Below are 72,089 nucleotides of genomic sequence, written 5' to 3' on the forward strand. Positions count from 1 at the left end.
AGCAGAAGTGCAACTAAAAACATCTGCAAATGCAGCACTAAGATCTCTAGGAACTGCCTCAACAGGCCACTCACTGCACACAGGCCACCGAGGGGACAGCAGATGCTAATGAACCTGAGCCCTTGCTGAGGTGATGGAGTACCGTAGGTCACTGAGTTGAATGAGTGGATTTACTCAAAAGCATTGACAATGTGTGATTAGAGGACATAAGCATGGCTAAATATACAAATTGAAGTCACACATAAGGAATCAACAAGTAATTTGCATCCTGAAATATGAAACTCTTAACACACCCCACACCTGCTTTTAAATCACAGCCCTGGATAGAGATGCTCCAGTACTGACCTCATACAGTGAGCAGCCAGAACTAAAAGCATCACACTAACCCAGTGCCTCTGCCTGCACTCAGCCCAGAGTGACATCATGGTCCTAAATCACTTGTGCAGGCAGAAGTGAGATGCTGAGTGTGATGGAGACACCTTTGAAAGAGGAATTTGGGAAGGCTGTTCTGCAGCCGTGACGCTGACAATGTTCAGAGTTGGTAAGTGCTGTAAAGAGCACGTGCCATGGAAATCAAGGAAGGACAATCAGCCAGAATTGATTTGCATCCAAATTATAGTATCTCCTGCTGCATAACACACAGGAATAAATTCCTGGGTAGCCAGTGATACTGGCTACATTTTTGTTGCTTTTAGAAACCCTCTGGAGCTCCACTACACTCTGCCCTATCAGTTCTTTCTCCTTCTGAAACCTTCTTCAGCCTTTTGTTGTTCTTCTTTGTCCTACACTTCTCCCAGTTTTACTGAGGAAAACGTGGCATTTCTGTTCATACAGCGTGACTTTCTGCCCATTCCTGGAAAGCAGAAGGAAAGAAGGAGCAGAGTATTAGAAAAGCCTCAGTCTTGTTTTGATCTCAGTAAGAGTTTCACATAAGTTAGAACAGCAGTTCCAAGCATAGGAAGGATTATCTATGAAACTGTTTTTATAAACAACATTTTGTAAATGTTATGTAAGCTGAACCGATCTGCAATACCTAAACTTTTCATTCTTTTCATGGCAGAGGAAAGAAAATATTATAAATATGTAAAATAAGGCACTAGTACATTAACATAAATAACTAATAAATTGTAAAGCTTTGTAGAAAACAGCTAACTGCTAATGGAATAATGCACATTTGTTGATTCTTGGAGCAGACACTGGCCATACATCATGTACCAAAGCAAGTGCTAAGAGTATCAGCACGTAACAGCATTATTTAAACTTCTTTTATGGGAGAGATTAAATAGTCATTAAAGCAGCCCATACTGAGTTGCTGGCTCCATTTTCTGTTTTTTGTTTGCATACAAGAGACTATCACAGGATCTGGAGTTTTCATTATTGCTTATATCCTTAAAGCAATTACCTTCATGGCAGTTGACCACTAAATTATCAATAATGAAAACTGCCCTTCCAAAAGGACCAGCCCAAAGATCAGAAGCTTAAGATTCAGTAATTCCATTTGGTCATCCTGCTTCACTTAAGCTTGCCAGACAGCCTTAGGAAAGGGTTATTCCAATGTGGTTGGTCATTCCATTTCTTGGCTGCTTTGACCAACAGATACTACAATGGGCCAAAGGTGATGTTGACTCCTGGCTCACAAGAACTGACCTAAAGCCATTAACCATTGCATGTAGAACACAAAATACAGTGACAAGATAAATGATAATTACTGTTGGTCACCCTGGTCTGGCATAGGTTTGAATGAAGGAGTAAAGGACACAGACAAAGGTACATGAAAATCAAAGCTCCTGCAGAGGTGGTTGTTTTTTAAAGTATGGATTTGTATTTAAACATCTTGATTCAAGTATTTTCCCCTGCATGTTTCTGCAGCTCATGGGGTCACTCACATTCTTAAAACCAAGCTGAAATGGAAGTCAAAAGTTACCACCCACATAAGCCTTCCTCCTTTCAGCCTTAGGGACACTACGAAGAAAAAGTAACCAATTTTCTGTGGAGGAAACTATTAAATCCCATACATCCAGCCAGGGCATGGGGAAAGGCAAGTGCCATACCTGTGCTCTGGTATATTACAAAGCTGCAGCTTTGTAAATTTGGCCCTTCCTTTCATTTGGGAATGAAAATACTTTAGAGCCAAATTAAAGGGATGAATTGCAGATTGAAAGTCCTTGGGTTGTTGATGCTCTTTATGCCAGATAAAACAAATAACAGAGCTCGATGGAATGGAAATCTCCATAGTCTGCCATACACTGAATTTGTTTATGGTTCACTCGGCACAATTTTTTTCCCCTTGGACAATAAATGGACTTTTAAGCTGAAAGTTAATTTTTGCTTTAAGAAAGCTCTGGCTGTAAAAAATGGACAAATTAACAGCAATGAGCACTTTCACACAGGAGAAAATGATTCATTAACTGTTCTCTCACCATTGTAGAAGACTCCATTTTTGGCTAGTCCTCAGAGAGTCCAAGGATGCTTATAATACAAGTAACATTTAGAAGAATTTCATTGCACAGAGAAAATTCCAGGCTTCAATTTTCTTCTTGAGAGAGTTCAGTAGTTGCTTTATTCTCCTTGAGTGTGCGTGTGTATGTGTGTGTGTGTATGTTTATACACAGAATTAGGTTCTAGCAAAGGGAAAGTGCATTTATGCAAAAAGCAATTCATCAACCACTTCTGTGCTCAGAATTCACTGAGGTAATTTAGATACTTTAATGGCAAGGTAGTTTAGGTAAGGTATGCAATAAATGTTTCCCCCAACCCCTTCAAACAGTTAGAGTAATGGAAAATGTGCACTCTAAATGAATCTTTTCAGTAAAGTAATTCTTGTTTTAATTATTTATCAGTTAGAAAATATGAAATATAATGACATAACAAACTTCTCTGGAATCTCTTTCCATGTTGAGGGAGCACTCTTACATTAGCTGGAGTTTTATGCGAGCTCTAACTAAAAGGCAAACACGGTGCAGTGTGCAGCACTAATCTGTTTCTCGTAATACTAAATGTGCAGCAAGCACCTACCACAATGAGGAGACCCTTTGGATCTATTTGCAACATTTTCACCATGGCCTTGACCTTAGTGATGTCAGGCATATATTATATCTCCACTATAATTTACTATTGACATCATGGATTAAATTTGTTGTTTCAGCTAATGCAACAGAGCAAGCAAGGTAGATTGTGAAACAAAGCCAGCTGCTGAAATACGAGGGTTGTCAAGTATAAATTTACAAAAGATATTCAGACAGAGCACAGAAGACAAAAATAAATGGACAGAGAAGCTGTTTTTGACAGACTGCAAAGGGCTAGAGACTTAAACTTGAACATTGTAAATCCAAATGTCACAAAACACTGCTACAGAATGTGAGACATGTCTATTTCTCAGGAATATAAATGGTGATATGAGACAAAACTTTCAAGATGCCGTGCATTTTTGCAAAGTCTATCACTATCTCCTGATAAGAAACTTAGTGATCTTTTCCTCTTAGCCTTAAAAGAAGGAAATTCATCATTTAAATTCAGTGACCAATATAACAGCAGTATTTGGGACAGGTAGTTTATAAAAATAGCAAAAAAAAAAGCTTGCTATAGTTTTTTGGATTTCTAGAAAAATAGAAACTGACTGTAATGTTTGTTCTCTTGGTGAAATTTAGCCAATCATATATAATTAATTCTTATGTGGGCATTCATTTGGATAGATGGTCGTTTTCAGCTGTTATGTGTCTGTGGAAGAACAGCCCTATATAAAAATAAAATCCTTTTTTTATTTTTTAGCTGTTATGTCAGTCACATAACTCAGGGTGTGTTCTCTTGCCAAGGCTTTTCTGTGATTCCCTGAATGATGTACTGCCTGTCCACCTGGGAAAGAACTCAGTAAAGAGGGACAACCATGGGCACCCACGGGCAGCAGTGCTCAGGCAGGCCTGCACTGAGGCTGGGGAGCATCCTGCAACGGCCTCAGCTTCCAAATTCTTATCTCATGGAGCCAGTAACTGAGGCTGAAAAAAGAGGCACAGCGTGTTGGCCAAAGGCTCCACCTTGGAGACTTTCAGCTCCGTGTTTGACTCAGCAACAAGCATGCTCTTTCTTACTTCTTTGCAGTTGAGGGAATAAATCTAACCTGAGGAAATTAAACTCTGACTCCATGACCTAAATAAGTTGTCAGCACAGATTTAAGAGGAACATATCATAGTCACAGGGCCATCAATGAAGCAACTGTGGATTCTACCAAAATATAAACAGAGGGCACTGTTTTGGGATAAACTGAGAGATGGGAATGATACCTTTCTGTGTGACATCTGGAATACCTCCAAAACAGCTGCATTTTGTGGAACCCTTTCCTCCAGTGCAAATCCATTCATGGCCTGAGTGATGGGTTGGCTATCTCTAGCAATTGAAGAGCAGAGCAGGTAAAATAATGGCTAGCAAGAGCAGGGTTTCTTTTGAGGGAGTTCATTGTTTCTTGTTGGGTTTTTCACTACTCAGAAGGCCTAATCTTAAATAAAAATTGGGATGGGTTAAAGGAAGATTTTGACACATGACTAAAAGCAGTGTTAAGACAAATGGTCTATAGCTTTCTCCTATTGTGTCAAAGATGCTGTGGAAGATGATCAATGTAGGCCAGGCCCAGAGAGATTCCACGCTCCACTCACTGCAAACACCTCTCTGGAGCAGCTTGGATACACTGTGCTGCAGTAGGTAAGAGCAACAGCATGCCACATGAGCTTAGCATTAATTTTGATTCATTTTGCAGGTCAAGCATGAAATGCCTCTTGTAGTGCTCTCTGGTGCTAAACGATTTACACCAGTTTAGAATTTTCCAATCTTAGCATCAATTATTTGTGACAATTTCAGATAGCTATCTAATTTTGGCAATGCAGTATTCATACCTAGGACTTCATTCCCGGTATATTGATTTCCTCTAAGCTTTGCTTTTTTGGGGGAAAATCTTTTACACTGGTACACCTGGTTAGCAGATGTGGCTTGGCTATTATATGTAATGCAATTAATCTGGAAGGCTGGCGTCACAGGACTTTCCGCGATGCTGTGGCAGCATTATTGTGATTCATTAGTGTCACTTCCTCAGCAAGTTGTAATTGGCAGTGCATATTGTTTCTGTAAAAAATCAGTCACTGTGGTGGTAGGAAAAAGAATGGCATATTTTCTTTTCTGGGGAAAACAAAGGTTATCCTTGTTTACACATCTAGCGTGAATGTAAAATGAACAAGCTCCATCCTTAATTTGCCTCTTCTACCTCACTGCAAAGCCTAGGTGCTAGAGGATGGCGCTGAGATGCATTCACCAGACAAAAAGTGTTTCCTATTATTAATGGCTGGAGGAGCCCTCTGTGTAATCAAAGGGCACAGCTGCAGTGATATACGGCCAGTGACAAACGGAGAGATCTTTCCTTCTCACTGCTACAAGCTTGCCAGCTTGCAGCCAGCAACTTCCAGCGCTGTATATCTGCAAGATAAATAGCACGAGATATGAATATACACAGTGCTTACAGTCTTGAAAAGTATTGTTATATCCCCCACATACAATCATTCTAAATATGACTTGAGTGCATTTTTCACAATTTCAGAGCTATTCTTGCTGTTTGGAAATAGATACAGCTTCTGAGCAGAGATTTAAAACCCTCTAACAGTGCTGCTTTCGGAGGTCTGGTTTGGAAGCGGATGTTGTACAGCTGATGGTGTCAGCAAAGCAGCTTTCATGAGATTCATAGCTCTCTTTTGCAGTGACAGGCAGCACTGAACTTTTCAGTGAAAGGAATCAGCTAAAGAATATACAATAAATCTTTTTTAATTTTCTGATGTGCTTATGACAAAGCAATATAAGGGAGGATCTCATTCTCTTCAATATGTGTGTATTTCAGAAAAAGCCATGTTAGCAATTTCTTTTGTAGTTGTTCCTAGTCACATTTTAGTTATTTTGTTTTTACAAAAAAAACCATATATATATATATATATATATATATATTCTGTGTAGCACCGTTAAGCTAAGGATGTATCTGAACTGAAACAAAACTTTAAAGCTAAATAGGGAGCAATTGCCAGCGAAAAGCAAACAAAGGTTCTTGGTAAATAAAAAATCATGTGCCCTTTAGCCTGGTTTGCTGTTGGTATAAGTGGGTCCAGATTTCCACAGCCATGAAACCAAAGCTGTCAGTGGGCAAGGCCAGCCCTTGCAAGAAGCCAGTGTCAGGAGGTGTCCCCATGCACATGCAGGCACACAGGCACATGCACACACGGAGGAAGTTGGTGCCGCTCTGTGACCTCTCCATGAACTTTCTAGGAGATGCAAAGATCAGTCAAGAAGCCAAAGGTCAGCATTCATGCTGGTCACAAGCAAAAATCAGTTTTAACCAGACACTGGATGAGTGTTTCTGCCCCTTGAGTTATCTCAGCAAAATACCAATAATTGCATTTTGTATAGAGGAAAATTGACTCAGTCGGTGTTTAGTGTCTCAGCATGTCTCAGTGCTGCTGCACTCATTTGACAACTTGTTAGAAGCTATGTTCACTTTTCCCCTGTAATATATCTGTGCAGGGGAAAGGTGGAGTTAAATAATATGAAGGAAGTGGCACAATGTGAGAAAAATCTGGTAATTCAGAGTGAACAGTGCCACTGCTGGTGTTCGTGAGACACAAAAGTATGAGCTGAAGAAAGGAAATTACATGTTGATTGCCTATGAAGAAAAACATTGAGTTAAAAGCAAGGCAACAGTAAAGGAAGTCTGCAATTTCAGTCATAATTGACTTGTCCAGCCTCTCACACAGTACTTGGTATCAGATTATACCACAATGGCATCTTTGTTTAAATCAGAGTTTTAAAAAAAAAAAAAATCAGAATGAAATATACAAGTAATATAATCCTACTTTCAGCAGGTCAGAAGTGAAAACAAATGTGGTGATTTTGCTTCTGCTGTAGCCTGAGGTGGACATTTGCCCATGTGACAGCACACAAGATACATTTTAGCACAGAACTCCCATTGACTGCAAGGGGACTCTGATCGAACCCAGACACAGCAAGTGCTGTATCCCAGAAGAAGCACAAACCTCTACCATATGACTGTCTTTACTACAGCAGGCTGGGAGGATTTTGTTCTAAGAAATTACTTATTAGGAACATTATTTTGTTTCCCCTTGCCTTTGCTTTTCTCGCTGGCACAGTCTAATAAATTAATAGTAAATTCCACTTAGGAAAAATGATGAGTGAAGCTCAAGAGATGAAGCTACAGAGATGTGAAATTTGGTTATGGATTGGAAAAGAATACCTTGAGTTTTTAACAGTGTACTTTAATAACAGCAAGTTGTTTATGAATACATTTTTATCTAACATATTATGAAATCTCTCAGAAAGTTTTCCAAGTAAAAGAAAGTAAAGTGAAAAGAACGTAAAATATTTTTCCCATATTGGCTTATTGGTGACTTCAATTATTTCTCATGCTTATTCTTTTTTAGAGTCACCTGGATTATTCTGACCACTTCCTCACATCTTTTAACTCCTAAAGCAAATTATTTCACCAATAATTGCTCACTCTGGGGGTAGTTTTACTGTGCTTTCTTTTGTAAAAAAAGAAAAAAAAAAAATCAAAACAAAACAGTTGAGTTTATTGTCCAGTTTTTGAACTAGAATATGAGTGAAAATGTCTCTGCACAACCCAAAACTGCAGCATTTCCTGCCCTGTCACAGGGAACTGAAGTGCTTTTCAGAACAGGGTCAGGAGCTGTCAGGAGCACTGAGGGTGCTTTGTGCCTGCCCAGGCAGTGGAAAGGCAGCTCCTCGCAGCTGGGAACTCCCACCTGGACCAGAGCTGGGCTGAAGCTTCCAGCTTCTTCCTGAAGGGGTCTGGGGACTATGGGCTCAGTGGTAATTCTAGATGAGGCTTGCACTGGGATAGTAACGTAAGGCATAAATTAAACAAGTTCATGGCAGGCAGTATTTAATATAATAATACAGGGAGGACTTAGAGCCAGGGCTACTCTGTCTCCATTACAGAGGAGAATAATGGAAAATCCAATCTTTTAATCTTTCTGCAAATATTTAACTCCTTTTAAAGTCCTTCTGATGGCTGCATTTACTTCATGCTTGTGCCAGCACTTCTGTGTGTGGGAGTGCTCGTAGATCCTGAGGCGACTGCGGAGCGTCCTCTCGTTCCATCAGCCAGTAGAGAAATATTACCAGGCAGCAAATAAATGCTGCTGGCCAACCTCTACTTGGGCAGGAAAGCATCTTGCCAGGGAACACTCTGATCCACATATACTGACTTCTTTTAAAAGCTGGAAGAGTCTGAGAGGACTATAAAAGAAGCTAAAGTCAAGCTAATGTTTTCAAATGGTCAACATGATGACTAATAGACATTCAACCTATTAAGATGAAAAGAGGCATCATCCCAGTCTTGGAAGCTTAACATTGGAGACAATCAGTACATAATTAAATGACGGCAGTAGAACATTCATCTTGGCACATTTTCAGGGAAGTTAAGTCTTGTCAGACAAGCATGGTCTTATTTTTATTTATGAAATAGCAAGTTCTGGTGGTAAAAACCCCAACAAAGGCACATAGTCACATTGAATGGACTAAACCAAACAAAGACATATCAAGCAACTGAAAACTAGACATCACCATGCTCTGTTGAGGGCTCAGGGGCCTCGTTCCTCTGCTGTTCTACAGCTGATGGTGACATCAAGGCAGGGGCAGGAACACACCACCCATACAGGAACAGGGCCAGTCCAGTGATAGTAACCAGAGTCAGCCAAATCCTCCCATCCCAGACAAGTCCACAGAGCCAAGGCTGGTCTGGGGTCAAGCAAGGAAGTCAGGTCTGCAAGGCCAGGGGGACTGGCACAGAAAGAGGCAGGCACAGACACACCTAAAATGTAACTTTAGCAAGGACCAAGGGCAGAAGCCCGATCTTAAATGCAGCTTGGAAGCCACTGGACAAAAGCCTCACAATAAGGCTTTCTCCAGATGTTTCTCATGCAGCTTGCTCACAGCCTGGCTGCTTTCATAGCAGCTCGACCCAGAGCTCCACAACTGCATGGCATTAGAGGGTGAGCAGTGAAAGCAGGGCTGAGGAGAGGAACCTGCAGAGCAGCTCGGATCCTCAGCTGGGATTTGGGAATCACGGTAGCTAAACAAAGGTACACAGACTTTTCATACAATATTGTGAAGGCAAAAAGATACACAGCCTTAAGTGGATTTCAGAATGGGCTACCATACCTGAAAATAGCATTAGTGAAAATTCTTGTGGGAGTATTGGGTTGGTTCTTGAAGTTCACTATGAAACAAAAAAAAAAAAAAAAGGTTTAAAAAACCCCCAACATTCAAAGAAAAAAAGAGTCAGGAAAACATGCCTTAATCTGTTGAGGTTATCCAAGAAAGAGTTAAAAAGTGACTTAATCAAAGTCTGCAGGTATCTACATAAGGAAGAGATTTCTGATAACAAATAGCTATTTAGTCTAACAGAAAAAGGCACAATAAGATCCAATGGTTGGAAGCTGTCGTACTTTCTCTAGCATGGCCCATTAATCATTGGAACAACCTACCACAGGATGTGGTAGATCATTTGAAGTCTTTAAATCAGGACTGCATCTTTACAAAAGAAATTCCTTCTCTCAAACAGAAAATCTGCATCTGATGCAGAAACTGAATTGTGCAAAGACTGAGGAGAAAGTCTTTAAAATATATTAAAGAAAAACAGCTCAGTGGAAAAAATTTATGGAAAAGAAGCAGAGAAGGGAAAGGAAAAAGGTATTCTTTCTAAAATATATGTCTTCTATCCTTTAAACACAGTGTGAAAAAGACATGCTTTTTCCTTGAACTTCATCTGGTGGCATTCTGACTGCACATGGTGATGAGCTCACCAGTTGTTATTTATGAAGCATGGACTCTTGGGCATGGTTAAAAAATACCAGTTGGCCTTCTTTCGGTTAAATCCCACTCCTTTGAGGTGAATTTAATAATCCCTGAAACAGATCTGTAAAACAGAAGCATTTTGAATTTCCTACAGAGAAAAAAGGAAGATACCAGCCTGCGGGAGAGAATACAACTCTTATGCCAAAAAGAGCAAACAGACAGGGCACAATTGCAGGGCTGTAGTTTTGAGTTCAGAACACCAAAGTTTATAGTCAGAGCTCCCACAAGGAGGGACAGGAGTAGATGAGGATATTTGCTGCTTCTTGTAGTTAATAGCACTAAAGATTTATATAATTCTAGTGCTCTGCTTTGATAGGAACTTCTTTGTGCTGGGAGCTGCAAACAGAAAAGGGGAGGCAGCAGACAATCCATGCACGGGAAGAAGGCTGCAGCCCAAAGCCTCCAGCAGCCTGCACAGAAAACTTGAGCTGGTCTTTCAGAGTTGCTGCCATGACAGAAAAAGGACTCTGGTTTCCTGCCTGCTTTGACCATGCATGAAGTCTTTCTCTGAAATTTTCTTTATGATTTTAGCCTCTGATATGCAAACAGCTGTTGGATAGAAGTGTGTGTTCCAAGTTCACTGGGCTTTGCATGATCAGAGAATAATAGTATAGAGCTGGATACAGAGATTATGCTGGCTTTGCTCCACCTGTCCTTTGGGATCCAGTAGTTATGTCCCTAACCCTTCCGTGACCTAAGCATATGTAATACATGTAGCATGGCTCGAGACAGGCATGAGGAAATGAAAATGCATCGGGACATACCTGCTAATTGATTATCTGCATGCCAAGGCACAGAGCGGCACAGCTGCGCGCGCATGCGTGCTCCGGGAGCGTGCGTGCCACATGTGCACCCCATCCCCCCTGCAACAGGACACATTCCCAGTTAAAACCGGGACCTCTGTGCAGTCAGTGGTCCATGCCTCTACTGTTCCTGGAAAACCTGCTGCAATACAAATAAGAATCAGTTGCAACAATTCAGTACAGTTCCTACTGACGAGTCTTTAAATTCATTAGCCATTTCACATACTTCGCCATTTACATTGTTGGATCACTTCTCTTTCCATAAGCTTATAAAAACAAACAATTAGTTAAGACAATTTCTATGGCTTTTTTCCCCACACAAGTCATTTTTAGTCTTCCTTCTTCTAAAGCCTGCTGTTGGGCTGAGCAGCATTTTTACCCCCCCAGGGTCTGTGTTTCACCAGTGATGGTCGCCAGATGAGGCTGTTTCAGGCTGACACAAAGTACCATCTCCAGAGGCTGAACAGTTCTGGATTACCCCACAAGTGCTGCTGGCTAGAGGAGCCAGGGGGAAGGCAAGAGCTCAGCTGCTGTTCAGCATGTCACAGCACCAATCTGTCAGTCAGCACAGCCCAGATCCCACACAGAAACCTCCGTGGGCTTTGGATCAAGCCTTAAGCATTATAGTATTTTGGGACTGTGTGTGCATGTGTGTGGTTTCTGGGTGTATGTTTTAATTTTGTTTTGTTCTGGAAATACCAAGTATGTCCTTTGAGACCATTAGAAATGAAGTTTATATAGACATGGTAAAAGACCACTGTAGGCAAGGATAATAAAATATTAAATCATTAAATCATTATGAAAGACATAACGACTAGTTTAAAATAGGAAGTGCTGAGTTTTCCAAGTTCAGCAAGTGTGATTATTTTTCTCTTTCATTTTCAGAGCACCTGTGATTATATAGAACTAATAATTTGAGAACTGAAACAAACTGAAACAAACCAGGGGGTTTTTATTAGCAAGCAATATAAACTCCTCTATCAGACTCATCAGTACGTGGGCCAAATCATAAATTACCATCTTACTGTTGGCTTTTAGAGAACAGTGACACTTCCTCCATGTGAAGATATGCCCCTTATTTTTGAATCAGGAAAGGTAAGAGCTTTGCTTCTGGCAAGGACAACTCCAAAAGGAATCATTCCTAATGCAATCTGCCCTTGAAATAAAGCTTCCTCTCATATGCATTCCCCGTGTCATCTGATATGGGCTTCAAATATAAAATTTTCATTGTTTTTTCTATGACATTGTCAGGATGGGAAGAAATATTAGCAACATGATTCCTAACAGAATCTGCATGAAGTCGTCACACATTTGACTTCCTGCTAGACATAAATCCATTATCCTACAAACTGTGTTGCTCACATGACATTCCTACTAAGCAGCTGCAGTTGATAAGAGCTATTCTGCATAATTTGCTTTGAAGTATCTTTTAAGATAGGATTAACCAGATGATGTATTCTTTTTTTCTTTCCCTCTTTCCCTCTGTCTCCCTTGGTGGTGGTCGTGTTGTCGTCATCATCGTGGTCCTGTTCCTACAGAAATGTTTGTGGACTGCAGATACCCACATTGTGTCTGTATACCTTGTGAGCAGTTTGTCTGTATCTTACACTAAATGTGTTTGAACTGCCAGAAATAACATCGAGAAATCTGGAACTGCTAAAATCAGAAAATAAAAAGCCACTGTTGTTAGCCAGTATGACAGTGATTGAAAATACATCTGATTTACCAAGAAATTAATGTTCTGTCTTTCCATCAGCTTGCTTTCAAGTCCAAGTACGTATTGTTTTTCAAACACTTTGGCATTATCTGAAAAAAGAGACTAGTTTATATTTGTACTGAGTGACAAAATCCCTGTCTCTAAGACACTAAATGGTTTTGTAGCTTCTTCCAAGGGATAGTTTTGTTGTGTGGAGAATCACATCTTTTTGATGTTTCCCCACTTGTTTTCTGCATCGCTTGCCATACACAATGCAAAGGAAGTAACTGTGAAAATGCAAATGAATATTCTCATGTAAGTGGTGTTAATATGATAGCAGGCTATACATCTGAGTGGCTCAGAAAACTAATGGGCACCATTCTGAACTGTGGAAACATGAGCCATGGTGAAAAAGTTGGAATTCAGATTTATTGCTTCTTTCTTCTCATCTCCAATGCTTGAATAAAAGAAATAAACATTTAAAGGACCCAAGTTTAAGTATCTTAATCTCATCAGCTTTGGCTTGGCTTTCTGCTCTTCTATGTTCAAATGAAGCACCTCATCAAAATTACATTACAATTATAAATAAAATCAAGGTCCACTTTTTATTAACTTTTGCTTTTTATCCTCCCTCTGTTTAAATGCATCGGCTCTGAAGTCTCCTGGCTGCAGCCGCTGGGTGTTTAGAGGCAATACTGCAGACTTTTATGTTTTATGGATTCTACAAGAACAATATAACATGATACTGACAATCATAAACAGATACTAAGTTGTTTCAGTTTGGAAACAATTGCAGCCATATAACCCTTGGTGGGCTCTTTTATATGAACTTTTATTTTTCTCCATACAATGGCTAACATGGGAACTATCCCCCCTCCAATAGAGCAGCTTGTATTTGTTCAGGAAATGGTTAAGTTACAGCTGGTCACCCCTGTTACTTCATGGAAATGCTTTGATTTGTCTTCCATACTAAAACAGTTAGAGTCATTTGTTTTACTAACAACTCCCCTCAGAGCAGAACCTCAATACCATCTTAAAGCAAAATTAACTTCACACATGACTTTGTCAAGAAGCTTATTTCCATCTCAGGAGAGTTCAAATTTCATGAGGTCTGGGCACAGTGTAGTTAGGAGGACAGACTTTGGAAATGTTATTTCCTTCTTTGTGCTGCCCATACTGGCCATCCACCCAAGGATTTTTCAGGTGACATATAGGCAACGCTTTCTTAAGCGTATAAAAATGCCTGTACTTGACCAGGCTACCCAGCTTGGCCATTGCTAAGAGGGCACTGGGCAAAATACTAATTGTATTAATTGTCCAACCTGCACTCTGACTTGTTCAAAGCATAACCTCAAGGATGTGTCCACAGCAGCTGCACTAAAATAATTTGTTTTTTGAAAGCTTCTGATAATTTGTAAAATATTTGGCTTATCTAAGAGTAGGGAATAATTCTGGACTGGCTTATCACTTTCAAAATGGGGAAAATGTAGCTGCAGCCTCTCAAATTGACTGACAAGGCAGCTTAAAGTTACCAATAGGAGTAGACAGACAGCAAACATGGGGTCTGTATGTACTTTGCTCCACCCTTCTCTGAGGAGTTGTATGAATATGAATCCTTTTACTGTTAAATTTAAGTCCTGTAAGGAAAAAAAAAAAAGAAAACAACAACAAAAAAAAATTGTAGTTTAATGGTGCTAATTCTAGTTTGTCTAGCATATCCAGATCATTTGAGAACACCTTCTGGACTTGAAACAGAGAAAAATGAAAGATTTCTCTTTGTTAGAATTTCAAAGCACTTCGCATTCACCACAACCCGCCTGCAAACAGTAAAGCTCAGAATACCAGCCCGTATCAAGCCATTAACCTTTTAGGACTCAATCAAAGCAGTGTTGTGTGACATTAATGAATGCTTTAATGTGGTATATAAAAGCTAACAAACATGGAAACTGGCAATGATTCATCAAATTTAATATTCCATCAAACATTTAATTTTGAAGACTGACACTTTTTTAAAATAATGCAATAGACTACAAGTTCAGAAGAGTGCCTTTAATGAGAGCCATTCCCCACTTTTTAGGACTTTTCCAAATTGCATTTAGATGCCCAACAAATGCAAGAAAAGGGCATAAAAAACTGAAACAGTTATGCAACCTTCTAAATAACATTTGAACATATTTTATGGAATCTGTTGAGAAGAGTGAAGGAAGTTGTCCTTATAAATACACTTGCAGTTTAGGTCACACATTGTCTGCAGTCATTGCTAGGAGGCAAAAGCCCTGTTGTAAAACAGCTGGGCTTCTTGGCTTGGGGCAAAGGCAAATTCCACAGCCAGAAACCTAATTAGACACTTTTGGAATTCACAGCACCCTTTCACGCTATGACCTTTTCCTTTCTCTGCCTTCCCCTTGCTTCTCTGCAGCTCACCCCCATATGTCCTCCTCCCCCCTGTCCTCACATGAACATCTGATCCTCTCCTTACTAAATATGTTGCTCTTTATTGCATAAATACTCTCTACTGGCCAAATTCAATCCTGCTGGTAATAAGACCAACTTGGAAGTCAACAAGTTTGTGTCATGGATAAATTTGCCCCTGTGATGCATTTAAGTTGTAAGAGACTCCCCTTATCCAGTCTCCTAAAAAGTTTTGAAAACACGGACTGCAGAGAAGTGATTTCAAAGAAACAGCTTTATCTGTCCTGGAAAATTTCAAAGTACCCAAAGAATTCTCACGTTGCCCTGGAAAGAAAAGCAAAATAGCCTGGCTTTTTGTAAAACCCGTTTACACATGGTGTAAGCCTGTCCCATTGGCAGGGCACCCACCTGAATGCAGAAAGGGCAGGTTCAAATTCCTGGAGGGACTTGAACCTGGGTGTCCCACATAGGACAGGCAGATATGCCAGCTCCGGGTCTCACACTGGCTCCTTTTTGGGCTGAAGGAGCAATTCTGTTCTGAACCTGGCTTTTTCCCCTGAATGATTTGGCATGCTCAAAAAGCATTTTTCATATTGACAGATAGGGATTTTTCAATGAACAGTGTCTCATCACAAATTTGCCAACCTTCTATACCCTCAGACAAACACATTCAAAACTTTTCTAAAGGACTAGACCACTTTAATTTAAATGTTATTTGTGTCAAGGGAAATAATATCCAAGACCACATAGATATAAGAATCTAGGTGTCTTATAAAATAAATTTGCAACTGATAGAAATGACAGGCTATTAAATGTCACTGAAGATGTATAATTTACAGTGAGACTATTATATATCATTTTCTTAAATTGTTTTTATAACGTAAGCTGTGGTTCTTATCCAAACTCATTTCCAGCCAAAGAGCATGTTCCCTCACACAGATTTTTCACTTAACTAAAAACTGCAGGATTCATCCATTTAAAAAAAAAAAAAAGTATGATAAATAGGATATTTTAACTGAATTGGGTAATAGAGAACTGCTGTGCCACTCCTGAGAAATGTCTATAATTCACTTATGCCTTCTGGTATTTGTGTAGCATGTTGACTCATGAATCACAGAGTAGCTATCATAAAAAAAAACAATGTCTCCTTGACAAAAAATACATTTAAGTCAGCTGAGATTTTCAGTTAAGATTCATGGCTACATTTTAAAATCACAAATTCCCCACGTTACACTTGGGGAACTGTTTTTGTAAACCTGTGCACTTTGGTGGTACATTTCCTGTTCTGAATCCCAGAAAGCACTAACCAGTTGCTTCTTGCCGTGTTCTGGCAGCATTATTCTCACTTTGCACATGGCAAAAGTGAGGCAGAGGAGCTCAGTAAGGAGATCAGGGGAGAAGTGAAGCTCAAAGCTCAAAGCAGAGGGCAGAAGTAAATGCTGCTTTGGGCAGCTGGTGCCCCATGTTTCCCATGATTGCCAGCTCCAACAACAGGTGCCTTGCTTCCTCTGCAACTACTCACCAGCAGTACCTTTCCTCTAGCTGGCCTTTTGTAGAAGCAAGTGGACTTTTAAATTTTTTTATTTTTATGGAAATGTATCTTTTTCACCAGCCAAAGGCATTCTGATGTGGTGTTGGAAAGAAACAGACAGGTTTAGGAAGATTTTTATTAAATAGGTAGAGCAGTTGGGACAGGAGCAGGTGAGAGGCACCTACCAGGGGATGTCAGTATGCTTTTGTCACATCTGAAATGGTGAGAAACAGTACTTGTCACAATCCTGGCAATGGGAAAGGGAAGAAAAAATCTACAGGGTGCGCAGAGGAAATGGCCAGATTTGGGTTTTCCTCCAAGGAAAAAGAGTTCATCTCTCAAGGCCTGTGAGGCAGAGAGCAAATATCAGCTGGTATTTGGAGGGTGTCAGAGGGGCCAGGTGAGAGGAGATCCTACAGAATAAAGTCCCAATATCAACAGAGAAAGAAGCAAAAACCAGAGGGCTCTTTGTGACTTCAAACCCACAGAATATTGCCTCTACCATGGCAAGTGGGGATGCACAGTCCTGGGCTTCACTTCACAACCAGAGCCAGGCACCTTGGGCTGACTTCCAGTTCACCCCAGCCTCATCTCTTCAGGATTGAAGGGGTGAAGCACCTCCCTCAGCCTGGGCCCTAAAAATATATCTTATTTCTTCTTCCCCAACAAGCATGTATCTACTACATACTACTGCTTTTTGCCTGAGATTCAGTATTTCAATCACTGAAAAATACCATTCATTATAATTTGCAACTATCATTTTAATCATAAACTCAGCCTCAAAGCAACACTAAGTGTGCATGATTGCTAAGTGGTCAGCATCATCAAAGTCTCCTGGAAAAACTAATTAGTATGTTACTATATACCTGCATACCTGGGAGATAAATGTTGTTCACATCCCCTTCCCTAAGGACAGAATGGAGATGGTTCACTAAAACACTCTGCCTCTTAATATGCAGGGTTTGTTGTAGGAGCAGCTCAATTCATATTTCCACCAGTTTGATGGTAAGGGAGCAGCAGTAGCAATATTAATCTGCAGTAACCTGTCAGTGAACTCTACAGCTAATATGATGTAGTTATGATTTTACCATCAATCAGAACTGAACAGGCCCTGGACAATCCTTACAGCACTGCCTCAAAAAATCTAATTGTGCAAAAGCTTCATCAGTTTCCAACATTTCTTTTTTATCTGTCACAGACTTTTGGCCTACTACACAACCTTTTATTATTGGTCTTATTGCATTAGCTTGTAGGACAAAAAAGAAAAGGCTAAATCTAAGAGTTCCCCTGCATTCCATCATTTGTTACCGTGTAGGATCCTATTTGACAGTTCCATATTATTTTAGATTTAGATAAATATTCTTAGGACATATGGTATTGCATGAACTTTTGAACCACTGATTGCCAACATATAAAAAAAAAGGCTAGCAATATTTTTACCTCTGCATTTGCATGCTCAAATGTATAAGAAATAGATAACAAAAATGGGAGAATTAAGCTGTAACCAGGATTGGATTAGACAAAATGTAAACCCAGACTCTGTTTTTTCTTTTAATTAATTGTATTCACAGATCAGAAGAATAGTCGGAAAATGAATTATTAACAGCAAATATGAACTTCTACAGGAGTTAGAGTTCTAGTAGTAATTAAGATAACTGTTCATTATTCTTTTCAGGCATTTTTAGTACAACCATTTATTATATAGTTTTGTAGCTTAAATTAGATGTAGATGTGTGTGTGTGTGTAAATATCATAAAGGAAACACAGACAGGCATTCTCAGCCAGAAGCTTTCCTTCAAACAGTGGCCATAAGAGATTACAACCTGAAGTGAGAGACATTACAACCACACTATTTCTGGTGAGTTTACTATGCGAGAAGTTCTGGTGTAACTTTTGTGATTTTAAACATATAAACCCATCAAGGAAGATGAACTATTAACATTATCTGTTTAGTCATTTTAATCTTTTGCATCTTAAATGTAATCAGGCTTTTCAGAACTGAAATTGCTAATCAGCATGTTGGATAAACGCTTCCATTTTAAAATGTGCACATTTAGACATAACAGCTGGCTGTAAAGAATATATTTATATTTGTGATTTAATGTATCACAAACTTTATATTTGATTTCATTTAGCTTTACCGAGAAACTAAGAAAATTTTTGCTAGCATGATCTGTTTTGACAGCAGTTTTACAGCAGCAGAAAAGCATGGAGTAATAAATGAGGTGTGCATACAATGCATTATGTAGTCTTTAAAGCAAGCATGTCTTTTTAACAAAGCAGATTTTTTTACACAATTTCAAGTGATTTCATCCCTTTCTAACATGAGCTTAATTCATGCGAAGCAATACAGATTGTGCATAAACAGAACACAGCACTCTTCTCTACTACAACGGCTGTTCACTAATTTTGCAAACTGTGTTCAAAACTGGGGGGAATTAGTGTTTTTAGAAGAATTCTGACTTCAAAGAAATATTTTTGATGATATGAACATCAAATGAATAGCTGAGTTGTAGCCTTCAATCAATCATAACGTAAAGTAATTGTAATCTAATAAAAATAGCCATACAAAATAAGGAAATGGCAGTTGCATCCTGTTAAAAACATGCAGGAATGCAACTTTGGAACTACTGAGAGAACCGAGGCTGTAGAAAGACAAAAACAGGATGTTAAATTCTTACGACAATTGGAAGCAACTGAATTTTTAAGCACCCGCCACCGCCCGTGATCATTTGTTCAGCAGCCTCTAGGGGGTTCTGTGCGACTGCAGAACCCTGCAATTTCACGAGCACCTAAGACCAGGTTATCAGAGATACAGGCATTTACACTGATGTTGAAACGTCCAGCTGCATTGTCACTGCTGCAAATTTGACTGCTACACCAGTGCCACTGTTCTCTAAAGTGAAAATCACAAAAGAAAGTTCTTGTGAACTTCAGCCCACTTCAGAATGTGTACTTGTCATCATGGCAATAATAAAAACATTTGTTATAATTAATATAATTACATTAAACAGCATATAGTCATTACTTAGGCAAGCGTATTTAAATGCCAACCACAAATTTATTCACTTTCCTTTATATTTTTAACAGTTATTAACTCCTGGTTTCAAAAGACTGTCGGTAAGGAACACTAGTTTTCCTTCATATTATTTCATATTCTGGTTTTGCAAGAGGCTGAAACTTTACCACCACCACCACCACTCATTCTCCTCTGTACTTTAAGAATCACCTACAAGATGTTATAGGATTCCTGTTATTAAAAAAAAAAAAAAAAATCACTAGACCATTAACAACAGAATGGAAAAAAAATTTAAGTTAGTGTGGTACAATGTGTCATGCCTGGCCAACCACAAATATAGCAATAGAATTATAAGCTCAGTTGGTTAGAGAACAATAAAGCCACATAAAAGTTCAAAGATTAATAACAGTATAATTATCAAAAAACCTCAAGCCATTCTTTAATGAATATTATAACAAATATAAAAACATTTGGAGATTTTAAAATCTATTAGTCTGGATTTTTCAAACATGAGAATGTGTAGTCAGAAATCCTGATTTTCTCTAGAGAAGGTCATTGAAGAAAAGGCTGAATATTACCAGAGCCTGCTAAATTATTCTGGATTGCTATGATACCTGCAAAGAAGCTCAGACATTGCAACAAATGAGTCCCCTTAGTCACAGCTGTCACAAGAGCGTGACTCTTACCTCATACTTGTAGGGAAATTGATAGAATGAGCTATATAAATAGTTCCTATAATGAGGATTTTCTTAACCTTTATTATTCACATGGCCTCACCGTTACATAGAAGGTAAATAAGAAAGTTCTAGCTGGCACAGCTTTAACTACAAGTTATAGAAGACCTCTTGCTGGTCAGTAAGTTAATTTTGGGCATTCTATAGAACAGGGCTGGATGAGTCCAGGAATCAATGCCTGGCTTTGCTGGCCTCATGGTTCATAGCTAGAGGAATGCTTGAATACATTTACTCCTGGGCATGGTCCTTCTTGTGATGGACTGTCAGGCTGGGATGTCACACCCTCTTGCACCCGACACACTTTGGTTGTCCTACATCTTTGGAAATCAAAATATAAAGGAGGCTTCTCCAAAATGGAATTTAATACCCTGCAGTTGTAGCTGTCTGTGGGACTTAGGGCAAGTTTTGTCCTGGTCACAAGCCACAGTCACACACAGCTCCCACCACAAGTATGCTGTGACTGGGTCAGAGGTTTGGTGGTTCCTGTGGCATGGGAAAGCTCCCAGGCAACCTCCTCAAAACACAGCCCCATCTTCCTGTGGATTTATGGCATGGAAATTGAAATAAGATTAGTAAAACCAAAGCGATGGGCTATGAAAAGGATTGCAAAATATACAGTGCAATTTGATATTGCCCAGCTCACAAGAGCGTTTTACACTTCAGCCAGAACACCAGTTACAGTGAGGTCACTGTACCTGCACACAGCTTATTTTGCATTATAGTGGCACTGCAATACAAGTTTGAGTGAATGACAGTTATGAGCAAGCAGAGAAGTAGAATATTAAAAATTCACAGGTTAGACTGTGAGAACAATGGCACATAACAGGTGCAATTTTTTTCTAATTTTAAACATATTTTTTAAGATTTATATATGTTTCAAGACAGTTAAGCCCAGCCTTTCCTTAGACTACCTGCTACTCCATACACATTACACCAGCTGCTGCCTGGTAAATAATGCTTATCTAGTGAAAGCAAGAGAACTGGACAGCATCTTCTCAGCTTCTGCTAACCAAGGGATGATGTAACAAGTCCAGGATGCACAGAACTCTCCAAAAGGATACATTGATAATTCAATTTTTCTAAAATGTCATTGAGGGATGGGTACCATGCGTGTATGAGGCCATGGGCTGTCTCAGAGACAACCCAGGGAAGAGGCAGACAACGTGAATAACAAATGTCTCTTACTTTGTGGTCAGTCATAGGAGACCTCACTCAAAGCACAGTCAGGTTAATAACATTTTGAATGTTTACTCCAAATTAATTTGCCTCAGATTCTGTATAACCACAAACAAGTCAAGAAAGGCTTCCTTGTGTTAAAAAAATATGAGCATCAAAATTCACAAAATTGAAAATAAAATGTGACAGGGAATCAAATGTGTCTTTACTAATTTCAAAATGTTAATATTCTTTTTTGTATATTTAAGCTTGTCTTGAGTTAGCCTGAGTTTTAAAGGAAAATGTAACCTCAAACAATTTTTGTTTTCCATTAAGAAAATGTTGACACAAGTTCTTCAAAAATTAAAAAATTTTCCCACTACTTTCTAAATCAAACAATTTTGAAACTATGACCCTTCCTTGAAATCATTTTGGTTGCAATGACTCACTAGTTTTATGAGAAAACATACCATTGTGACTGCACGTGACTCCCTATCCCCTTGTGAAATCCTAGAGAGAGCAGATTCCCACCCTGGCAGACCTTTGGGTCCATTGCTCAACATTTCTGTGAACTGGGTAGACAGTTCAGGAGTATTTTCATTCTTCCTTTACATACTTTTTAAAATAAATAAATAAATGAAATTGTGCTCTGTGTGTAATGCAATAAGGAGATTAATATCAATCTTAAAAGGAAAATTAACAGTTAAATAAAAATCATAATCAGGGCATGAAAGCCCTTGAAACTAGCAATTTGACTGGCTATTTTCTGATACATTGACCTTATGTACACAGCCAGGGTAGTGAACACAAGCCTGTTCTCCATTCCCATCAGGGCACAGGGGAAGGGTTACAGCAGCCCATCTCTGCTTTTATTCTAAGCCAAGAGGCAATAGTTTCCTCTGTAATTGAGCTGAAGGACACTTAAAAATAATTAATAGGACTTGGTGCAACTAGTATTATTTGTTGTGTTGTGTGCTTTCTAGTTTTTTATTGCCTGCTTCCAGAGCTTAAAGGCTTTTCTTCAGAAAGGTTGAATACCAACTGTTCTGAAAGTAGTCCCAAGGCAAGACAGAATATAAATAGCTCTGCAAGCACAACAAGCTGAAGGCTCCACAGAGGCAAAAGTACATCAAGTAATTAAAAAACACTGAATCATACAAGTAGGGAATATCCCTTTACAGTTGCAGGACATATATATTAAAAACACTGCCATCTGATCCGAATTGTTTTTAACTGCTGTGCCAATGGGAGTAATTCGTAAACAGGAAGAATAAATGCACAAGGGTCCACATGCAAAACTCTCCCTGAGGCCAGTCCACCTTCCCCACTTCCCCTCAAGGAAGGAACAAACTTTTGTCACCCTTCTAAAAGCACGTAAGCCATGTGTCCTCTTCCTACAGCTGCAGGTCCAGCAGCATCGTGTGCCTAAGCCATCCAGTCCCTCTCCAGAGGACCAAGAGCTGCCAGAATGAAGGGCATGGGGTGGATATGTGGATGAAGTCCCCACCACAACCCCCTCCTACATTTATTTATTTACTTCCTAGACCATTACCTATACCAGGACTGCTTTATTTCCAGAGGACCTGGTTTCTCCACACTCCCACAGGTGGAGCAAACCCAGCCATATGTCCCAGCCCTCTGCAAAAGCAGCCAGGTCTGATGTGGAGCAGCCATCTGACAGCATAGGGGAAGGCTCTGCTTTAATTGGCTCTTTTTATGGGCCTTTCATACTGGGATTGACTTGACTTTATAGGAAGTCCTGACACGGAACCAATGCACAAGGCCTTCCAAAGTCTCAGGAGCCCCTGAAGGGGGGCTAAGCAGGGCCCTACCTGACACTGCAGCACCATCCATCATGTCAGCAACCTCCACAGCTCTGGGAGCATGATTTGTTAGTTAACACAGCCTTTGTTAGCACACTCTCCAGTAGCATACACCAGTGGAGATCTACACCTTTCAGAAAATTGCCAACAACAATAGACATGAAAGAACTTATCAAAAACTAGGCCAGGTCCAAATGATGCACTGATTTGAATCAATCAAAAATGTCCCCAAAAATATTTGTTTATAATCGAGATAATCTTTCTTGCCATAGAATCTGAGGCAGATTATCTTCACAATTAAATTATTGACACTCCTAAAATCTAGTTTTTATCTCCTTTTAAATATATGCAAGGGGAAGGAAACAGAAACCTTATGGATGTGGATTTTTGCCTGTTGTTGTTTACCTCTTTATAAGAGCAAGAATATAAACACCACAAATATTCTAACTACTGGTGATGCACTGCATGCTGTATCAGAGGAATAAAGAACAGAGCTGATGGAATGGGGAGAATAATTTACTGTGCAGTAGTTTCAGCTGCCAGTGACTGCAACAGAAACTCAGCAGATGTTTTCTTGATAAAGGTTGTTTCTTGTTGCAGAAGCAGCAGCAAAATCCATAGCGTTTTTCTGCAGGACTCTGCACATCATAATTCTGCCATTTCAGTTAGTCTTAACAGCTGGAGGATAAAAAAATGTTCCACTGCATTATTTGAAATTTGTCACGTTGATTTAGTTTCATTACTGTTATTAAATTTTATTCTGGAATGGTTTACATATCAAGAATACATAATGGGTTTCTGTGTGGCCTGGGATTTATTCCTTGAATGAGGAAAGGACTCTACTGTGACAAAGTCATAAAGCCTTATTGACTTGATCCTTTGCCATAAACATTGGATTCAGGGAGTTAGACTGAATAATAAATTGATACAATGGTTGTATTTTCATCAGGAGAATAAGTCCTTCCAAAACAGAACTAACTGTAAGTCTAGATCTATGGAATTGTTTTAGAAATCTTCTATTACCAGGCACAAATAGGAAAATATTATCCTAATTAGGCAATAAGGGTAGAGAGAAACAGCACGAATATGCATATTTAACATATTGTTCAGATCCTGAAGGAAAATAAAATAGGACAAAAAATGTAACAAAAATTAAATGTGCACAGACATATGGAAGGATATAAATATGCAAAAGGGTGTTTCTAAACAAAGAAATACCCAACACAAAAAAGCTTTTTAAAATATAAGTTGTATTGAAAGACAAGATGAGCAAACAAATTGAAATTACAGACAATGCTCCAGTTTGATTCAAATTCAGTTTTTGGATCTCTTCTTTTCTAATGGGACCACTCACAAGTCCAACAAACTTTTGAGTTGGCTCTAAATTTTTTGTTATAAGCCAACATTTAAATGTGAGTGACTCCCATTTTGTCACGTTCCTGGAAGGCAATTTGCACACAGGAGAAAGTTGCCATGTCATATAATGTAAATTAGTCAAGATCACATGTCACCTCAGAGAGATATACTCTTGCTGATTTGTAAATTAAAGACAAGCCAGAAAAGTTCCTAATTCCTTCACAACATAACTACTCATGACTTTCTGCTGAAAGACTGCCATCAAAAGGCAATAAATCTTCAGGAAATAATATCACAATGCTAGCTAGCTCTAAAGCACTCATGACTTTTTCCCAACTTTCTCTGGAATATTTATTCCAAAAGAAAGCAGATGGCAAAATACTCAGTGGGTCAGCTTTTGTGTTCAGACATTCCCAGGGGTTTCCACTAATTTGAGTTGTCTCTGCACAGACAGACAACAACAGAAATCACCACCCACCCTTCCTTAAGATCACACCATTTTTCCTTGCCTCACTATCAGAAGCATTATTTGAAACCAGCATGGCTGTTCAGTGCATTCTGGATGTGTAAGCATAAGGGGAAAAGCAAAATAACACTTCTTGCTGAATTGGATTCGCAGATCCAGGACGTGCCTGGGTCCAACTCAAATCCATCCTTTTCCTGGTGAAGGCCTTTGACAGATGACCTAACTTTGCTCTCCTCTGCCTACCCAGCCACCCAACCAGGCAAAACCAGGTCTTCTCTGAAAGCCACACAGAACTGCTGAGCTGAAGTGTCTCAAGAAGCTAAATCACTATAGAGATTACCACAGTTACACTATAGAGTACCAGATTATTTATTTACTGGTTTACTGGGGAAAAACAACTTCCTTAGAGGACAGATTTGCAGAAGAATTCAGTGCTGACCTCATTGTGTCATTATTGATGTCAGCAAAACCTGCTGAAACAAAATAAGCCCAATGATGGACGAGTCTGAAAACCGCACACGGTGTAAACCACCAAGAGGTTCACAGCACCTTCATTCGCTGCCCTGCCGCTGAGGAACAAAGCCCAGCCAGGGACGAGGGCTTCTGGCAGCTCATGAGGGAGCGTGCCAGGCCGCACAGCCCCAGAGCGGTGTCCCCAGCCGCACGGGCGCCGCAGACGTGCGCTGGAGCCGGGCACTCCATCCATCGTGTTTGTGCCGAGGGCCCGCGTGTTGCCAGGGGTTACTGAGCACACAGCGAGGGACAGGGGCCGCACAACCAGGGGAAAAAGCCTTTCAGCCCAAAAAAGGAAAACATCGGCTACAGAAATGCAACGGCAGAGGCAAACCACCAGAGATAATCAAATGTTAATATAACCGCATTCCTTTCCAGTGTAATGAAAAAACATCAGAAAGCATGAAGAACATGTTTCAAGTAACAGAGGGGTTTTTCTAACAATAAATTCAGATAACTCATAGGCAACTGCATGAAGACTAGAAGAGAAGAGCCACTGCAGACCTACAAACTCAGCTTGGCACAACTCCACGAGAGCTGTGCTGCTGGGCTGGGGCCAGGCAGGACCCCCTCGCTCTTCCCCCAGCTGCTCCCCGTGCCCACAGCCACCACCAACGCTGACCCAGCAGAGAACAAGGCTGAAATATTGCTGCTGGCACCAACCGACCATGAGGTTCAAGCAGTCCACGACCGGGAGGCCTCAAACCTTTACGGCTGTGTACACACCGATGGCATCTTCTGAGCAGCTGTGTGGGGGAAAGGCAGAGGAGCCCCCCACAACACCTATTCTGAATGAAGGCAGCCAGCAAAACAGCCAACACCTAAATGTTGCCTGCTCCATCTTCAGACCACACACATTTGCTCTTAGTCACCTAAATGCAGGCTGTTCTTCAGGTGCTTTCATTTCTCAAGCTTGCACACTATGAGAAAATAATACTCTGCTAGTCCTATGTTAAAAAAAAACCTTTAAATTTTTATAAGAGCAAAAAGCTGTTAGCTTGAGAGTCCTGTTTTCCATAAAACTCACATTCATAACAAGCAATAAAAATGGAAGTTCGCTGCAATATAACTCATGAGTCTGCCTAAAACTTAGATCTGAAGAGATCTCCATTAAAGGCAAAATGCAGCACAGGCTTCATGCCAGACCATTCTTTTGTTTCTTTTCAATAAGAGAAAGAGTGCCAACTATGATAAAGTTTTATAAGGAAGTCACCTATTTTCTAACAACATACTGAAATTAGCCATTCATTGCATATAGGCTCTTAACTACTGTTAATTGACATCTCTTTCCTTCTCATCTCTGAATAAGACAAGAATACTTTTTAAAATTGTATTTCTAACTCAACATTAATATTTACTGGAGTCCATATAAAATTAGATATTCCTCTGTTTAAAAGGAATCAAAGGAAAGGCAGAGACCTGACCTGCTAAGTGCAGTACTTTTCACACTTTTTATCAATTTCTTTGGTAAGATTCACATTTAAGGCACAAGGCTGTAGCAGAACATCAGATGAGACACTCAGAATAAGCATGCTGCTCTGAGTCCTTTCTGCCTAAGCAGAGTGGATTCATAGCACACTGAAATCAACAGCAGACTTTGCAGAGACAGTATTGAACTTGAGCTTCATCCAGCAGAATGGGAAAAGGACAACATGCAGTGGGCTGAAACAATGGTTCTGTCAATTAACCCGGCTACAGTGCACTGCTGCCATATCTGGGAAGACTACAGGCAATCATTGCAGCATATTCCAAGGAACTTCTGAGAGAGTGAGCCCTACCTGTGATCAAATTAGTCACTGTAAGAATATCCCTAACAACTTAAACTGAGATGTTGACAGAACCAGACAGCATCTCAAAAAAACTGCTCTATCCAGGAATATAACTCAGAATGTTAAGTATTAGAAATGTGAATTATTAGATCAGTCTCATGCATTTCTCCTGACAACAGGAGAATCTCCTGCAACATTATTTCCTAGTTCTTTTTTGTGCTTGTTATTTTTTTTTAAATATACCACACTAAATGGCAAAGAATGTTGGTTAAATGGAATAAGAAAGAGATTTTTTTTTTTTTTACCTCACTATAGATCTTGTTCATGCCACATGGTCAATTTGCCTCACTGCCATCCCTTTGCTTTCCCACCTTTAATAGGAGAGATAGTAATACCTGTCTGCTCCTTAAGACATTTATGCTGATTACTTATCACTTACCAAAATCTTTCAAACTGAAAGAAGTGTCACAGAGGCAATAGGAGACATAAATTTGTCTTTCACTGTGTTTCTTACTTCCTTTTGGTGTTGAGAACGAAGACTCATTTCTGATAGCTATCATGTTCTACTCCTTCTCTCATCAATTATTTGAAGAAGCTACTGTCATCCAAGGCTATGTTTCTAATTATTTTTTTTAGCTGTGTAATTTAAAGAGTGCAAAATCATTCAATTTCGTCTTATTCTGGAGATCACTAACTGTAATTATACATGGAAATTATGAAATGAAGAAAAACTAGATATACTCTAATCCACTTTCAGGGTCTAGCATAAGAAATCCAGGTCAGTTATGCTAATTTCAAACAGTGTAAGTTCACCAGTGCTTCAGAAAAATAAAACTGGTATCAAGTTATGGAGCAAAAGTTTGTTCACAACAAGGATTTCATTTTCCTCACAGAAATAGTGGAGCTAAATTAAAAGACAAATTATTTGCTTCTGACTATCTGATCAATCAAGAATTGCTAGTCAAATATAAACACACCTTAAACCCAATCCCAAACCCAAAAGACACCCCTGCCCAAAACCTTCAGCCCTCCCAAACCAATTGAAAAAAACATTTTACAAAATCTCATGTTATGCAAAGAGTTCAAGGAGATTGACCTTGGTTCTTTCAAAGGCTATAATAAGTATTCTTTGAAGAAAAAGAATGCTAGTGAGAACAGATCCTTTCACACATGAGAAGAGTAAATTAAAGATTCAGAAATGGCTCTGACAATAAGTTCCTTTTCAAGTATTTCCTCAGTGGGAAAGAAAAAGGAAGAGATGCTGGAAGCACTGAGGGGGAGTGGGATGAGGATCCTGTGAAAGAAACTGCAACAACTAATGAAGGACATACAGGGAAACACATTGGGGAAATGTGAACAAATAAAAAAACATAGACAACATGCATTCTACAAGACTTAAAAGAATTAGCTAAATGCCTTTATCTTCACTGTGCACAAGACAAATAACTGAAAAATGAAAGCAGAGGGAAATATTAACATTACCACCTTAAACAACAGCAAGGGTACTGCAGACAGACTCGTAAATCCAGTTTCTGTTCCTAATGATCACTCTGTCTTCAGTGAGCCTTGGGTGCAGGGCCTTGAGCAAGGACAGGGGACTATCCTAGTGCAGATGAGCTTTAGGAGGGGCACAGTGCTGTATCTCACAGGATCTTAGCTGAAAAAGTAATTCACATTGCCTCAGCCATTTCCATGTGGCTTTCAAGTTGCTGAGGAAATGAAATTACAGGAAATAAGCTGCAATGTAGCAAGGTGGTGGGAACTCCTGGCTGCCATGTGGATGACTGCTAGGAACAGTCTGCTGGACTTCTTTATTAATGATCTGGAAAAGAGGATGAACAGCACTTTGATGAAACTCACAGGTATTAGTGTGAAAGACAGAAAGACAGTGTACAAAGAAAATAATAGAAAATTTCCTAGAGAAGACAGAACCATGGAAACAAAATAATTAAAGGAGACTCAACTTGGAAAATAATGCAGCCTGGGAATGCATCTGAGAAGGAATTACAGGAAGGTGAAATCTCAGATGCAATAATGATGAAAGAGATGTAGGGAGATAGCTCAAGCTAAATGACATGAATTGGTAACGTGCTGGGGTGTGAAAGGCCAGTACAGTATGGGACAGGGTAAATAGTGTCACATCACTGAGAAAGGAACAAATACCACTTTCGGCATGCTGCTGGTACAACTCCATCTGGAATATCATACACATTTCTGCATGTTGACAAATTTGAGAGTTCAGAGAAGAGCACCAAGCATGATCCTAAAAGACTAAGAGGACTGATTTATGAGGGGACATTAGAAGAGTTAAAAATATAAATTGCTTGGCTAAGAAATTATTAATGGGGGACAGAATAACAGCCTACTAATATTTGAAGGAGACCACCAGTGAAGGAAAGGCATTTTTCAGCATTATTCTCATGGAACATCAGAGTTCAGAGAGCAACTGAGAAGCAAAAACATATACTGAGTATCAAGAAAAGCTTACTGATCATGAATTATCATAATGTGAGGAATAATTTCCTCAGTAGGAGAGGAATGTGGCTTTTACTTGTGGCTTTCAAACATAAACTTGAAGAATTCCTTAAGAAACCTATGTACCCACAACTTTCTCTGATGCATTCCAGCTCAGCCAAGTTGTGTGCAGTCTATAATTCCCTCTTCCCCAAGATGATTTGGGCACATTTGTAAAGTTGTTACATTCTGATTTGTGTTTCTTCCCATGCTGTTTGCTACCCTGGCATTCATAAAATGAAAATAAACAGTAGCTGCTGTTACTTGAGGGCCAGTGAAAGTCTCAGCACCTGTCTTACCACTGCATGCAAATAACAAACCAGCAGTTGGACACCTCCAGAGCCTTTCAGTGACTGGGCTCTTGATGAGCTACATTCACAGTAAATATTAGATGCAAGTGCTTCTTCCTTTCTTTTTAAGGTGAAAAAATAACAGTATAGCAACGCCTGATTACTCTGGTTTGTCAGAAAGCTCATGGTTGGCCAATAATCCTGGAAAAACAGTATGAACCTGGCAAGGCATGGAGCTGGAAGGTAACTGGAATCCTTCTTCATCCAGCCACAGAGTGTTTCCCAGGGAGACACAACGCCGTAGCACGTGTCATGCAGCAGCAACAGAAGTTTTAAATCTTGCAGTTCCCCTAGCTAGATATATCTCCCAAAGTTAGATTAATTGTGTATCTTTCATCTTCAGCCATCTCTGAAAGGCCTTATCTTTATCTCTGCTTTCAGAGGTCCATAAATTTCTCTGTGTTCAAAGGCTTCATCCCTTCCCCCAGTCCCTCTCTAGTTCAGATATCCACTAACTCCAGCACGACTGGCAAACCTCTCTGTATTTAATCCCCGTAAATTATCTTCCCCTTCATACCTCCTCCCATGTCTTTCACCTATTTCCTTCCAATGCTTCACTGCTAAGTTCATCCTTACTGAATCCTGCTGCTGGCAACCTCCTTTCTATCAAAAACTTCCCCATTATAGAAATCAACATTGCTACTTTCTTTCCTGCTAAATAGTTCCCCAGTATTGGAAAACTAAATTATTTAAAGAATAACCAAGAATAAAGAATTGATCCAGTCAATTTTAAAACCATTAAGTTGGTTTGAAGGTTTTCACTTTTTCCATGGACATATTTTTCCCCTCTCCAGAGGCAAAATTAGCCATAAACTGCTGCCAATGGTTTTGCTTAAAGTGTTCACTGAAGAACCAAGTGTGAACTATATTCAACTTTGACACTTACTTTCCGCCTAGTAAAGGAATTTAAATCCCTAAAAAGAAATTGATTTAGTTTATAAGCAGGCAGCTATGTTTTCAATGTAATTTTTATTCATGTTTTTCTTCATCAGATATGACTGATTCAGGTAGATCAGTCCCTGTACACTAGGTTACCATAATTATGCACTATACCCATTTCAAAATTAGTTCCAGCTAGTTAGCTTCACTGCACGACAATTCACACTGCCAATTGAGAATTTAACCTAGTTTGATGATGGATACGTATAAACAGTAAAATCCATAATTTATACACTGTAGGAAGTAAACTCTCTGGCTGGCCAGGGACATGAAGCATATGAAGGGTTTTCATTTTAGATGGTTGGAAATTTTAAACTCAAGCAGCTTTTAATCAACATACCATTGAAAACAAATTTCAGCAGTTGCAATTCTTATTCAGCAGTGGTACAATGTAACTGAAAATAGAAGCCCCAAAAGCTTGATGGTCTATTACTCAACATGTGCTTACAATAAATTATATGTAAATAGCAGTTATGGTGTACTAAGAAAAGCCAGAAAAGACAACCAGTTTCAATAAGCTGGAAGAGCTGAGAAAAGGGCCATTTCTGTCCTACTGTTCTGAAATAAGTCCTATAATTCAAACTCGCATGTATCACTGGTTTCTATTATTATCAAGTTGCAGTAGCATCAAGTCCCATAGTAGTGAAATAGTTTTTAGAGCTAGCACCTGTTTCCAGAACTGGACACTGCTATCCCTCACTCAGCGCCGGCAGCAGGGCTGGAGCAGGCTGTGGGCTGAGGAGGAGCTGCAGGAGCTGTGCTGTGCAGAGGGGTGACGAGCACTCAGGGCACAGGGTGAGCTGCCCCGAGTAATTCCCCAGCCCTGCAGCGGGCGCCCGGCACTGAACGGGCAGGGCTGCAGCAAGGCACCTGCAGGGTCACACCTCAGCCCTTCCAGCTGAGCTGGGCTTGCTCCCCGTGGAACCAAGGGTGTAAAGAGTGCTGTCATTGGGCTTAAATAGCCATGGTTGCACTGGTAAAAGGGAATTAAGAAAAGTGGAGCAATGAGCATCTCCCCACACATGCAAATTTACTGAAATAGAGTGAATTTTCCCTGCAAGGATAAGGAAGACAGGCTGGCTTTATTTCTGACTTTGGTTTCCTATACTCTTAACAGCTTTCCTTTTGCTCTAGGTGAAGACGGCTAATTACAAACTGCACAGACAGAGAGTGACGACTGCACACTCCGCCAAGAGACCAAGATACAGGCTACAGCTTCTCACAAGGATATTATAAGAAGAAAGCATTATAAAAATCAGTCATGGATTCACCATGTGATGCAATGGCCTCCACCACTCCCCCCATTAATCCCTATCCTGCATCCCTGTGCTGCAGCTGTGGAACCTCATCCATGCCATGGGTCCAGCTCAGGGTGCTGGCTGGAGGGAGCTGGATGCTGCAGAAAGCAAACATATGCTGGAGACCTGCCTGTGTACCACAGGACCTGGCACGGGCTGAGAGGGCAAGCTGGCTGCCTTTGGACTGTGCATCCTTCTGAGGGAAATGACAAAAGTTTGTGGCAAAAGTTTGTGACAATTTGGTAGAGAGGACTAATTGGGGTGAGTCACTAGTAAGACTTCACTGACTGGTTGTGAGTTGGAACAAAAATCTCAGTGGAACAGCACAAGAATTATTTAAATGTTTTAAATTATAATTTGTCATGAAGAAAAAGAGAACACTTCGTCCAAGGGCAATGTTACAGGAGTGATTGCTCTAACACAAGCAGCAGACAATAAGGGAGGTGCCAGCCCAGGAAAATGGGAGCCACTGGCAGGACACGCATGGGAAGATAAAAACTAAAAATCCAAGTGAACTCTGTGGCATAACAGTAGACAGTATTGCAGCTGATGACAATAAAGTTCCCACACTAATACTGCAGTAGGAAAAGGTGCCAATAAAGACCTTATTGAAAAGCACATAGAATCAGAGCTTCATCTGTATTTGGAACAACTGAGTTTCAGAGCACGCATGGAGCTGTCACCTGAGGACGCTTTTTCCACCAGAAAACAGAAACCCGCACTAGCTGCATTATTAGACACTGGGGACTTGTAAAAAAGGAGGCTGAGACAGCAAAGCAAACTCCTCAGTCAAACTCAGTGCTGTCAAATCCATTTCATCCTGGAATGAGAGCTGGTACTGAACTTCATGGGGATTCTGAGCTTCCTGGAAATTGCAGACATTTATTTTTTACAGTAATTGCTATATAAGTGATCCTTTAATTTTCTTGCAACATCCTCTTAATACTCTCTGCAGACTCATCAGCCTTCACTGGTTATTATCCCTGACCTGATCCATTAGGTCGACTTGTATTACAGCACTGGCTTTTATTTTATATTACACAAAAAGGGTCAGGCAAATGCAAACATTAAATGTGCAGTGTTAGAAATATGCAACTGTAAACATATTTTTGTTGGGCAAAATATGCAAACACCTAAAAAGATGAAGGAATATAGCCCTCCTATCAAAAGCTTTCAAAAACAAAGAATTCCGAAATTGTCAGCGGAAGGAACAGAATTGTAAAAAGCACAGAAAATAACCACGTGCTCGTCACATTGTCACAGCCCTGCACCTACTGCACTTCAGAGCAGCAGATTGCGATGGGGCCAAACTTTCTAGCACGGCCCGTTGTAATGAAAGGAACAAAGGACGGTGGTTCAAAAGGAGGGTCGATTTAGGTTCGATATAAGGAAGTTTTTATGATGAGGGCGGTAGAGCACTGGTACAGGTTGGCCAGAGAGGTGGTGAACGTCCCATCCCTGGAAACATTCAGGGTGGTCACGCTGGTCCAGTGGAAACTGCACGGGGGTTGGGCTCGAGGGCTTTAAAGCTGCCTTCCAAGGCGCAGGCTCAGTGAGGACGGGCCGTGCCCGGTGCCCGGTGCCCGGTGCCCGGTGCCCGGTGCCGGGCCCGCACCCCGCGCTGCCCTCACGCACGGCCCGGCCCGCCCCGCGCGGCCGCCCGTGACGTCACGCGCGGGCGGGCGGCGCTGGCGCCGAGGCGCCGCTGGGTGTCGCTGTTGCCGGGCCGCGCGCGGGGCGCAGCGCCCGTACAAAGCCGGGCGGCGCGGGGCGGCCGCCGCCATCTTGCGGGGCGCCGCCCGGCCCCCCGGCTCCCTCAGGCGCGGCGCTCCCCGGCCGGGCTCGCACCCTCCGGGACCTCGGGCAGCCCCTGGCCGGTTGCCGGCAGGCCCGGCGTGGCAGATCCCTCGCGGAGAGGGCGGCCCGGCCGCCGCGTGTCCGTCGCTCCTCGCTGAGCGGCGTGTGCCACAAAGGAACGCGCCTCGCTGCCAGCGCTCGGGGGACGCTTGCGAGCAGCTGGGATAATTTGCTGGAAAATTGAATTTCAGGGCAAAGAGAAAATCAAATCAGGGACAGAAAAGTGATAAGAATGCTGAACAAGGGTTTGTAGACGGTTTTGCAGCTGTAGAAAAGGCCGAGCAGGCTGAGCTGCCTGACGTTCAGGGACGATGTGGGAGGTGGTGTGAGGCATAAATGCCCAGTGCAGGTGCGTTGGGTTTTATCCCTCCCTTAAGCCTGGGGAAGTCAGAGCTGCAGAAATGGACACTCATTCCTGCTCCCTTCTTAGCGACAGGTCACATTGAGGGATGTTTTTCATCATGGAATTTATGCCTTCCTCCCCTTTATCTCTGGATTTTGTCCCTGGAGCTTAATTTAGGCCATGGTGTCCATGTAGACATTTAGTGGTGTCATCTAGTTCCAAAAGGGAGATGTTTCCCATCCCCAGGGCAATCCCAAGTGACAGGGGGACACTGCACTGAAAGGGGGACAAGGAGCCCAGGCTGGGTCTGTCAGAGCATTCCGTGTCATGCTGCTGATCCCTCTTCAGGAATATGCCAGGAGCCCTTCTGATCAGAGCCAGGGTTCAGCAACAGGCCCTCTTCAGATGGATCCCTCTGGCACCACCACTCAAAACCGCTCCCGTGTGCAGGAGTCGCCTGAACACTTAATAAAAGAAAGTGGAGAAGAATGCAAATTAGGAGATGAGAAGCTTGTAATAGGAATGATTTGTCATGACAACTGTGTGCAGAGGTGAAAGATGCTCAATGCCTTAGGCAAGTAGAGGGCCCAGTACTGCTCTGACACAAGCTGTTGATTTTGCAAGGCAGACTCAATGAAAAACAGCGCAGAATCAAGCTTTTGGGCTGTTACAGGAAAATTATTCTATCTGAATGAGAGTATGTGGAAGAGTAAGATACTGTCTTTTTCTGAAATTCAGTGATTTTGTGAAAATTGCTGAACACCCACAGCAAATCCACATATTTCAGCTCAAGCAGCATTTTGAGGCAGATTCCCACCTTTGCTGTGTAGGATTTTTTTTCTCTGGGGGCACTGCTTCCATTAAAGAGCAGAGATGGGAGAGATCCTTGGATTTAACACCTTCCTCCTTCCAGAGCTAAGGTGGAGGGGAGCAAAATGCAGCCCCTCATTCATGCCCTGGTAGGTCATTACGCAGCACAGCTGTCACCAGCCAAGCCCTGCAGGGCTGCTGGTCTGTGATGCCTTAGCAAGTTGTAAAAGGAACTACTGGCAGTTTGTTACTAAACATAAACAAGAACATGTTCCTTTTGTGCCCATCTCCTTTCCTCCCCAGTCAATAAACTTTCCTGAAGAGCTGATTATGGCACTTGCCTCAGTTTACAAGGAACAGTATCTTGTATCTGTCTAATAAAACAAGGTATTCCAAGAGCTCTGCAAACCCCCTTTGGACTGAGGGGACCTTTGGAACACTCCTCATGGCAGCAAAGAGCTGTGTGAATTCAGCTTTAAAAATGTCGCCATTGAAATGACAAGCCTGCATACATCAATAGTGGCAGCACTGATGCAGGAAGCTTTGGCAGTCCGTGAGATCAGCAGCAGGGACACTTTGGGAGCCCGTTGTGTTTTGTGTGGTTTTTCCACCTTGAACACACACCAAGGCACACACACTCAGTCCAGCCTACCCTGGCAGCAGATTGCTGACAAGTGTGAAACAATCATTTCTAGACAGGCTTAAATCATTCTCATGGCTTTGCCCTGCAAAGCAAAGTGCAAAGCCTGCACTTCTCATCCAGAGTTGGGAATGTGCCAGTTCCAGGTAGAATTTAGCTGGAGTATCTGCAACTCAAAAAATTCTTTAGAAAACAAAGACTGTTAAGGTGGAGTTGGTGGCCCTCAGCCTGCTAACCTTGTGCATCCAGACTGAGTGTCTTTGCTGCTTAATGTGAATCAGAAAGCACAGACAGCCAGAACAGGTCTTGGGAAAGACATCAAACAAACACCAGAAGGGATTAATGAACACAAGGTTTTCCATTCTTTTTTATGTTTTGGTTAATCTTTCGCATTTAAAAGCTCTACTAATTTCCTTGATTTTAGGATTGAGCAATCCCATGTTTTATAAACATTCTAAATCTTGCTATAGAAAAGGTGTTGGATCCCAAAACCTGCTGTGTGCAGTTTGTGTCGTAGCCTGACATCAATTAAGACATAAAGAACAAAAGAGATCTTGCTGCTGCTGCAAAGGGGGACATATTGAAGCCAATCCCCATCCCCAAGAACATGTGTTTCTCTACCAGACAGATACGATTGGAGTTCATCAGGGAGTTGTTTTCTTTCTTACGAGTACTATTCCCAACCTTGTTTGTGAAGTTAGCCATGGAATAAATAAAACATGAACAGCAGCGCTGTGAGGTGTGTCCATCCCAAAGGAAAAAGCCCCGCAGCTGTGGCAGGGATGCTCCCTGCTACCCACACAGCCAGGAGCATGTGCTGGTGACAGCAGTGGTAGAGAGTCTCTGTTAGAGCTGCACATCTCTTCTGTGTGGGTGACCATCAGATGATCACACCAGACTTTTTGGACTGCTGAACTGAATTTGAACAGGCAAATGAGATTTCTGTGCTTGCCATCCAGCAGTTGTAGTAATTGTCCTAGGCACAGTTGTTGTAAATAAAATCACAGATGTTGAAGTCTCCCTCTGTTTTGCTGCTGGTTGCAGAACACAGCTCGCTGCAGCTGATTTTCTGGTGCTTTCAAGCTGGTTTTGAGGGCCATATAAAAATAAGTTGTTTGCTTAACCCCAAGTAAGCACACAAGAAGGAAGTCTTTGGCACAAATGGCAAAGATCCTCAATACAGTCCTTTTAATGTAGCGGATTGGAGTTGTAAAAGTCCCAGTTCTGCAGCAAAAGGATTCCTTTGATGTAGAGAATGTGGAGTACGCTTTGTAGAGGCCTTGCGAATTCCAGTGCGTGGTATGTGTGCTGACAGGCAGGGTTCTAGGTGGAGGGGCTGTGGAGTGAGTCCAAGCAGTGGCCCCTGCAGTGACTCAGGGGAGTGGGGGCTTGGGCAGTCCTCCACATGACTTCAGTGGCTCAGCAGACTGACCAGAGGCTTCAAAATAACTCAGACTGTGGGCACCAGGGAAATTTTCCAAGCTACTTTACACCAAACTTTCCAATCCCTTCCCATTAATTTCTCATATATTACTTAAGGCTGGCAAAGATCTTGGCATCACCTGTATTCCTGAAGCAATTGCTGTTCATTCATACAGAAACCCTTAGAGGATTAAGGAGGCTTCAAATGAGCTGTGTTGCTTGTTTGTTTTTTTTTTTTTTTTTCCCATTTTATTCTATTTGTATTGCAGCTATTCTGGAATATTTATGGTTGTTTTCATCCTTGGTTCCCATCCACTAACTCTGTGTTTCAAGTGAGTGGGAAGGAATTCTGTGTGCTGTTTTGAATAAAATATTTTTTCCAAAATTTAGAGTGTGACATACCCTTTCCTAAATCCACAGGTACAATCCAGTGTGTAGGAATGCAGCTGTCCAACCTCCCTCATCCTTGGAACCATCCACACAAATCATCACTGAAGCAAGACCACACAGAGGGGATGAGGAGCTCATGAAGAGGTTCACAAGTGGCACATGACAAGAGGTCCTGGGTGTCCCAGCAGCCCACTCAGTAGGGCTCAGATAGGCTGGGCCATTCCCTCTCTCCCTCCCGTTCCAGAGGGTTCAGGTTAATCAATAACTGATGGTTATGTACTTATGGTTATGTGGTGTAACCCAGAGAGGAGAACAGCACTCACACCAAAGGAGAGAGGCCTCTTTGGAGAACTGAGGCCATGTGTGAGACAGCAGAGGAGTACTAGGATTTAAACACGAATCGTTACCGTGTTAAAGTCTGATGAGATGCATGCTTGTGGCTCAGTTCTGACCCTACCCCCACTCATGAAATTTTTGAGAGCTTTTCCTTACGTTAGCAAACATGTCCAAATTCTAAGTTGCCTGCCAGCCGGAACTGGCCTGCTTCAGCTTCTACAAAGAGGCAGCTGCTAAAGCATGTGTTTTCCACTCACACAAGGACTCCAGCATCAAACATGATGGGCATTTTTTCCCCTCTGTATTCTGCTTCCGCAGCAGTAGTGTTTCACAGAAATAACTTGGTCTGTGTGAATTTGCAGGACACCATATTCCCTGAACTGTTTAGCCCTGAACCATATGAAGGGTATAGAGAGGGTCCCTCAGATAGGGAGTCTTCATTTTATATGCAATAATGAGAAATAACCACTTAGTTATATAGAAAAAGCTACATAAAAATTCATTTCCATTCCTGCTGCACAGTAATGGCCTTGCTTCCAGAATCAGAAAGACAGCAGAGTAAGTAACACAAAACATCAGACCCATTTTTATGAAATAGGCTGTTTTGTGTCAGTGATAGAAAGGACAAGAGAGAAAATGCTTCCATCAAGCTGTGCTTTCTGGTATATTTAGTGTATATTGAAGTGCTTCCTAGTATATTTAGAAACAACCAAATGACAGAAAATACGGGTTGTAGTTAAGGTCCTTTATTAACACTTTGACTGAGTGCAGAGTAAGGAAATACACAATATTCTGCAATGAATAAATGAATATTTAACAAATCTGAATGAAGATAAATTGAGAAAATTCTGTCATAAAGACAAACATATACATCTTTATTGCATAGGCAGCAGCTCCACATTGCACATGACAAGGTTTGCTTTATGTAATAGGGTGAGGAGGTATTGCTAACAGTGTGGAATACAGTTGAATTGAGAAAATATATTTTTAAATTTCCATAATGGAATAAGGCAGCATGTTTGAGGTTACTCACATTTTAAATTATTATTACTGAAGACATTTTTTACATCATTAGTTTTTAATATAGATTCTGTTTGCTTCCACTGTACAACTTAACTCTGGTTTGTAGATTGAAGATACAACACTTGGGTGCCTGGAATGTAAGTTCTGTTAGAGCTAACCAGGTTTTTTTTACTGAATTTTACACACATATATCTAGAATAGTAGCAGTTTCCTACATTTTTCATTAAACAGCCCATCTGTTCCAGTATTTTTCCATGTTAAAAAAAAAAAAGGCAGGAAAAGCAGCATAGCAAAGTCAACATGCTAATTTTTGTAATATATCTATTTGGACAAAGAAATTTTCTTTCTACTGATGTTTGCCAAAAGAAGATAAATATTATTGGAAGTTTGCAGCGAAGTTGTAGTGGAGTGCATTTCTTCCCATCCCCTTCAGAGGCCTGTACAGATTCCCACTCATTCCCAGAGGAAAGTCTGTAGCACTGCAGAGGTGCTCTTGCACGAAGCTGTGGCTGCTCCATGGAGTCACATATCAGGACGCTGCTTCAGGTTTTAAGCCTTTGTATTTTTGCATGCACAAATCAGTGCAAGTATCTATTTTAATATCATAATAGGCATCAGTGGCTAAAGTGACTATTGATTTTCCTTCCTCGTCCCATATTTAATGTAGATTCATCACAGATCAATAATCTGAAGAATATTTTGTGTAAGTTTCTACTATGTATGTAAGCCTGTGGAATTCTTAGAAAGCAAGTCATTCAAGTGGTTTCAGCAGGGTTACTCAGAGAAGTCAGTCCTTTATCTGGAAAAAAACTCATTTGCAATACTTGCTCGTTTATATTCCAGGGGTGCCAAACACTTGGAAGTAATGCATTTAATTGGCATTGTAGTGATGTAGTATAAAAAACACTGGCATAGATGTAAACAACAACATCTAACACTGGCAGAAAAGTATTAGGATTCCAAGCACAGGGCTCGTTTTACTTTGAGACAAGTTGAGATTAAATCTGGGAACCTACCCCAGGCCTAAGTCTTCCTACAGAAGGGGGAATGGCACCAGCACTCAGCTGATGCGGAGCCACTGTGAGGTGTTTGCAGCAAGTGACTTCTCTAGATAACAAGAGCCACTTAGCCTCCTGTTTGGTATTCCCAAACTTGAGAGAAACATCATCAGTACAGATGGCACCTGCAGCTGAAGAAAACCCCAGTTCACAAGTGCTGTGAAACTGAAAACATTCTAGCAATATCCACTATCAACAGGAATATTTATTTCTTCATGATCTGTTCTTTAAGGATGACAATGAATTAAAAGAGAAAAATATGGGAATTTACACCCATTGAACTCAGTGATTAAGAGAACCAGGTAAAACTAGTGATGCTTGTTGCTCACATAAGCCAAATGGTCTTGTCATTATGCAAGAGTTTAGTAACTAAACACAAGAAATTAAACTTTTCATTTTTAGAAGTTATAGTCGATTATGAAAAGGGAAACTATGAGTCCATTAAACAGATCTGAAGTCATTATGGGTCTTTTTTATTATGTTGCTGGAGTTTTTACTGCAGTAATGGTAAATTTCTAAATACATTTTGCTGCTTTCCATATTTATTTTTTACTTAGTTCTCTTTTCAAGTGTGTAAAGTATGATTTCATTAGTCTTCACTGATTCATAGGAAATGTGATATGGACTGTGTCTTTTTATTAATGAAAGGGAAAATAAGAATGAAGATATAGATTGTGATGAGGTTTAGAAATATGTTTGCTTCATTTTAAAGTAGTTCTGATGCAAATTATTACAAGATTGCCAAGTCTGTGTTGTGTGTTGCTTGTAATACAAACCATGCCTAATGAGAAAAATGATGTAAACAAAAGCTGTGTTTTTGAGACTCAGTATTCCTCTCTATCCTTATGAGCATGGCTTCATGTCATAAACTAATGAATTGACTTAGGTATTAAAAGAAAGATGTTACCACTATAATAAATAAATTGATATTTTATTCAGAGAATAAGAACAGGGGAAGAACAGGTATGTCATTCTTTTTGCTTCTTCGGATACTATGTGGGTTAAAAGTTAAATTTACAGTATTTTCCCAAAGTGTTTCACAAACTGAAAGAAAGAAACCCCTGCTTGCTCCAGTGACCTTTAATAGTTGAAACCAGCTGTTTGATAGGCCATAGGAATTTGATACGATTATTTTGGACACCAAACATGCATCCTGAGGGTAAAGTTTGTAGTGGGAGAACTGTTTAAATTGGCACAGATTCAAGGCTAAAACTTTCTTAGAAATTATAAAATCTATTCATTTTCATAGTTTGTAGTTTATGACAAATGAGTGCCTAAAGGAAAACACATTTGAATGTGGTGAAAAATTGGAAAGGTAAATCCAAAAAAAACAGTTTCAATTTTCAATATCCTAGTAAAACATATTCAAAGCAAAACTGTCATATTAAGGAAAGAAAGGCATAAGCCATAGGAGAAATAAATAAAAATACTTTCCTCTTTTTTCCATGCAACATTGACTATACTTCCTATTTGTTCAAATCTTTACATGGTATAGACAAATACAGCCTTTAATACAACAGTCTTTTCACATTAAGGTTCTGAACAGGGAATTATCCTCCCACTCTAGCTTCTAATTTCCCCTTCCTGTCCCATATATAAAACAGCTGGGTGCGGTTGTCTGATGAGACCAGCTGCCTTGGTCTCCAAAGCTATTTTACCCCTTCCTGCCTGGTGCATGAGCTCTGCTCAGTTAAGGGGAAGAGGAGAGGGGTGAGTAATTCTGGTCTGATTTTCCATGTTTGTTTTAATCTCTGTGTTTTTAAACCTTGAGAAGTCAAATCAGTACTCTGTTTGTTCCGTTGGAAAATGTAGAAAGAAAATGTGGCAGGGAAGGAATAGCACCTCAAAAGATGCTTAAAGAGAAGGCCTAGAGCTAAATCTAGAAAAAGGATTTTTGTGCTTTGCTTTTGAATGAGGTAAAGCTACTTCAGTTAGATGGAGAAAGAAATATTTTCAGCCAAGCTACAAAAAGATGAGAAAAATGGGGAGTTTCAGCTGAGAAAATTAGACCTGGTCTGAATGCAAAGACTAGATAGCTCAAGACAATAAGACTCTTCCCAAATTTATAACACAAGCAGGCTGGTAATTCTGTGGCTCATTGTGGTTGAGATCAAGAGATGGGTGGGAGGTGCTTAAAATGGAGGAAGGAAGAAGAATATCCTGAAGTTGTGCTGGGCTTTAGCTGCTGGTTCCGTATCCATCAGGTTTCAGTGATGCTGACAGAGATTTTGCTGTGAGCCTGGAGAGTCAACAAACAAGTCTCTAGTCTTGAAATTAGGCCAAAATAATCTAAAGGGTAACATTTTGTGTGGTATGAAGCAGAAGTCCCACGGGAACTGGAGGAAAGAAGGGGACAGTCCTTCTAAAGGACCAATAGAAGAAAGAAGGCGCTTGGTATATGAGGTTGTCATTGAAATTAAGAGGGTATGAGGATGTAAATATTTATTTGAACGTATACACTGGAGAGTGTTAAAAATAATGATACATGGACGGAATGAAAATTGAATAAATGATTGTGAGATTTGTCGAGGAAAGCATCTCTCAAAACTCTGACAGCGTATTTATTGAAATGTGAGGAGGAAAGTCACACTAAAGAGGAAGTGGTGTGGGGAAAAAAAAAAACTCTGCAATGGTATTGACATCACAGAATGAGCCAAGAGATGGAAGAAGTTGGTTACTGTGGTTTTGTGTGGTTGGATTTTGTGTACATGTTTCAGGAGGAAGCATTTGTTCTATATTTCCATTTTAAAAGAAAAGAGTAAAAAAGAATGCAGCAGAGCCTGAGGGGGGAGGTTCACAAGGTGGTCAGGGACTGGCTGGAGGAAAAAAGATGAGAAATTTGCACACCTGCAGTAGAGATCCACGTGGAAGGGACTTGGGAGCAATCACTGAGAGCAAGGGTAAACTGATGAGAGATCAAGTTATGCTCTGTTAAGCTGCTTTTGAGAGATTGCCACAGCCCTGTGCAGTGAAAAGGAAAGCAGGGAAAGGCAAAGATTTGCATCCCTAAAAACTGCAGTCCAGAGGCTTCTTTGTGCTAGGAGAGGTGTTCTGTTGGGATGAGACTGAAAGAGGGAAGAATAGGTTTCTGATGGGGAAAGGCATTCCAGGTTTTTGCCAGATACATTCTTGAGCCCAAGAGCAGGGGTGGAGGAAGCAGATGTTTGAAGGACTTGGCAAAGTGGACAAAAATATTAAGGCATGGAAGATCTAGGAGAGGGAAGGAGCATGCAGCAATTGAGGGGAGGTGCTAGAGAACAGATGTAGAGTTTCTGCTCTTTGCTAATACTAGGCAGGTCCTGCCCTTGAGAAATGTGAATGCGTAAATAATAAGAATGCATCCAAATAGAATGTAACCTAGTGGCATCTGCCTGGAAAAATAGTTGGAATCAGAGGAGTAATTTTATAACTGTCAGTGCAACTCTTTACATCAGCAGGAAGAGCCACATTAGGGTGTGTGGGGCGAGAAGAAATCCTGAGAACACTGATTCATTCCCAGCATATTCCCATTGCCTGAGGTTGAAAAGGAGGCAGAGACAAGAGTAGGAAGCCCTGCAGACAAGGCAGAAGGTGGAACAGAATGGTCACTTAATTATTTTTTTTAAATGTCCATAAAAAAGCATCTGGTTTTCCTAAGGAAAAACAGTCTGTTTCTCTTGTACTTAGTGGAACATGCACACAGAGACTGGGTGCCCTAGATGTGGGAAGAGCTAAATAAATGGGGGTGCTGTTGATTTTCCTTTTTCCCCTCTAATTTTGTAGAGGTAAATAATGTTCTCCAATGACATCACATAACTGCACTTTTTTTTTCTGTTTCACAACATGATGATATTTCTTAGCACTGTGTTTCCCATCAAACATGGATTCCCATTTTATGACTTCTCCCTCATTTTAGTAAGACAAATGTGATTTGGAAGGAGTTTTAAGCAGAAAAGCTAATTCTGTCAGACACATCTGTAGACATTCAGCTCTTTGCCAAGAGAATTTCTTCTGTGAATGCTGCATCTGGGAGACAAGTGCAGTGGTAAGGCAGGATATTCTCAGTACCTGCTATGTAGGTATAAAATATGATAAGCTCTGTCACGTGTGACAAAAGCAGAGTGACCCAAAACTATTCACATAAGCCCATGCAAGCAGCAGAAGCAAAACAAACGGCTTAAAACCAAACATAATTGAACATGAAAACACCATCAGGAAGCATGACAATAAGTCCACTGTCATTTCATGCACCAGAGAAGTGGCACCTTATTCCTTAGGTTGCTGGATATTAATCAAACATACAACCACCCTTGAAAGGATACTGCTGTCGAAGGAGAGAAGCCTTTTCTATATTCACTTTGTATTCTTTAAGAACTGCAGCTCAAAGTAATGAATGGCATCTTAGACCATTTTTCACATGAGGAGCCAGTGTGTCACACAAGATTTCTTACTCTATACCATACTGTCCTTTCATGTTACTCTGCTTGTTTTTCAGTATCAGGATATCCTTTATTACATGGCTTTTGGGGTTTTTTTTTAAGATTACTTTTGGGTAAAAGAATGTCTTTGCTGAGCTCCGCTGCTGTTAGCATTTTGTATTACAGAAGCAGCTCTTACAGCTATGTACACATTTTGAATTCCCTGTCCTCTCCTTTTGACTTTGCCCTGTGGCTTCCCTAGAAATATGACAATTCCTGACAGGTTATAGTGAAGCTGGGAAGGAAAACCCTAGAAAGGCATTCAACCAAGTATCAAGGTCAGATGGAGCAGAACAGTGTCTGTTCCATTGACCTCTTCTGGTGGCTGTGATCTGTAAAAAACAAAGATAGGGCAGATCCAAAACACCTTTCTATTATTCTAGTTCTCAAATGCTTAAGCCGTTATGAAGCATGTTTTTGCAAACTCCTTTTGCTTCCTCACCACACTGCTCTCCAGTGCCTGTGCTGTCCTTCCTCAGTCCCCATCCCTCCTATTTTAAGACAAGCATTTTGAAGGCTGGACACTTACATGGTGGTGTCTTGGCTGCCACGTGTTGGGCAGAGCCCAGCGCGGATGGCACGATCCTGCGCAGAGCCGTGCGGTGCCCGTGCAGAGGAGGAGCTGCTGAGGTTGTGGGCACAGCCTTGCCCTGACCTGCCAGGCACAGGGAATTGCTGAAGCCTGTGTCCTGCTTTAGCCTGGGGAATTTAAGGAGTCTTCTCCAAGCAGTTTGTGTGCTGGGGAGGGATGACAGCGTGGGTTCAGACTTCACTGGGTTCAGATTTCATGTACAGCCACGACTGGGGTGTCTCTGAGTCTTCCCTGCTTACATGTTTTTCCCAGCCTATGGCTTCTTCAGTGGGGAACTCCCCCAAGGAGATGTATGGCCTGACATTTAGCAGAGCGGCAGGCAAGCCTGTGGAGTCTGCTAAAACATTTGTGGGAGTCTGGAAGCACTTTAGAGGCTGATAGATAAGAAGTTAGCAACATCTGAAGTTTTGAGGTGGAAAACATGATTTATGGTGACTATGAAGAGCAGGAAATCAAAACTGCTAAGAAATCAGCTTCAGGTCATCATAAAGTTTTGATCCCTAGTTTCACATTAAGGAACAGAATACTACTAGAAAATCTTGCCTGTGGTAATAAATAAAATTAAAAATTAAATACTATACACTGCTTTTCATCTATAGATTGTGGTGATAAGAGGAACACAGTGAAAGTCTAATTTATTGCAGCTAAATAGTTGACTGTTAAACATTTCTTGTTGTGGGACTGTAAATTCTACCTGTTGACATGAGCTCAATCTTAGCTGCTTTTTGGACTGGATTGCTTTATTGTTTAGAATTAACTCCATGCAGACATTTTGAAGAGTTATTGTTTCTTGCAAGTGTATTATGAAAAGGAGAAATCCCAAAGGAGAGAAAGAAACAAATTAACAAAAGACTTTGGCATGAATTGTAGCCATGGCTATGTTTATTGTTATACAAATCAATTAGGACCATATTTTGTGAATCTTAATTTAGGAAAACTGCCATTTTTTGCCTGCAAAATGTGATCCTCAAATGTGTAATTTTTTAATTGCATCATTTTTCTACAAGGGAAAACACTTCTTTTAGTATACTCTGAAAATGTAAGATCATGTTGCAACAGGTACCTACTGTACATATTTTTAATATAAGTAATAAAATTCTGCTGTGCTTGTTGAAACAAAATGCTGATGAGTTTTGTATTATTTAAAGGATTTGGAATTTGCCCTATATTTACCCATAGATTATGACCTTAACTCTGCAAAATTACTAACCCTTGGTTTTTGTTGTCCAGCTTGAGCATTCAACATGACTTCTTAGGGTGGGTTCATGCAATGACGAGCAAATTTGGAAATTAGGTTATTTACAGTTCTCTAAAACTAGTTACTCAAATTGTTGGTTGAAGTTGCAATGTATGTTTATAAATCTATTTCCAAGCATGATGCATGTGTCTAAGATACTACAAATTACTGCAAGCATGAAGAAGACTCGTAAGACTGGGGCAATATCTCTATAAAATCCAAAGGATATCCTTTGGTGTGGCTTGGTTTGCTTGAACAATTAATAGGGATGTGTGTCCCAAGACATGGCTGGAAGCTAAACTTGGAAGCAGGCCCACAGGCTTAGATATGCCCTGGTTTCATCTGGGGTAGAGTTAAATTCTTCTCTGATGGGTCACTGGATCATAGAAGATACACTGGTGACCCTTAGAAGTTGAATCTTTTTAGTGAGTTGTGAGGGAAAAGGAGGCAGAGGGAAGTATGGTTCAAATCTTTTATTTAATTGGTTAGTATTTTTTTCTGATTTCTTTTTCATCTATGATAAGGATCATATGATGCCTATGTCCTTTTCCATTTACATATGACATGGATACTGAGTGGTGACAAGGCTTACTTATTGTGACCGTGGACCAAAGGCAAAGATGGTTGTGGAAAGTTTGGATACAAATGTAAATCTTGAAGCCCCAGGTCATCATTAGGTGTGTTAATGTCCTTTATACAACCAGGACTTTATTTATTAGATCAAGGAATTTCCCCTGGAACTTAGTGACGTCCTCCTGGAAAAGAAAATGATTGGGCTGATGAATAGGAAAAAAGCACTTATTTTTGCTGTCCTTAAGGAAAAATAATCTGAAAGGGATGAGGGTGGCAGGAATCTCATGGGCAAAAAGGTTTGTGCTAACACAGAAGGAGGAGGGCTTCAGGAGGAGATGCTGCTTTGGCAATCTCTTTAGGGGAGGGGATGAAGGGAAACTTTTAAAAATAGTAAAATATGATCGTCCTGGACTGGCTTTCGTTACCATCACCCACTTGAGTTCTGCTTTCAAGATTTATTATATCACTCTTAAATCTCTTGGAGTCATTACAATCTTGCTTTTCATCTAGTCTGTATATAAATAATTGATCATCATAAGGATTGAAAACTGTGGAAATGAAGACAGCTTAACACAGATATTCTTTATGACATCAATTACAGGGGGAATCATTTGATGAGAACAGAGAATATTTCAAATGGTACAATAATGCTAGCTCCTAAAATTACTTTGTATTTGAAATAAGATGTGTACACTGATTGGTTCTGTTGCCAGTTTATGGAGAAAGTATATTATGGTTCAATGAAAAAGATGGTTAATTATCTGCACACAGGGCTTGCTTCACCCCTCCCCTACTTCTTTTACACTCGTGTCATTCTGTTGAAGTCAGCTGTGTACAAATGGTGTAATGCAGTGGTGAATCAGGCCTATATTTTGTAAGTAATTTATTGCAGGCATTTGTAGCACTGAGAGAGGAAACGTTCAGGCGTTGTTCAGTGCTGAGATTTAAATGCCCTGAGTGTGTTCTGTTGGCAGCAGTCACATGTGCTGGGCCAGGGGTGATGTAGGGTTAAGCACTGAGCACTGTGAGAGTAGCTGAGCACACTTATTGTACTAAAACCTGGTAAGATGCTAAAATACTGCAAACAGCATCATTAAGTGTGATGAAAGGAAGTCTAAGTTAAAATTATTTGGTTTTTTTAAGGTATTTTATAGTGAATATTTATATTTGGCTTTACTGGAGGGGACACTTCCTCTCCCCCTTGTTAGCTGTCATTTTGTTGTTCCACTGTTCATCTGTTCCACGGTCCATAGGTGCCTTGGAACAATATTCAAAGTGAAAGGAAGTGTAGGAGTATTCCTGCTGCTCTAGGATGTGTGTAATGGTGCCTGGAGGACTTTCCTCCTGTGCCTCTGGCTGCCTGGGAGCCTGCACAGAGCAGTAAAGCAATCTTATTTAATTTGTCTGTGGAAAGAATGTCATGCTAAAAAACACCCACTGTACTTCAATCTGTGCAAGCGAGTGATAGAAACGGCTCTGTTATAAATTCTGAAAAATTAATCTGAAATGTTTCACTTTATGTGAGCCACTTCTAGAATAGACAACCTCAAACAGAAATATTTCATGTAATGATTTTATGGTGGACAGTCCCAGGAAATTGTCGGCATTGAGTTGTGAAAGCAGAGCTAAATGGAGGGCTTGACTTCCTGTGCATTTGTAGACACTGAAGATCCCAATCAGCATGAGTGAGAAAGGCAGTATTAGCTGTGGGTGTGTCTTGAGTTTTTCAGGAACAATGGCTCTAATTTTAATTAAGACATGTTTGTTCCATTACTCTCTAATGTAAATTCTTTTGCAACAGAGTTGATGTGGTTGTATGTTGTATCTGCAAAGTTTTGGGAGCTGGAATGTGAGAGATCACAAAAAACCTTTCATTCTTGATGATAACATCAAAACATCATCGTTTATCCAGGATTCAGTTCAGGAAAATACTGAAGTGTGTTCTTTGCAATTGGGTCTTCAAACTAAAACATTTCAATACCACTTTTCCACAGGTGAATACTGTGTGAATAATTCACATATGGATTGTGATGGCTGTTCCTTCTGTCCTTTGACTCTTGACAGATTCCCACAATAAGTCCTAATAGTTCCATTTCTTACTGTTACTTGTTAATTTTAGGGCAGACCCCAGTAGCTCCCAGTATTTATGCCATCCATGTACTGGTATCAGTGGGTACACAACATTTGCTTTGCAAGCAGAACTGTATGGGGATATGTGAACAGCTCTTGGATGCCCAGGGTGTTTAAGGAATCTAAAGGTGATGCCTGATTTTAGTGTGAGATATTTTGGAATCATATGGTATTTTATGGTACTGTCTTAGGTAAAGTACTTATTTTCTCTCTTTTCAACAAGTGAGCTGGCACTAGTCATAGAATTTCATCAAACCTCTGCCTCCTGACAGAGTTTTAAAAGGCCATGGATGTCCATTGCCTCTCCCAGTTTAAAGTGATGCTTGTGTGGCCAGAGAAAAATGTATTGACCTCACTGAGAGATAGGAATGATGGCCCACCACTAACTGTAAGCTCAGAACCCTCCAGTGCTTGCTATGCATTCAGCTCCTTCATTAAGTGTTATTTATTCTGGATTGTTTGCTAGAATTCTATGTCTACTTCTTTCTTTCCTATCTTAGTGGATAGAGATCACATCTAGCAACAGCTGAAAGAGCACAAGTATTGCTTGTTGATCCTGTCAGTTATGCTTGTGTCAGATTTCATCTCTTAATTTCACTGGGTTGTTTTTGCAGAAGCTTTTTGGACCTTGCAACAGATAGTATTTCAGGGGGGAAAAACCCCACAGCCTAGTGTTAACGGTGAAGCATTTATCTAGCCAGGCACAGCTAAAGAGCAGATGTCTTGTCAAGACAGTTAGAAGGGTCATCCAGGCATCAGGATTGCAAAACATAAGGGAACTTTGTAGGACAAAGACTGTGACATTATGAATATCACTTTCTTGAGCATTTTTCAGACAAGATTCGCACAAATCACAAGCTAAATAAATGTTCCAGTTTTTGTATTTAGGTAGATCTTAATTGCAGTTATCTTTCTTACATATGATTAATGATAAGGTTTCATTTTCATGAGTTTGATTGCTTTGAGTTAATGGGAACCACAAAGTGTAATACAATATCTTGTTGATTTAGACAGTAGCTTATTTTTCTGTATTTCTTCATTTGACAGACACAGGTTTGAAGAACAGATGTGCAGATGTTAGCCTGGTGTGTAGTGTGCCCAGAGGGAAAAGTGTAGGTCAGGGATGAATTTTAAAACTGATTTCTTTCTAAGGAATGGGATATAATAGTGCCTTTAATCATTACCTTTCTGAAATTTCTAGATGACGTTTCTAAGATGCTTCTCAGAAAAAAACCCTTCCATCTCCATAATATCAAAAGGGAGCTGTGCCTAAGTATGTAAGATCTAGTAAAATGTAGGGTCTAGTCCCACTGCTGAAAGATGTAATTTGTGTTGGCTATTTTGGAAAATGTTCCAAGTTGTGTTTCATTGCAAATCATAGCAATGTTTTCCTCTGGGAAAGCAAGTAAAACACTTAAAGTTGTTGTTACAGTTAACTGAGTTCTGCAGCTCAAGTTAAAGGTGAGGAAGCTGCACTGTGGCCAATTGAACATGAATAGAAGTGGACATTCCTACTCTAAGGGCATGTACAAGAAGAAATGTGAAGGTATGAAGCAGAGTTTGTCTGTACAAATTCAAGGACAGGTTTGCATCTGGTGACAGTAAGTGCTGAATTTTTTCAGCCATTCATTTTAAGCAGCTAAATCAGAGTGTAAAAATGCAGCCTTAAAAATTCCTGTAGCCATTTCACACCCCAGTTCTTCTGTATGCACTTTATAAAACATAGCATTATTTTATTGACTTCTGTGGTGCATTGAGCCCAAATGAGACTGGGGCACTGCTTAGGTGCTGCTTTCTCTGCAGGACAACAGCTTGAATGGTCCCAGATTTCCATGTGGTGTGACTGTGTTGGCTGTGTAGGTTCTTTACTACAGCCTCTATATTTTTGTCTCCCTCATCTGTATTAAAAAAGTGGGGGGGATCATGGATATAGCCCAGTTCAGAGGTGATTTAGACTAAAAGTATTAATATTTTTAAGGATCTTGGAAAGCCTGTACAGGTATAAACCTTGACACTGTTACAGCATTTATTGAACTCTTCTGAAGCTGAACACTGTAATTCTGTCAACAGCCTTTGCATTTAGAAAGTTGTGACCCATCAATAAATTCTCACATGAACTTCATTCAGGAAAATATTTAGAAGTCTGATTGAACTCCCAGACCCCTTAGGCTAATAAGAACTTTCTCTTCAGCCTGCTCTTACAGCCCAGATTGTCTAGATATCCACATAAAAATGTAACTAATACTCCTGTAAAGAGGAAAGCTGGAGTACCTCCATGGCAGAACTTTTGGAATAGTTCTGCTTGCTTCAGTTCCTTTCCTATTAAAATCATTGGAAAAATCTGTTCTTGACTTTAAGAGGAGCAAGGTTAAACTAGCACAGTATGTTTTGAAAATTCCAAACTAGTAATTTAATCTTCAGATTTAACCATAGTGGCCCTTGCAAATTTTTTTTTTCCAAAGCTGCACTCAAAATAAACGATGTGTTAGTCCCTAATAAATGGTCCTTAGTAAAAGCATGTATTATGCTTCCTTTGAAAAGTCATTTATTTCCTATGGTGGGTTTCTGATTCAGCTGCCTTCCAGCATGCTGTTCCAACACTTTCTCCTTTCTAGGAGTTGGTATGAACCCTGCAACGTGCTGTGTTTCTGCACAGCAACACATGTGCATCTGTGCATATCAACACAAAGAGGATAACCTCAGACTTATTAGCATGGTTGTCTTCGGGTTGAAAAATACTTTCTGGAGGTTCATTTCTTAGAATCAGCTTCCTGATTTCTTGCTTATTAAATCATGTAGTGCTTATGAAATAAAAAAGCTCTCAGTCTGTCAGTCAGAACTGTAAAGCCTTTCGCAGACCATAAATTCACATTCCAGTAGTTATAAATAGAAAACACAATTGCAGTGGTTGTAAAACTCTCTGATGATTGTTTGTTGTAGTGCACCAACAAATCAGAAAAAGAGATGGTTGGAAAACTGTTGTCAACATCTTTTTGCACAGAATTTCCATCGAGCCAATAAGTGAGCTCGTGCTGATGATTTGTAGTATCTGTTATCACCTTTCATCAGACTCTGAGGAGAAAGGAAATACAGGATATTCCAGATGGGAGTCTGGTGCATGTGCACTGAGGAATCTGTTTGTTTCCTCTGATTGTTAGTGAAGGACAGTGGGGGTGCTGCTGCTTGTTGCATTATTTTTTGTACTAGTGACCATAGGCAAGTGACTTCTGTTAATGTGCTGTAATTTACAATCACTTTAGGATGCAGTTACTCATCTTTTTGGTAATTTTGGCTGCTGTTGAACACTTTGCAACACAGCAGATTAGAAGCTGCAGAAATTACTCTTCAGAAGACTACATTTCCTTTTTAACTGTGATCCAATCTTCCCCAGCTTTTCCTTTGTTTTTACTTATTACTCCTAGAATCAGTCTCACTAGGTTACTAACTTCTGCAATGCCCTGGTTAGTCAATGCTCATACAATTTTCTGGGCATGTTTCCCATGTTTCTGCCCCCTTTATTTAAAACAGAGGTAGTTGATATTGAGAATTAAATCCACAGCACACCAAGGGTGTTTTTCCTCTGTAACTGGTTCTGTGGAATGGTAGATACCATTTTGGTTTGGAATATTCCCTCATGAATCATTCATACTTCTCTCATGCATCAGCCACAGAAGAGCACCTGTACCCAAGTGGTTGGAGCAACAGCAGTGTATTGGAAAGGCTGGAAATGACACAGCCTGTTACAAGATGGACTGTTCCACTGAGAAATAAAAAAAATAAAAAAAAAATAAAAAAAAAATAAAAAAACCCACAACACCAGCTGAGATGCAGAAGATGGGCAAAAGTTGATAAAAAGAAATGCCTGACTGCAGGAAACAAGTGCTGAGTCCAGCGTGCTTTGCCTCCAGCAGAGGAGGCTTTTAGGGATAACATGCAAACTTGGCCACTTCTGTGGTCTCCTCCCATACTCTGTCAGCATCACAGCTGGTGCGTTACAGATAATAGGGGCCATACACCTGCATGCTCTTATTAGTGTTCACGGACACATTTCCCATTAACCTACCTCATTCTCACGTGAAATTGTTGATACTCTCTGTTGGTGCTAACAGCTTCCTGTGGCAGCAATTTGAGGTTCACTACTCACTGTGGAAAGCACTTTCACTCTGATTAAACCAGTCTACTCTTAGTATTAGTTTCATAGAGTGTCCTCTACTACTCTTTCAAGTATTGCAGGATTTTATTCAGTTTGATCCTGCTTACAATTCAGCATTTGACTTTTTTCTGATATGGTAAACTGATGATATTTATTTCTGTTTTTAACTCTGTTTTCAACAGAAGGGTCCTAGACTATGCAGTGTGGAAGTTAGCTGCTCTATCCCCCTGGTGATTTTAGTTGGTCTTCTCTAAGAAGTATTGAATTTCATTACAAATTTAAAAGAAAATTCTTGTGCTACAACTAGTTTGTCAAGCATAAGAACCACCTCAGCAGTAAAGGTGAAACAAATAGTTCCCTGAGTGTCTGCAGTGGTATTATCATCCTTTTTATGCCTTTGTCATCAACTGGTCCCACTAATGACAAGATAGCTTCCTGCTTTTGATGTGTTCAAAGAATGTTTTACTATCAGTCTGAGCATCATTTGCAAGTTGCTCTTCAAGTTCTTATTTAACCCTCTGTATTTCCTGTTTACATTTGAGCTGCTTTATTTTATGGGATTTTTCTGTGCTCACTTCAGAAAGCTTTCTGGTGATTTTGTTGTTTTGGGATTTTTAAATGCTGATCTTTTACCTTTGAAAAATACCTCTGCTTTCCAATAGAGCCATCTGTGCAGAGGGAGTTTGGGCTGCTTTGTTTTCTTGTTCTGTGTCACACACGTTACCTAAACTTCTAATATGGTGTATTTCATTCTGTAGACTTTATGTACCTCTTGGCTTTTGGAATAACCCTTTGATTTTATTTTTTTTTTTTTTTTTAAGGGAAAGGGGATATTGGGTTTTTCTTTTTAAAATTGCTGATTTTTAAAAAGCCGGTTTTTTTTTTTTTTGGAATTGAATAGTCACAAACTAGTTGTATTTAGCCTTCTCTTTTTCTAGTTTTAAGCTGTAGTGTGTGTGCAGTATTGCACAAGAGTCACTGGCTCAGGGGTGTTTGCTGACCAGCCTGTCTTACCTGGTGTGAGCAGAGAGACACATTCAAGGGATCTCTGCAGAAGTTCAGAGTTACCATTGTCAGAAGATACTGAGGAGTAAAGTGTCCTTTTTTAAAAACTATTTTCAAAGGGAAAAAAAAAAGGGGACTTGTCCTTTTTTTTTTTTTTTGGTAGGAAGAAGTGCTATCTTTGTAACATTTTGGCAAGTGTCTTCAAGGCAGATGAAGAAAACAATCAAGGGGTAAAATTGGACATTCTTATTTGAGAAAAATATACAATGTCACTTAGAATGAAAATGTCTTTTCATTGCTAACATGGGATTTTTTTAGTATTTACTTTGAAAAATTATATTCCTTATCCTATCTATGCTGGAAGCATAGAACACAAAATCTCTGAAGAGATTTAAAAGCAATGCAAATGTTTTCAGATTTTCATTAGAGGAGAGTCTCTGCAGACAAAAGGGCTTTCAGAACATAAAAACCTTTGGCGCTTTAGTAAACCAAGCTGAGTTTTGCTTGACAGCTGAAAGATATTCCCTGTGGGTCATTTATGCTCCTGTCTGCGGAGTTGATTGAGTAAATATGCAGCAACAAGGAACATTCTTATACCTTGTCTGGCATGTGCTGGTTAATATTTTTAACTTAAGGCAGATACAGTTCAATAATGTAGCTTGCACAGCTTAGTGGAATTCATCAAATACAGAAATGACTTTGTAAATGCACCTTGCTGCATCTTCAGTTTTTAGCAGCGAGATGTTGACTTCTGGGAGGATGTTAAATCACCACTGAGGCTCTGCATAACCAGCCGGTTCCTGAGGTGAACCTAAAATACTTTAACCATGAAGTCTACCTGAAAAGTTCATGAAGACTCTTTAGATTAAGGCAGCAGGAGATTCAAATTCAGAAGCTTTTCCTGTTTAAAAAGGAAAATGGTTTTTCAGCTTAAGCAGAGAGTTTCCATGGGTACTAGATCAAGGACAAACCATGCAAGGAGTTTTCCCAGGGCCAGCAGAGTTGGGGGCAGCTTGGTGGGTAGCAGGGCACAGAAGTGGTCTCCAGGTTCTAAGGACACATCAAATGGAACTTTCCATTTCTCCCCATTATGGGCAGTTTTACTGTATTTTGAGTGTAACTTCAGAGACCCCCTTTTGTAACAAAGAGTCTGAATTGTCTCATGCTTTCTCTAACCAAATGAGGCTCAGTGCAGACACTTATATTGCTGTTCAAACACTGAAAATCATATTCACATCCTTATTTCAGCCCCAGCAGTTATTACTGATACTTTAGTGTTGTTATATCTTTAAACATAGTGATCAAATTTTTTTTAATGTGAAAAGTCAGAGTAGCCAATAATGTGTGCTCGTTTTTCTAATAATAGTTTTTACGAAGTTAGAGTTGTATTTGCTATGTTTTGTGATCAAGTTTGGGTGAAGAAGTGAAAGATAATGCCAGAAACTGAAGGGAGAATGCTGTTATCCTACCACAGGCTTTAAAGAATTTGGGTTTTGAGCAGCTCTGCAGTAACACATTGCACATGTCCTGTGTGGGTTGATGTTTGTGCTAAAACCTTTCACTTTTTGAGAATATTTTCATGGATTTACAGCAATTACTCAACTATTTACAAGGGACAAAATGTGACCCCCGTTAATCATAACCAACCAAATTCAGCATGTTCTGTCATAAATATTTCAGTCACTATTTTCACTACTTTCATCTTTATTCATATTTTCCAAGCTAGTCATGATTCATAAATTGATATTTACGACTACCACGTGCTGCTATCTGAGAGCTTGGGGGGTTTTGTTTTGAGTGGTTTTGTTTTAATAGACATTTAGTTAACTGGTATGTAGCCTGGAGAGATGAGCTACTCTAAGGCAGAATTGCTATCTGTCCACGAAATTAATATTCATGCAAGTAGCAGGACAGACAGCTTCTGGGGATTGGAGTCTGTAGGAGAGGGAAGAAGAGTGTGGCAGAGGGAGCTTGCAATGTCTCAGTGTGCCTTGGCTCTGCTTTTCAGGGTTGAGGGAGCTGCATTTTCTTCAGGTGACTCACAGCCAGCCACCCCAGACTGCCTCCAGGCAGCCGGAGTGCGCTGCACTTTGTAACTCTTTGAAGTCATTTGCTAAAGAACAACGGAGTCCTCGCTCCTGATGCTTTTCTCTGTAGCAGCTGTTAAGATACAGTAGGAACTTTGATCACAACTAGTGAATTTGTCACTGCAAGCTGCTGCTGGCTCCACTGGTGGTGTGAGGTCTGCATGGCACTAAACAACAGAGACATGCTGTGCTCTGGTGTGTACTTGAAGAAAGGCCATTAAGAGCTGAAATGTCAACAGTGACCCCATGTACCTGTAATAAATGTAAGCTTTGTAATTAGTAGCAAGCTGTCTCAGAGGGCTGCAGATAGTTACTAAGATTAATTTTCACTACGGTGTGCTCAAAGTTCTTCTATGATATAAGACAACCAGTTAACATTGTCAGGAGAGACTATCAAGTTGCAGCACGTGTAGTTTGATGACAGAGCCAGGCTCCAAGTATCTTGTGGCACCAACTGTCTTTCCATATGTTTTTCTGGAGCTTACCACACCCTAGGAGAGCGAACATAATACCTGTGGAGTCACACCTTCACTGTGAGTACGTGTCCCTTTGTTCCTCTGCTTCATTGTGCATCAAACCTGCGTAGTAAACAATACTTACAAGGTAAAAATAATACCAATTTTTGTGTGTATGGATATCTACATCCATATCTAACATATAGATATATATTAAGTGCTGTAGGTGTCAGGGAGTCAGCCTGACAAAAACAAATAGCACATTGAGGAACTGCTGTACCTGCCTGCTTCAGGCTTTCTCCTGCCTGTGGAAGGCAGGTGGCTCTGGGCTCATGTAAGGAAGCCTCAGAAAAAGAGTAACTGACACCAGAGCACACTTTAACCAAAAAGACATTTCAAAAGGCATCCTAAAGCATGTCTAGACTGGAATTTGCAGTTGAAAGGAAAAACTATTATCCTTTGGCTTGAAAAGTGACCCATGGCTTTAGGCATGAGTGATTTTTGATAAATGGCCTGGTCGTCCCTCTCCCTGGTGTGGGAGGCAATTGGTTTCCACTGTAAACCTGGACTACAGACAATTTCCTTGGGCATATTTGTAGCAAAGGTAGCACAGACTCATGAAACAGAAAAGAGGGAGCTCTTGAAAGTTTATGCCATGTCTATTAATAGAAAGAATCTGAAATAACAATACACCCCTTCAAACTTAAACTTTGAATATATTTTCTAACATCAGGGATCTTTTTTCTCCTCTTTTATGAAGTAGCTGTGTTTTCATGGGATACATATTAGCATGATTTTTGGTATAAATGTGACATTGATATTGCATATGAACTGTTTTGGTCAAGAGCCATGTTAACTGCCCCATCAATTACACTTCTAAGTACCTGTCACATTAAAAAAATGTGGCTCTGAGCCCCTTAGGGTATTTTGCTCTTTTAGGCAAAGAGTTTTTTGTTTTCACTCACTACTTTTGATCTCCTTATTCTGGAAATATTTTTGCTTGCATTTAATTTTTTTTTTTTTTTTTTTTTTTTTTTTAATGAGGGAAGTATCTTTTGTGTGGGAAGCATTATAAGATCCAAAACTCCTCAGGATGCTTAAAGAGGGCATTTAGAACTTCTTATGGATGGGTTACTGTTGTGAAGGCAGCATTTAATGTGTTAGGTAGAGTCACAAAGTTGCAAAGGTAATTGCTTTTATATCTTATTCTGTATGTTTAAAAATGCGTGCCATACTGTGCAGTGTTTCTGTTAGCAAATAATGCCATTGCAGCCATGGCCAGGTATATATTTGCATATAATTCTCCCTTAGTATATTTTTGTGCAGAACTACTTTCGAGGGCCTATGACAAAGTATCTATGCCACTTCAGAACACACAGGTGCTTAATTCTGTGTGTTCAGTAGAGCAAACATTATTGAAATGAATGTGGTGGAACACAGCTGGAGTTAAATGAACTATTGTTCTCACAGGGTAGGCTAGATTAAAAACCACGAAAAAGAAAAAGTTAAAAATCCTGTGTTTTTAATAGCTCCAGCTACAAGTCTGTAACGAGACAAGCAGCTGGCAAACATATGACATTTTTTCCCCGCTACAGATCTTCTAAAAATGAATTTCGTGTTTACCCAGCCTTGCCTTTCTAAGGGTGCCTGCTGGCACGTCATTCCTGAAGGAAGTGGCTCATCTGGGAAGGTTGCTGGGGGCTGGGAAGGCACCAATCCTAGTGCATAGGCAGTGCCCAGGGACTGGGAGCAAAACCCCCCCAGGGAAAGCTCAGCTTGTACCCGGGGGACAGGTGAGGGCAGAAGCCTGGTGAGGGTTCTCTGCAGCACTGCAAATGTTCTTTCCCTCTCAGATGGGCTACCAGCACACGGGGAAAGCTCTGTGCTTCCTTTTCTGCTTGTGCTGCTGCACTAGGATACTGCAGGACCCTGCAGCTGTATGAGAACCTCATGTAGTCCTGAGAGCCTCTGTGTAACATTACTTGGCTTATACATCTTTTATTATGTTTGGCTGGTGGTGAGAGTCAGACGAAAATTATTTCCAGATTACAATAAAGCAACTTCAAACATAATAAGTGTTGTTAGATCATTGACCGTATTAAAATAAAATTTTAAAAGGCTGTACATCAAGGCTCAGAGAACTGTTTAAAGAAGAAAAAATGTGTAGTATTATTGCCCTAAACATACTGCTGAACCTTGGGAAAAGATTTGTGCCGCGTTTCTTGTGACAGTAACATCACAGAGGATATAAACCAGTCATTGGCACTCTCTCAAGAAACACATCACTGTAATTCATTATAACAATACCACTGTGATATTTGTTCATAATATTTATGAAAGTTAGGCTATGAAAACAGTGTGCACTGGCTGTCGGTGATGTATCATTCTGCAAAAGAGAACATACATGACAAAATGCTTTAAATGAACTCTAAAAATGTACTGGTGACTTAAAACAATTTGCCTGGTCTTGCACACCATGCCAGGAGGGGCTTCCCAGGATATGCTTCTGGATGACCTTTTTGAGGACATATATCAAATAGTCATGTATTTATTATGGTCCCAGTCAGTCTTCAATAGCAATGATGAATGTTGTGGTGTGTATGCAGTCATTACAGCTCCATGTAATTCTCTGCTCAGTTTCCAGTTGCTGTCTCTTCTATGGCAAACAATGGCCTGTGTCATGTCAACCCAATAAACCCAACTTTTACCCACAAAGTGTTCTCAGTGGCATACAGCTTTATCTGACCTGGCAGTGGGGTGCAGATGTCAGGGAGCCTGCAAGGCTTCTGTTCTGCTTCCCTGCCTGTGCCTGGGCCCCGCAGAGAGCAGGGACCAGCCTGGCTCTCATGTGTCAGGAGGCTCCAGAAGCCCTCACAGCTTCCAGCACATGCTGGGACTCACTGCAGCTCTGACGTCAGTGTCAATCTGGATTTCTGGGCACTGAATAAAGCAGCAGACTTGTTCTGTGGCTGAGTGGTGCTGATGACATGCCATTTTCCTCTTTCCCCATCAGCGTTGTGGGGAACATAAGCAACAAGAATGTTCTGATAATTATTGTAACCAGGCATGGGCTGAGTTCAGCTCCTGGTGAGAGGAAGTCGACAGCCCTGGATAAGCTCAAGAACAAGAGGAGGCTCCATCTTAAAGGTACTGAGCTTGGGCTGAGGCTGAGCACTAGTAAGTTTCTACTTGGCAAATAGGTGAGGTTCCACAGTGGGTTTGGAATGTAATTTCCTAGGAAGGGAAGTAGAACTACAACCTCTGTCTTCCCAGTCTCTCCAGGAAACCCTCTGACTCCGTCCACTTTAGTTCATTTCTCCCCAGTCACTTCATTGCTTCCTGTGATGATGAGGTGGGAGAGAAATGTAAAGCAAAAGGGAAGGCAGTTGCAACTTATCACCATGCTCAAAGCCTCCAAACAGAATTCCAACTTGTCTGGCAAAAAAGTGGACAAAACTAAAATGACATTTTAAGCTCGGTTTCCTGGCTTCACTATTCATTGCAGGAATGCTTTGCTTTGAAAACAATAAATACCATCACTGCAGGAAGCCCCAGATTTGAATTGTGTGCATGCACAGTTGTTTACAAATCATCCATTTTGCCTTAGCCACTTCCATCTAAGGTAGTTGGCTCCATTTAATAATGAAATGGCCTCTCCAGAAGTCCTCTGCCAGATCAACTTACTGTTCTGAAAAAAAAAGAAAGGGAATCTCAATGCTAGTTTTCAGAAGGACGTTTTTAATAGAAAAGATAAGGTAAATGCCACACTAGACTTACTGTGCTGCAGTCAAGGACTAAAGGTTAAAAACATATGAATGGAAAGAAAGGGGATAAATGGCAAACTTAGATGGAATAAATAAATTATAGGAAAAACAACTAAGACTGGATAACAAGAAGAGAGGTTAAAGCTGGAACAGAGATGTTTATAGAATACTTTAGGTAAAAGATTGTATTCTACCATGTACCTTTACTTTCTTTATCATTCTGCTCTCCATCTTTCTTTATTTAAAACTATAATTATATATTATTGATATATTATCCTTTTGATCTTATGGACTTTGAGGCTCTGAGAGTGTAATCTTATTTTGCCACTTTTTTCCAGTTTGATTAAATCTCATGTCTATGCATTTCCTTAAGTTGACATATATCATTGGCATGAAAATTCCCTATTCTCTTTCCCTACTGAGTGCATTGTTTATTTGGAAATATTGCCATGGATTAAGAATTTATGTTCAGTTACATGTATTTTAATAATACTGAAGATGACTGATTCATGCTGGGATTTCACTTGTGCCAAAGGTTACATCAGTGATTCTACCAGATAATTTAGACATGCCATTTCAAGCACAAATAACTGTCCAGGTATATAATGAAGTTTCACCTGCAACACTAGAATCAAGGCCAAGATGAAGCTGGCCAGAAGCCGAGGCTGTACCCTCCCTTTTTAAGGTCTGGAGGAATAACAGAGTATTGCTCCAGATCAGGGCAGTAAGAAACTCAAGACTCCTCCTATTAGCACTACAGAACCTTTATCACAGAAATTTTCAGCCTCCTTGAAATAAAAATTAAAAATGGAAACCAGAACACATTTGGTAGCAATTTGGTTCCCATTTGAGTTTGTATCAAGAGGACTTAGACATCAGTTTATCAACATTACTGATGACTTCAGTTGGAATAATTAATAGAAAATATGGTGTTTAGATTGAAGTGTAAGTCAAAGAAGGATTTAAATGTAGGATGCAGATGAAAAAGAATTAATATCTTCATCTGGTCTAAATAATGGTTGCTTAATATTTGCATACAACTCAGACAGAAATTCACGTATTGGATGGCTTGTAGAGGCAGAATACATGAAGTAACAATCAAGATGTAAAAAATGTGAATATATATCAAGCATGCTATAAACAATCTCCAGATGATCATCCATACTCTTGAATGAGCAGCCAACTAGATTTCAATATTATCCAGTCTGAGTTGTAAATCCAGTTTTTTAGTTCTAGACCTACTAATCTCCTTTTAGACATTACTTTCTCAGTCCATTCCTGATACTGATCTCAGTGATAACAAACTTTTTATTTTTTGCGAAGCAGAGAGATGAGGATATTTTTTTAAACTTTATAAATAGCTGAGGCTGTGAAAAGTGTCTGTGTCAGTGGAGAAAAGCTATGGATGCTGCTTTTTATTCTGAGTATCCATAAACATTTGGAATAACAAAAACTTAAAAAGGAGGGAGGACTTATGCAGGTTGTAGTGTCAAACAGCATTCCCAGCTCTGACCCACTAGAACATCCTGTCATGCAGAAACAACAAATTCCTTAGGGAGTGTGTTGTAAGCCATATCATTCTAGAAATCCTTTGACCTACAAAAATTGAAGACTTTATTTTCCATTTCCAACTTAGAGGGAAGTTTGTTTTGTAAATGGGGAGAATTGTTGTTACTTCTGAGCTCTGTGTTTTGAAATCACTTTTCTTCCAATGTCTTTGACCAGTCATGAACTGTGTAGATGGCCATAAAGCAAGTTGTGTGTGGTTCTTCATCTCCATCTATGCTCTTTTTGAAGGTTCCTTTCTCTCCTTTCTAATTTCTGCAATAATTTATTACATTTTTTTCTTTAAACATTCTACTTCCTTAAATACCAAATTATACTTCCATGACCTCTTCTGTATGAAGTGCAAAGGACAGAAAGCAGTTTTCCAGCCAAATGAGTGTTCTACTTCAAGCTGAATTCTAATAAATCCCTACAGTTTATAATTGATACTTCCAAGATGTTCTCAAGGAATTTAAAACAATCCAGAATTTAATAGCAATCAACAGAATCGAGACAAAGTGAAACTATTATGCTGAACTTATCGAAAAGCAGGGTTTAAATTGATGCTGCATATTATTCATTTTGACAGTTGCAAATTCACATTAAAGATAGCAGAGACCAAAAGACAGCAACTAGAAGAGGAAATGCTAATTTATTACTTGCAGAGAAACAACTCTGAAGCTAAGCTGTTCAGTTAGACTTATGAAATACTTTCCATTTCCAATGTCCCTTTGATCCACAGAAGCCCTGAAGCATATTGCAAATTATAAATACAGTTTTAATTTCTATCATGGCAGGTGACAGGCAAATGTCTCAGGAACAGAAATGTAGCTGACATCATTCAATAGCAACCCTATGCAAAGACAAAACAAACTATTATTTTTAAGCAAAACGACATGGAAAGGTTTCATTGCTAAAACATGTGCCCTTATCATACTGTGCCACTTGCATTGGAAGAATGGGGAATGAGGAATTCCAAACTCAGTTCCTGGGTGTACATACAGGCTTGGTGCATGACTTGAGACAAATCACTTAATTTCTGATGCTTCACTACAGAAAGGGAAGAATGCTCTCAAAATTCAGTGGTGGCGGGCTGATGGCAAAAGAATGATAAAGTGTATTCCTTCTTAAAGGAGTTGTATCTCGGCATTTGGGAAGGTTGAAGTATTACAGCTCTAAGAATGCTCTGAAATATTATTTTAAATCATTGAAGTGATAGAAAGCATGTAAACTGTGTAAATACAAATTACTACATAATTTAGAAATTTATAAGCAGAGGGATGTAAGGCTGATGTTTTGCCAGGCAGTAATTTCACTTTCCTGTACAAAAATAACATCACTTCCCATAACTGACACTTTGGGGAGGTTTGTTTGCATGGGGAGGCTCAGCAGGGGATTTTTAAACCATTAAATCTCTAGCGATATCTCTCTTTAATGAACAACTATTAGATACAGAGCCTTGTAACAACTGAAGAGAGGGTTATCAACTTTCTAAAACCCTTGAACCTGACTTAAAGACCTGATGAGGCAGGGCACCATTCTGGTGATACTGTGCTTCTAATGTTTGGTTTTGTGAGAATGTCATTTGATTCCTAAGGTAGAGTGTGGATGAAAACTCCCTTTTCTCCCTGTAGTGTATTGAACAACCTCTTTACTGCTTCTGAATTGATTAATATTGTACAGATTGAACAGCTTCAATCTGGTGCCTGTTCCACTTAGCAGCTGTCCAAATGTTACCTGCAGAGCAGTAAGGAAGGGGGCGAGCTCCTTGGAGACCTCTAGGGGTTCCTCCTTTCCCTTGGGAATAATTAGAGGTGCTATGCTGAGGACTGGGGGGTTGAGTTGGTGACTTTTATTAATGAAAGGAGTTACAGAAGCTGTGAATATAAGCGTTCAAATATTACACTGCTGAGCAAGTGCTCAGGCACCCCTGAGACATGTGCAGTAAGGCATCAGAGGAGCTTGCAGGGGTGGTCCTGCATGGCCACAGAGCTGAGCCTGAGCTCCTCAGACTGGCATCTTCTCGTGGCATCAGGAGACACGACTGCCAGGGATGGCTCAAGTATATTGCTAAAAATAGGCCAAAGCACTTCAAAAATTAATGAGCTGTATGAGTTTAGGAGTGCTGAGATTTATAGGCTAATGGATAACTATCAGAAGGAAATTTAGAGCCCTTATGTCTCTCTTGGCTTACACTAATGTAAATCAGGATTAGTTGCACTGAAGTCACTTGACTTACAATAATATAAGTAGGAAGAGATTGGGGAATTTATGCTCACTTTGCAGTAACACACAGATAGAATTAAGTCATCTTTTTGGAAATGAGAAACGGGTCATTTCTGAATCATTTTGCAGAGATTTAAGAGTGGCAACCAGATGCTTCCTTCAATGCAGATTTTAGATGGGGGAAAAAAACAAGCCTTGGGAGACTTTCACAGTACTTTTCAAGAGTGTGTACTGTGTATTTGCCATGTTTAAGTTTGTGAAATTTATATACACTGCAAACTATATTAATTTTCAAATAAATGAAAATTATACGCAGCAAGAAATTCTGGTATCTTCCTATAAACACTCTAAAGTAGAATATTTTCTGTAGTCAGCTAAAAATGCAGTAAATCTGTGGCATAGGACAAGAACTGCTGCTTATCCCAGGCCATTCACTAACTATTTTTCTGTTTCTGGAACTACTGCTGATTGAATCTGAAAAGGAGAGCAACTACTCATTGGGTGAAGGCAATGGTTCTGGAGTCCTGCTCTGTGCATTGATCCCTCCAGTCAAGGCAAGCAAGGTGTCCAGCCATGTAATGCTTTTTATGCTCCAACACTAATTTAAGAAAACACAAAAAAGAAACCACAAAAATCACATTTCTAAAAAGGGAAATGGGTACTTGGGACTCTCTAATGCTGAGCATGCCTTATTCCTCTTCCTTAGTACAGGAATGTGCTTGGAACACATCAGGGACACAGAATTAGGGCGCACAGTGAGCTTCAGCTTTTACCAACAGATAAAGCCTTGGGCATCTGTGTGCTTTTGCTGCCCTGAGTCATACATTGCCTTATCTCCTGCTCCAGCACAGCCCTTTTGGGCAGCCCCATCCATGCAACTACTTGCACTGCTCAGGTGAGAGCATCCAAGCACCACTCAGCGTGGCTGGATCTTTTGTAATCCTTCCGGTTTACTCTGGGAAGCTCCTCCTGATCCAGTCTTGCAGCTGCCACCCCCACGGGGTTTGAAGCTGTGCAAACACCGAGCTAGAGGTGCAGGGAGCTCACGGTGCAGGTGTGCAGGGAGAAGTGAAGGAGAGAGCAGGGACCAGGCAAGGACATGGTGTGATGCCCAGTTCACATCTGGCCTTGCTGTGTCCACTCAGTGACAGCAGAGAAGGCAAGAGGAGATTTCATTGTGTGAAATGGGGCTCTGCACTGGTACCTCTCATCACCTCTTGGCAGCTGGGGACTACAGAGGTTTTTAAATTCCATTTAGGGACCTTTCTCTTGCCCTTTCCTTGCCCAGTCCTGGAAAGCCTGGTTCTACCAGCCATGGCTGTTATGGTGAGAGGCTTCTCTGAGCTTCTCTGCCGTAGAGGAATGAAAGGCAAAGCACAGCATCAGCAGTCAGGTGTTTGTGGCTTCAGATCTGAGGCCAAGAGAGGATTTTCCTGATGGGGAGGCAGGAGATCAGCTTCTGACAGAGATGCTGGCAGAAGGGAAATGGGATGGTTTGAGGAGCAGCTCTCTGCACCTGCCCGTCCTGAGACTGCTCTGGGAGCTCCCACTGCCCCAAGCACACAGACCCTCACTGCTGCCTCACAGGGAGGAGGGGCCATGTGCCAGGAAAAGATCAGTAGGAGCTAGCTAATTATACTCCTTTGCTTCTGCTTAGAGAAAGGTACTTTTTTGGAGCAGATTGGTGGGGGTCTAATCTGAAATTCTGTAGTTCTCAAAAGGATTCTCTGTTGGTGTTCAAGCCTGTAGTCAAACTTCTTAGTTAAGTCAGAAAGTCAGAAATAAAGCACGCCATTTTTTAAAGTGCTCCAGAGCATAAAATATGCTTCTAACAATGTTAAGAAGCTGCCTTAGAAAAATCCTAAGTGCCAAAGTAAACTTAATTTGTCATTCTACTTTTATATATTTGGGAGTGTTTCAGATTTGGGACCACAAGCAGACTTAATCCAGACTTTCCTTGTTAGTTGGTCTATGTGGCTTAAATATGGATTTTGTTTTTAAATTGTTAAGTATGTGACAAACTATTAATCCATTAGTGAAGATATTGATATTCTCAATGAAGTTCCCTAATCTCCTTCAAATATTGATTTAATATTATTATAGCATGGCCAAATACTCTATTACTCTATCTAAATTAACATTTTTTCAAGATATATTTAGGAAGGAAATGTGTGTTTATTGATTGCATGAATGAAATTACTTTAATTAAGGAAACAGGCCTACTGCCAAAAATGGCATGCATGATTATTAGTGCAGGATGCTTCCCACAACAGCCCAAAAAGGCATCATCAAAAGCAGATGTCTGAATTAGTTACAATGTACATCCTGGCCAGACAGATGCTTCAGACTCTTGGCCACTTATAGGACAGATTTTCCTTCCTTTGAAAGCCAGCCAGGGCACAGTAACACTTGAAGTTTTTCTACCAACCATAATTTAAGACTTAAATTAAATATTACTTGAGTAAAGCTTGAGTCTCTTGACAGCTGACATGGGAATCTCCTGACAATACTCTTGTTTAAATCAGTGCTTGGAGTAGAGAATATGAAATTCTAGAGAAGTGTTAGAAATTTCACATTTTTGCCTGAAAATACAGGCTTTAAAAGTGATAACAGGAATAACTACTAAAAAGGAAGCATCAGGCTGTTGTGCTTTAGTTTATTTCGTAGCAGCATTATAGTATTAGGACTTGCTTCAGCTGCATTTGGCCTGAGAATTAGTTAGAAGCCCAGTGTGGATTTGCAGGGCTATTACTACCTCACACAACAAAGAGGAAATCCTCAAAAATGGTCAGGAATTTACAGTTTAATAGCTTCAGATAAGAATGTGATTTTAGGATGTTGTGTAGCTGAGAAGTATGTTTGTTTTCTAAATACAGTTTCCATGCATTTTCTGAATCCCAACCTGGTAGTTAATGGGGGTACTGTGTTCACTGAATCTTCCTCTGGTGCCTGACAATAAAAAATATTTCAAATACAGGCATTGTGGAATGTCTTTGCTCCATTCCAACTGGAAATGGTTAAAACATACAGCCTCCAAAGCCAAACCTCACAGCTGAGGACCTTAAAATCCTGCAGGTGGGACTTCGAAGGGAGAATCCCACCACAGCAAGGGGTGTTAAAAAAGGAGTCCCGTGATTATTGATCAAGGGATATCTGGGCAGCTCAGCTTTCCTGCATCTGCCTTTGCCTGATGTGGCAGCCAAGTATGAGTATGAACTGTGTGGAGGGGATAGTGAAGGGCTGTGCCTTGGAGGGCTTTCTAAGTTATTTTTTGTAATCCAGCAGTCATTTAGGAGAGCACAAGTTGAGCTGTTTGTACCCCAGCCACAGGAGAGCACTTGTCAGGGAAGGAGCCTTCTCTGCCAAGCCAGTGAAAGTTCCTGTGCCTGTGTAGCTGGGAATGGGTGTGGGGCATGTGCAAGCAGTGCCTGCCAGAGGGAGGGTGTGCAGAGGCTGTGGCTCTGCCCCAGTGCTGGTGGGCAGTGTGCATCCTCCATCTCACACTCCAGCACGGTCCTGGTCGCTGTCAGAGGTGAGCCTCACCCAGTGATGGTAGAGCTACCCAGCTGAGGAGCCTGCTTAGCCTGGGCACCTGTTTGCTAAATCCCTGACCTGACTGCAGCAGCCATAAGACCAAGGTGATTAATTTACCTTCAGTGTGAAGGGGAGCACCTACAGACATTCCCACTTGTGCTCTCTCTGTATTATAGATGTACCCATGCCAGCAGAAAAGAATTCAGTGTAAAGTGCCTAGTTGCAAGCCACGGGAAATGGAGGAAGATTTCTTCCAATGCTCCAAATGGAAAGCAAAAGTATGTTTCTTCTGGCCTTTTTAAAATCCAAACCAGAAATAGTATATTCCTTATTCTGGCAAGGTAGACTGGGACTAGCCATGGGAAATACTGAACTTTCAGGACTTAAACACTTACTCCACACTCTTGTGGTACAGCTGTTGTAGTCAATGGATCTGCTGGGACAGGCCTGCAAGGACAGGCTCCATTTGTTGAGCTCTGCCCTGTTAGGTTCTTTGTGTGACAGTGTGAAAATGCCTTGCTGAAGCTGACCTCTGCTCTGGAAGGCACCCTCTCTCTGAAGCCACGAGGTTTTGGAATCCTCTGTGCAGCCTGTCAGGGGATAATGTCTTCAGCAGCACTTATGGGATGACTTAAATAATTGTCACTCAGTCATTTTTGTAGCCGCTCTATGTGAACGCCAATAAAATCTTTCAGCCATCCTATATAACTATAACACGTCTGCATTGTAGCTGTAAATACTGATGGGGATCTTAGCACAAAATGCTTGCTGACACACATAACACAAACATGTCCCTCCTATGGAAAAGTATCAAATGTCATAAAGACACTTGCAAATCCAGCAACCAGTAGCCCGTATTTATTGCTGATTTGGCATATGTTTGTTAAACATACACACAGGCGTTGAACAAAGCCTGCCCGAGGGGTCCCCACGTCGAGACACAGCCAGCAGCTGCTTCTGGTTAAATGATTTTAGCGGTTTAAAGCCATAGAGGAGAAGTGAGTGCTGCAGTACGCTGGGACACCAGTAAGGGGAACCCTTTTTGCAGTAAACCTTCAAGCTTTTACTGCTTTGATGGAGCGTGTGGTCATAAAGATAACGTGACATTTTGGTTCCAAAAAAATTATGTTTAATCAGCAGACGAACAGAGATAAGCAGTTTAAAATGAAATCTGAATTACAATTTCAAATCTACTTTTATTTTTCACTTCTCAATGAAATTGAGTAGGAAATGTGAATGAACCTGCACAAGGCAGGCATTAACCCTTACAGGAATGTTTAAAGAAAAGGAGGAGAGTTGATTTTGACAACTGGCTTTAAAACAATATTAATCAAATCACTCCAGTAAAGTGGCTGTCATCAACCATTGTTTTAGCAAGAAAAACAAATGGATTTATTGCTTGAAATTATGTCATCATAAGTAAAATTTCATCTACGGACATGTCTTCTCATTTCAAAAATGCAATTTTGAAACTCGGACATTACTATTCTAATATTCTCAAAAGTTATTGCTTTCAGTAAGCACACAGATGAATCTTAATGGTGTAAATACTGTAGGAAAACTCCTGAAACCATTGTAATTAATCTGTGTTGCTGTACAATAGATGTTATGTCAGGAGAAAACAAGTATGCATGTGGCTCTCTTTACTTAATATCCAAAATCTTTAACAGCCTTTAACAGTTGTATATTTTTATATTGCCCAGACAGAGAAATATGCTTTAGAGGGTTGAATGGAAATGCAGTATTTACTTGTCTAAATAACAGAAAATAATAGTTTTTCTTACCTCAAATGAGCAATTCTGGAAGTGATGTGATGGATTGGTCTGAAGGATCTCCTCTCTCTGTCCAGCATAGGCATTTCCATTACAGCTAACCTGGGAAAACTTCTGTCTGCTCAGGTCTGCTTTTTCTCTACGAAGCAGCAAGTACCTAACTTTCTGAAACCACTGAACTTGCAGATTCCATGCACCTATAAGATCTCTGAATAAACACCACTGTAAATCTATGCCAAAGTCTCTGCCCTGCCTCCTCAAATGGCCTTCACTCCTGACTGCTAATTAGCCTCTCTCTAACTTTGGATTCTCCATAAATGCACTCTGCTGATTGATAGTACATCAATATTAATTAATAATTTACCACATTGTTGGAATTTTCCTCCACATGTAATCACAGCTGCAGCTTCTTCTAAACCTTTCTTTAGCAAAACATGAGGAAAATAATTTTAGTGCTTTCACCCTATGTCGTTTAATCTCCCCTTTGGTATATCTGCAAATATTTGGAAAAGCGTGTCTTGGATACTCCTGAAAATTTGCTTCATTTATATTGCAGTGCAGTTCCATCTCACAAAGTGTGCTGCTGCTCCTAATTGGAGCTACTGTGGCGTGCTTCATGTTTTATTTATTCCCACAGTATGTATGTGAAGTGCTCCAAAGGGTCTGTACTCTGTTAGGATCTGCAGGTCTCCTTCCACACAGAGGCCCTGTTGGCTCTCCCACTGGAACCCACAGGTCAGAGGGATGTGCAGCAGGACAGCAGCTCTGCCCAGGTGGCCAGGACCTTGTCAAAGTCATGGTTCTGCCAAAAAGGCAACTTGTTCAGAATGTAGATAGTGGTAGAATTCATTTTTTTGAAGCTGTGATTTTTATCACCATCAAAAGTAATGCAATTCATAACAGAAATAAACTTATTAAAATAAAGCAACAGGTGCTCCCTAGGTGACCCAGAGTAGCCCAAATGCATTAGCTGCATTTTCACACTGATCATGAATTACTTCCTAAACACTCTTTGTAGTGCCATATAATCAATTTTCTGTAAAAATTATTCCCTAAAATCTTACGTTCAGGCTAATATCTGCTTTTTAATTAAGAGGTCTCAACACAAGTGAAAAGCCAGACCTGAGAGATGAGGGATTATCTCATAAAAAGAAAAAATTCCAACTGTATTTGTATGTAGTGTACTGTGCCTGTCATTCAACTCATCTTATCTCTGTAGTCTCCCTTTTCTGGGGAAGACCTGATGATTTGCAATTCATTCCTGTTGCAATTCATTCCCGTTGCAATTCATACTGTTCAAAGCTTATACAATAACTCTCTTTTCCAGGTGCTGTCAGCACCTGCAATGTTGCTGAAACGTCCCCGAAAGAAACTGCCTTTGCCCAAGACAGTATGAATGTGCAGTTTTTGGTGACAAGCTCACATTGATTTTGCTTGTGCTGTTTCTCTGTTTTCTGAATGAGAAACCAGCAGCCAGGACCAGGCACACCAAGGAATAGCCTTCCTTAGAGTAATTCTTCCAATTTGTAACTATTTAAATGTGATTAATTGAGTGCACGCTCCTAAGCAGTGTTCAAAATACATACATATATATGTAATTGACATTAATATTTTATCTTCAAGGACAACCTCTTTGAAAGACAAGAACAGCCATTCTGATCTGCAGAAGTCTGACTGATCTGGCAAGATGAATAACTATGTGAATGTGGGGAGAGCAGAGGATGTGGTCTGCTTTGGCTTTGGCCAGTGTCAAAGTCTCCTGTAGTATCCTTGTAGGGGAAACGATAGCTTTGCCCTGAAAAAAAATGGATGTTAAGGCAAGAGGAAATTGGCTGGCCCACCAGGCTGTGTTCAGAGGTGCAAATCCCCCTAGCAGGTGTTGGCCCTGTGGCCAGAGGACTCAACATCTGTAACAGCCCAGAGAGGCAGGGAGGGTGTGATCTGTGAGTCTGTGCACGGCACAGAGCTGTGGGAGCAGTGCACGTGCTGCAGCACAGGGATGGTGCTCTCCTGAGGGACCTGGGCTGGGACCCAGGGCTTCAGTGCAGGCAAGAGCAGCTCTTGCAAGGAGGACAAAATAGTCCAGGTGACCGTACAGACCAGACAGGGGAGCAGGGCTGCAAAAAGAAAGGCCTGAAGATCCCAGCTGACAAGGAGCTGAAAAGCAGGCAGCAGTGTGTTTTTGTGGTAAATAAGGCTGACAACAATAATTGCAAGTAATTGCAACAATTGCAAATAAGGCCAAGTGTTACCTGCACAGGAAGAATTTAGCCACGTGCACAAGAGCAGGGTGGGTGTCTTGGTGTCTCGTGTTTTGGGTTTCCTGGATGTTGGCATGCAGGGATGAGTCCAGCAGAGCCCACCAGGGTGGCCTCTGGAGCACC

The sequence above is a fragment of the Passer domesticus genome, chromosome 10, assembly GCF_036417665.1.
Source record: "Passer domesticus isolate bPasDom1 chromosome 10, bPasDom1.hap1, whole genome shotgun sequence".
NCBI classification, from domain to species: Eukaryota; Metazoa; Chordata; class Aves; order Passeriformes; family Passeridae; genus Passer; species Passer domesticus.